This window comes from Neltuma alba, unplaced genomic scaffold (genome assembly GCF_004799145.2).
Source record: "Neltuma alba isolate B1F8T4 unplaced genomic scaffold, ASM479914v2 tig00006143_pilon, whole genome shotgun sequence".
Taxonomy (NCBI): Eukaryota; Viridiplantae; Streptophyta; class Magnoliopsida; order Fabales; family Fabaceae; genus Neltuma; species Neltuma alba.
In genome coordinates this window covers 26,213-98,301 of record NW_021634366.1, presented here as the reverse complement: position 1 = coordinate 98,301, position 72,089 = coordinate 26,213, and the positions used below count along the sequence as shown (strand labels likewise).

Below are 72,089 nucleotides of genomic sequence, written 5' to 3'. Positions count from 1 at the left end.
TATATTGATAGGTAATAATTACCATTACGAGAATATATTATTATTGTCTCACATGGGTATAGGGATGACGATGACAGGTGAATAAATTAATTCTTAAACGTGGTTTGTTTATAATAATGATACTGCATTTGCTTCTAAATATAGAAATTAGATAATTAATTTGTAAATATATATTAGAAGAGTTATTTATATATGAAAAAAAAAATTGTGTATTGGTTTTTTAAAGTAGCCCCGTTTAATTGTTTGCATTAAAAATTACTTACTTAATGAAAAATTCTTTAATATATGTATGATTAACAGAGTTTAGGGGGAAGAAAATTATGAATCGAAAAACAAAGTGAAGTGATAAAGTCTTATATTTGATTTCAAGGCCAACTCTTCTGGTAATTATTACATTTAGGGTGGGAGATGGTAACATTTTTTTAAAGACTAAAGACAAGAAAGAAGTACATAATGTTACTGTTCCTTCTTTTCAGCTTTCATCATGTTTTTTGTTTGGTTTTGATGATTTAGGAATATCTTAGTATTTTCGTTGGCTTACCAAGAGACCCCACCATTTTTTAAAAGCTAGTGGTGCTGGGACCATATATATGTGAATGATACGAGTTGCTTATATTAATAAAACACAAATCTGTGGTAGTAGTTGATGAAGATAAGCATGACGAGAATTAGAAAGGTCCATTTTATCATACAACTTTACTTCCTCTGATTTCTCATATAATATGTAAATAACTGAATGATATACATAGATAAAACATGTAATTAATTAGGATTAGTTTGAGGTAATAAATATGTAAGAAAATATAACTTATTTTTGTTGGGAAAAAATATAAATTATTTTTCATCAAAAACATATATACTCTTATTTATGAAGGGAAATTGAGTATCTCTTTTATTCTTACAATAGGAGCTAGTTGAAAATGGAATTTAATTCTAAATATAAGGTGTCACTTTATTTTGGCTCACATGTTTATTATTTTTCTCCAAATTAATTTATTTATAAAGTGGTATATAGTCTAATGTTACATATGATTATCTTAGAAAAATTATATCACATTTGTTATAATAATCTAATTTATCTTACTTCCTTAATTTGGATATTAAGTAACTCATACCTATACACACACACACACACACACACATACATACATACATATATATATGGACAGCACTAAACATTTCAAACGCACTATTAATATTTCTTATAAATAAAACGAGGTCATCCTAGGAAAATTCTCTTACATGTACTCTATATAGAACCGGAGGGAATATTTAATCCTAGTAAATATGATTTAAGTAATTGTTTAAACTAATTGGATTAGATGTGGTCCTTTTTTTTTGACCACTTATAAAATTCAAAATTTTAATATAATTTAAAGGAAGTCTACCACTTCCACTCGGCTTTTTTCTTCCCGTTTACCTGCGTTCTACTCAACCTATTTTTTTTGGTTGTATCTTATTAACATGATTTAAAAAGAAAACGTGGTACATTATTGTTCAAAACTTCAAATTTGACGGTTCATAGTAATTGTTTGACCAAACAATAGTCATGATTATTTAGATTGGAAATGGAAGATAGTGATGGATGCTTTAATCATAATAAATTTAATCACATTAATAAATGATAATAAAGTTAGTTATTTGTAATAGATTAATAAATTTTATCAAGTTAGTTATTTGTAATAAATATATGTATGTCTTTCCTAAAATATCCATATTAATAATATCCATTACTTAGAGTTACTATTTAATGAAACTTTTAATACGTACGCGGCATCAAACATGTCCCTTTGACAAAGAATATACAGGTAAAATAATTAGCCACGAGGAAAGGGCTTGCTTATACTTTGTCAAAATTCTATGTATTTGCTTGGTGTCTCGGAAGTTTCGTGAGAATATGTGTTGGACGCTGTCATTGTTATTGCATCGACCAAGCCAATTTTACAATCTTCTTCTTTTGTATTTTCTTTTGGAATATAATATGTTTACTAGAATGAATTTACTGAATTTAATTTGCCAATAATGATTCTGACCCTATATAAGATGCTTAACATAAGATATGGATTTTATAATAAAATAAATATAAAAATGTTAACAGGCAGTATTAATATTATAACATCAACGTTAATTTTGAAGGTAAAACAAAATTGTTATGATTTTAAATTTTTGAAACAATATTAAACTTAAAAAAACTTTCGGAATACTTCGCTTCCCAGTAAAAACTTCTGAGATAAATTTATACCTAGCCTTAATATACAAATGCAAATCAAAGCACCATATATAATATCCATCATAGAATTAGAATACGCGCATTATATTGCAGGGTAACCCAACGTGCCAAAAAAATGCGTTTCCTAAAGAAACTAAAATCAAATTATTACACACATATATTCCTCGACCAAGTTAAGCTGGCCGGCGGCCATATTAGCAAACACTATTGCTTACATGATGAACACACACAGTGGTCATAAATTTATCCATATTTAATCTATAAAATCTAATAAATCATATTATTTATAAGTAATAAACTATAAATAGTATAGTGGAATTTTTATATTGGCAAAGCAATTAAACAAAGGAAAGTTAAGGAAACCGCGTGATTCATTCGACAAAGATGCATTTGTCGTTGGTATAATTGATATCCTTATTTGGTCGATTCTATTCTCACTTTTATATTCTTAAAATGATTTTGTGAAATAATATTCAAAATAAGTTTGGAAAAGAATTAGATTTTTTTTGGAACCATTATTTAAAAAATATATTTAAGGTGATGAAATAAAGAGCGAAAGAATAGTTTGCTTTATTAACATAATTACTATTACTGTTAAAGAAAATATAAGTTTTTGGTGTCTTCTTTAATTTTGTAGAAAAAAATGACAAAACATTAAAAAAGATGTTTTTTTTTTAGAACAATTTTTAACTTTTTTTATTTCTCTCTGTTTTTTTTTTTGCCAACAAACTTTTTTGTTCATCTAAACACTGATAAAAAAAAAATATAATCCCATCTTTAATTAGAATATTTTACTATCACATGGGCGTCATGTCAACATTTTAAAATATGCCAGTGTAACTTTCTAGTCAGCATGCTAATTATAAATAAAGTAGATCCTCGATGTAATGGATGAACTAGTGGTGTTTTAATCTATAAAATTTGTAACACATGTTGCTTATATAAGAATGCATCATTTACTTTCACAGACCAACAAAGCTTTCGTGGTAAGACAATGATTACTTGGTTAGTGTCAAATCATGATAGGTGGGGGGAAAAAAAAACCTTGGGATGATAAAGCAAGAAGCTCCCTCAACCCCCTATACATATAATGCCTCTCGTCTCTGATAGAAGTAAAAAAGATAACCAATTAAAAATATTAAAAAAAATTAGTTAAATTAGTTATTTATAAATGTGTATTAATCTTTCTAAACTACGATTATTTTCTTTAATCATATGTAGTAGATGATTAGAATTATTTTTTAGTGAAAACTATTTACAATCAATAAGGATATTTTGGGAAAAGATAAGAGGCAAAGAGTATTGAGATCTTATATTTAAAACCAAATTTAATTTTTTACCACACTCTTATATTAATGACTGAAAATAATATTATTTTATACAATTAAACATATACACATGTGATAAGAGCCTTTGACATCCATCTTAGAGTTCTTAATCTAAAATAAATTTAAAACAATGCAATATATCAGGACCCAGGTTGTTCACTTTGATGAGCCTTTATTTAGAATCCTAAGCTAACTAAAAGGGTGTTTGGCAAATTAGGTAAAAGTGTTTTTGGTGCCTAAACCATAGTTTGAGTCCAAAACCATCCAAACACTCTAATATTTTCAAAAACCATAGTTTGGGATGAAACATGGTTTCAGCTTTTAAAAGCATGGTTTTATAAAAAAAACAAAAATATTTTGCTTCTGAGACTTAAATTGTGTTCGTTGGTGTAATTATTATGAGTGAGCATTGGCATCTAGACAAGAATGCCCCTCTATTGAAATCAAATCCTTACTTTTTTTCCCCATTTCTCCTTGCTCGTTCAACAGACACTGTCCCTGGTGGTGCGATTTGTGTCCTCGACTTGCAAGAAAAGGCACTGGTGAGGTGTTTGTCGACTTGAAAGATCAAGATCACACATTGGGTTGTCCGATCCATCCATCATTGGTGTGCAATCTACATTCTTCACTTTGTCTGATCATTCCTAAGTGAGGTGGAGGTGCTCAGATCCATCACACAGGTAACATCTCACCTCTTGAACAATCATTTTCTTCACTCATGCATTGCATCGATTGGATTTTGTGTAAATATAGTCTGCTCTGTAAAATGGGTAGTCTATTTTAAATGTGTTGTTAGTCTCGCTTGTGAGCTCACAGGGAGGATTAAAAGTTTTGATCTTGACCGTGATGGATACTTGACAAACAAAGCCTTTGATATTGTTTACAATTTTATGATATTATATTGCATCAGATTTATGAATGGTGATTATCAACAGGGAAAAACATTTATGAATTGCAAGTGTTTGGGCTATCGATGTGCAAGAATTTTATTTTTATAAAAGCCTATACATTCTGCTGTGTACCTTGACATTATTTTCATTCGAAAAACATTGACCACACTGTCTGAACAATATGTTCCGAATATATTAATTATAAAATGCTAAGATGGTGAATTCTAAATGTTCACTATGAGATATATATCTATAATGGAAAATGTATAAAAACCTAGACTACAATCATATTTTGCTTTAACTCTGGTTAAATATACATCTTATATTAATTGAATTCTATATTTGTGATGTACAAGTGCAAACTACACATTTTGGGCAAATTGAAATGATTCTGACAGTGGTAGAGTGATGTCAGGACAAAGGCATGATATGTTTGAAACTATTAATTAAAGATCTATGGAGTGTTTTTGGAGCATGTTCGTTTTAGTTACATATAACTCTGCCTATATTGTATAGCCGGTCCCAAGCCTGGATAAAGGAGGAGGGTTATGTTAGGCTCTCGATAGCCAACGTAAAAACCCGTCGAATCTCATAAACATGGATCAACGAAGTAATTATACTAATGCTAGGTCGTTGCCCAGAAGTGACGTGCTGTATGGCTCGAGTACAGTGAGAAATGAGCTAGAGCTGCTGCATCGTCGCCCGGATGTAGTGTTAAATGAGCGAGGGCTACCGCACTCTCTTGGACGGAGGCGGCTAAAGAAGTTAGTTCATGAGACTGAGATTAGATTTGGCACTTGGAATATTGGGACGCTGAATGAGAAATCTATGGAAGTAGCAGGATTATGAGGGACAGAAGGATTAATATCTTGTGCCTCCAAGAAACCAAATGGACTGGAGAAGCTGCCAAGGAACTTGGAGAGTATAAACTTTGGTATACAGGAAAGGTGAGTGCAAGGAATGGGGTTGGTATCATTGTTGATGGAACATGGAAAAGAAACGTGGTAGAGGTTAAAAGGTTTGAGGACAGAATAATATCGTTAAGAGTAATAGATACTATCAATATCATTAGTGCTTATGCACCTCAGGTTGGGGCAGAGACACACCTTAAAGATAAGTTCAGGGAAGATATGGAGGGGTTGGTTCAAAGCATACCACTCGAAGAAAAAAATTTTATTGGTGGGGACCTTAATGGACATGTCGGTAAGGAAGCAGGACAATTCAGCGGGGCCCATGGTGGTTTTGGTTTTGGGGAGCTTAATAGTGGAGGACAATCTATTCTCGACTTTTCTCTTGCATATAATCTTAAGATTGTCAACACTTGTTTTAAGAAGCGAGAGGAGCATTTAATCACGTATAAAAGTGGTGTCTCAAAACCACAGATTGATTTCTTTTTGGTTAAGAATCTAGACAGAAGATTGTGTACTAATTGCAAAGTGATTCCAGGAGATGGGATGACTGCCCAATATAGAGTACTTATTCTTGATGTACGTTTTAAGAGTACCAGGCAAAAGTACCATCAAGTGGTAAAACCCAGGGTTAGGTGGTGGCAATTAAAGGGTGAGAAATGAGATTTATTCAAAAGGACCCTTGTGGAGGAAGGGATTTGGGAGTCACAGGGAAATGCAAACATGATGTGGGAAGAGATAGCTACAAAGGTTTGTTTGGTAGGTAAAGAAATTTTGGGAGAATCCAAAGGTCCTGGTCAGAGAGATAAGGAGACTTGGTGGTGGGATAAGAGTGTGCAAGAGAAAGTCAAACAGAAAAGAGATTGTTTTAAGGCCAAACACTCGTGCAATAGTGTAAAAAACCGGGAAAAGTATCAGTTGGCTAAAAAAGAGACGAAGAAAGCAGTGAGAGAAGCACGTACTAAAGCTTATGAAGGGTTTTATCAGGAGTTAGGAACAAAGACGAGAGAAAGAAATATGTACAAGATTGTGAAGCAAAGGGAGAGGAAAAAGAGAGATTTGGACCAAGTAAAGTGTATAAAGGATGAAGATGGTAAAGTGTTAGTTACTGATGGTGATATTAAGGACAGATGGGAGGCCTATTTTTACAAGTTGTTTAATGAGGGAAGCAATTATGCGACTCAAGACTTACAAGACTTGCTAATTAACGAAGATGATAAGAATTTGGCTTTCTACCGCACGATCTGTATCGGAGAGGTTAAGGCAGCTCTCAAGAAAATGGACAATGGAAAAGCCGTTGGGCCTGATAGTATCCCTATTGAAGTTTGGAAATGTCTGGGAGCCGAGGGTGAGGTGTGGCTAACCAAGCTTTTTAATGAAATTTTACGCTCTAAGAATATGCCAGATGAGTGGAGGAGAAGCATTTTATTCCTATTTACAAGAATAAAGGAGACATTCAAAACTGTGCAAGCTACAGAGGGATAAAACTTATGAGTCATACAATGAAGTTGTGGGAAAAAGTGATAGAATATAGGTTGAGGCTGGAGACTTCTATTTCAGAAAACCAATTTGGATTTATGCTAGGGAGATTCACTTCGGAAGCAATCTATTTACTAAGAGGGTTAATGGAAAAATATAGAAGTAAAAGAAGGGATTTACATATGGTCTCTATTGACTTGGAAAAGACTTACGATCGTGTGCCAAGAGAAGTAATGTGGAAGGCTTTAGAAAAAAAAAGGTGTACGGGTTGCTTATATCAAAGCCATACAAGATATGTATGAGGGGGTAACTACCAGTGTAAGGATGTCTGGAGGTGAGACAAAGGACTTTTCTATTCATATTGGCCTACATCAGGGATCCTCTTTGAGTCCGTACTTGTTCAACATTGTTCTGGATGTTCTAACTGAACCTATTCAAGAAAGAATCCCTAAGTCCATGCTTTTCGCAGATGATATAGTTCTCATAGCGGAACCAAAAGAAGAGATTAACACTAGATTGGAGTTATAGAGAAGGACGTTGGAGTCAAAAGGTTTCCGCTTGAGTAGAACAAAACAAATATATGCATTGTGATTTTGGGGGGAGGCAAGGCAATGGGGATTTGGAGGTGAAGATGGGGGAGCAAATCATTCCTCAAGTATCAAAGTTTAAATACCTAGGATGCATTATACAGGAGGATGGGGAAATTGATGGAGACGTTTCTCATAGAATACAAACTGGCTGGTTAAAGTGGAGGAAAGCTACCGGAGTTATTTGCGAGAAGAAGGTACCTGAGAAACTTAAAGGAAAATTTTATTGGACTGCTATAAGACCGGCTATGTTGTATGGTAGTGAATATTGGGCAATAAAGGGAAAACAAGAGCACAAAGTTGGGGTAGCAGAAATGAGGATGTTGAGATGGATGTGTGGTCATACAAGAAAAGATAGGATTCAAAATGAAAATATCAGAGTAAGAGTCGGTGTGGCACCTATCCAAGAGAAAATGGTTGAAAATCACTTAAGATGGTTTGGACATGTACAGAGAAGACCATTGGAGGCCCTGGTGAGGAGGGTGGATCAGACAAGATGGAGTCCCATAAAAAGAAACAGAGGAAGACCAAGAAGAACGCTTAATGAGGTCATTGAACGAGACCTCCTAGTCAACAACATATCTAAGAACTGGGTTGTTGACAGAGCACGATGGCGTCGTGTGATTCATGTAGTCGACCCCACCTAGTGGGATAAGGCTTTTTGTTGTTGTTATTGTTCGTTTTAGTTACATATGCTTGAAATATGAATGTTTTGGAGCCTGCTCATTTGGTATTGTCCATTCTATTGTGATGTTTGTATAGGTATATCAAAGAAAAGGCATCATATTAATTGGTAATATGGGGTTAGAAATCGCACATTCTTAATGAGGATTTTGTAAAAATTCAAATATTATTTTGAAATGAAAGAACATATCAAAATAATATTTATCATCAGCATTAGTAAAGAAAAACTGAATATTGAATCATCATCATCAATAGTTTTAATGTTTTAAAAATGGAGCAATAAAACCTTCCAGGGATGTCCATGGTTTCAATGCATTAAAAGTGTTAAATTCCAATCAAATTATTTCAATCATCCCAAAGCATTAAAGCTCCATTATCTAAACTATTTTTCTAGTCTTAATATCTCAATGGTTTCAAAATTGCAAACGGTCAAATCATAAACTATTTTAATGCATTATAAAACCTATGTACTTCCACCGTTTCAACAATGCTATCATCAATTCCTTTATTCGATTTTAATTGATTTGAATTCAATGAGGAAAATGGACCATTCAATGTTATACTGTTATGTCACCAACGTTCTTTTTTTTTTTGGAGCCTATATAAGGGGTTTTGGCCAAGGTGCAAAAACACACTACTCTAGATTTCAAGCTCCTCTCTTTTCCCCTCCTGTATGTTCTCCTACCTGTTGTGTTTACTATTACTTTCTGCTATTCTGCTCACCCTGTTTTACATGAAGGATCCGTTTAATCCTAGAAAGTGCCACATCTTTATCTACTGGTGGTTATGGAATAGCTCTTAAAGACAGTATCCTTAGGATGTGATTCAGATTAACTATTTATTTTGCAGGTGCTACTGCCAACACATTTGACTTTGTCTAGATGTGAATTGTGATACTGTTAGGGCATTTCTAGTGTAAAAGGTTTTGATCGTTTGTTAATATAGAATATTTATGATATGAGATCAGTGACAAATGCCTGGGATGATTTGGGTATGACTAGATGTATTTAAATGAATTGGGTTGGAGTATTTAATTTTAGGTCTTTAATTAGTATATGACCTCTTTGTATACTAAACTATGACATGCAAGAATTTTGAAAATGAACGTTTTTTGATAAATGTACAAGAAGTTCCAAACTATGAAAAATTGCAAAAAAGAGGACTCTAATTTCGAGATGAATTAACTCAGCTATTTGGGTTTGTGGCTGCAATTGGACTACAATTATGGGCATCTTCAAGCATGACACTTCCAATTGAAGCAAATCCTTATGATGATATGGAAGAGATGAACTTGTTAATTACACACATAGTAGTCATGTCTTTTTTTATTTCTTTTTATCATAGATTGTAATATGTAGTTAAATAAACCTATTACAAATGCTCTATATTAATACAACATCTTAATTATTATGATACTTCTTTATTTATATCCTTTTTATTAATATTATACCTTATATTCTCACGGCAATTATTAATTACTTTAATAATTAATAAATTGTTTTAATGCGTGTTTATAAAAAAAAATATCATGTCATTTCATGTTTATAATCTTTAAGGAAAAATAATATTTTTTTGTTCAAAAAAAATTATTCATCTTCTCCAAAAATATTTTTAATCTTATATTTTATAAATACATATATGCACATATTAGCAATTAATTAATTATATTAAAGATCAAAGGTAGTATATTTTTAAAAGAACTAGTTGTGAAAAAATATTATGGGATTTTATGTTTAAATTCTTTAAGGCAAAATAATATTTTTCTGTTCATAAAAAAATTATCTTTCTAAAAACATATTTAATCTTATATTTTATAAATATATATACATATTAATTATTTATTAATTAAATTTTCTTATATATTATTTATTATGTTGGCAAAAAATATATTATTAACAAATTTATTACTTCAAGTTAAAATATATTATAAAATCTATTTTTTATGTAATTATCATATTAATTTTTTTAGTAATTTGTATGTATAAAATTGTTTCTGATAACAACTATCTAAACATTCTTACTGTATTAGAATCATTTTTTCACAAAATATATTCTTTCAAAATTTATTTGCAAAAATAACTTTTTTTTCCAGAAACTATTTTTCAAACTATGATTTGGTTTATCTAAACACCCCCTAAGTATAAAATTACTATTTAAAAAGGGGGGTTTTGTTGGTTTTCAAAATATAAAAAATATTTTGCAAATAAATTGACAAACAATTCTAAATACTTCTCTTTGAATTTTCTTTTATAAAAGCAGTGAAAAGGAAAAGTGAAGCCAAGCCATTTTTTTCCTGTCATGTTGGCTCCTCATTCATTTTACTATGTTATAAATAGTATGACCTCCTGCCCTAATTCATAGATCTCATTTGTGGTCTATAAAATGAGATTTTATAATTAGGATCAGAGACAGTGTAAGCTAAGTGAACAGTGTTGGCTTATTTTTGGGCTGTGTGCATTTTTTTTCACATTCAATATAGAGTGAATGTCTTTTCATCTGCTATATTTTTCAGTTTCCATAACTTAGGAGTGTCTTAGTTATTCTCTACCTATTACACTTACTTATTCTGATTTTTTTCCCATTCAAATTTAAAATTCAAATTTCAAACTAATTTTTATTTGTTCCCAAAGTCTTAATCATGCATTCCATAAGCCTATGTGTGGGGTGTTGTGGTGTATATTGGACGAAGGCATGCCGACGTGTACCCTCCACAGCAAGCAATTAATGATTAACAATTAGTAATATATTACTACCTCCGGTCCTATTTATAAGATCTCGTTTGTAGACTACAAGTGAGGTCTTATAATTAAGACTGATGGTAGTAATATGTCTGCACAAAGAGTTTGCAGCTAGCAGTGTAAAAAGTTTGGTTCCCTGCCACTTATAGAAGCAAGATGAAAGCAACGGGAGAATGAATTTTCGCATTGGTTGATATATTATCATTGCAAAAAGGTTGATATATAAGGATATTACCATGATGAGAATCACACTTTTTTTCTTCTTATTTTGAAGAATTACCATTTGATTTGCAAATCTGAAAATGAGTTATTCCTTTTTTAATAAGTTCAGTAAATTATTTTCTTATCTTATTTTGTAGAATGTGTCAAATAACATTGGGAGAGGCACCGTTAAAGAATGGGTTAAAAGAAAAACAATGTGCCTTGTTTTTTAATAATATTATTTTGTCAATTTTTATTAACATATTGCCATGTGTGAAGATTGTCGTTAAAGAATTTTTTCAATACGATTGAATTTAAAGCTTGCTCTATGGTTCAGAATGATTATTTAATATGGAAGATAATCTTTATCATATCCTTCCTAAATTTTTAATTGGTACAAAATAGAAGTAATCAGAGTTTTTACAGTGTTTGTTCTTCATATATGTATATATATAGTATAGATAATTGATCTAACTTATCCAATACAGAGTATTTTTTTTAATGTTTTTGCGACGATTATTGGAATAAAATGAAACTATTGATTACATAAAAGTAAATTCATCTTGTTTGGAAAAAAGAAAAATTTGATCTTGTGTATTGTGTGGGTGATGCTTTACTAGCAATGTGATGTGGTAGAATTTTTGTTTTTAAATTCATTAAATTGTTTTTGTATTTATTATCCATTGGTAGAATTTTCTGTATAAGAATTGGTTTTAAGAAATGGAGCATAAGGTTACTATAGTTGAGAAGTTGAAATTTAGTTATATCATGGGAATTGTAATGCTATTATTGGTTCTAGAATTGTACTCCTCCGGTCCTTAATATAGGACTCAATTGTTGAGTTGATTTAGACCAATTTCTCATATTTATCAATTTTCTCTAAATTACCCCTATGGATATTCCCTCAACTAGAATTAAATAGAAGAGGAAGATGGGGTATTAAGAAAGATGATTATGGTGTTTTAGGAAAAAATGTGTCACTTTTTTTATAATTAGCCAACTTACCTAACTTTCTTAATCTAATCAAATTAGTTAAATGGGTCTTATATTAAGGACCGGAAGAGTATTTATTATCCATTGGTAGAATTTTCTTTATAAGCATGATGATTAATGTTGTCATTATGACAACTTGCCGTTGGACAACCCTTTAATACACATACTAAAAAAGATTTACATGGTTTTAATTAGATATATAACTAATTTTAAAAATATTTAATAACATTAATTTTCTTTTTTAAATGCCTTTTATAAATTGTGTTGTAGACAGAAATAAAGATATATGGTAATTGATGTTATCATGGTAATAATTGTTTGTTTTTCTTAATCAAATTAAACATGTTACTTTTTTTTTTTTAATGTTATCATGTATAAAGTGAACTTGCTTATCAAATTAAATATGCATCTGACAAAAAAAAAACAAAAGTTACATATAAATCCATTGTAGCATTTTTTTATTATTCACTTCTTATACGATATAAAAATTCAATAGTATTATTACATGAAATCTAAAATAAACCATGCTATTTACAATTTGTGAATAATGGAACTTTTAACAATGTTCATAGATATATTGACGATTTATTTCATATTAGCCTACAATGTTATTAAAATTTAGACCTCACATTTTTTTCAATAAATTAAACATAAATAGATATTATTTAATTTAATCCTACCAACTGAATAAACTAATTGACGGGCCAACGCAGAAAAACATGAGTGACACAAAATCCATATATTGTAGCATGTCTGCTTATTCACTTTTTCTATTATATTCTAAAAAAATATTTAATTCAAATCATTATTAATTTTTGTACCAACTGAATGAAATATTCGATCCGTTGTTTTTATCGTTTATTTCAAAATTTTTTTTGAAATTTGTTTATTATTTTAATATTTTAATACCCTATTAACTACTTTTTTTGACCAGGAATACACTATTAACTACTACTCCTCTATTTTAATTATGTCTATATTAATTGGTCTAATAAATTAAGAACATATTAACAAAGTTAAAATAAATTGAAACATAGCAACTACATTTCTTAATCTATATATTAAAACTTTAAACTAAAAGGAACAGTAGTGGGCCAAGTTAGTTGAACATTATCTCCCTTTCTCTCACACGCGCGCGCGGACACACACACACGCATATGAAATGCACTCGTTTGAGCAAGAATATAACTATTTATTATATGAATATGCAAGAATCTTGCAACATGAAAATACTACTTCATGTCCTAAATATAAGAACTAGTTGACTAATTTGAAAAGATTAAAAAAATAAGTTAAGTTAATTATTTGTAATAAATATGTGTTGTTTTTTCTAAAATAATCTCGTTAATTAAGTATCTTGATTAAAACTATTATTATTTGAAGAATTACCTTGGAAAAAAATATACAAATATGAAAAAAAAATAGATTGATATCTTATATTTAAAACCAAAATAAATATTAAACAAGGTCTTATATTAAAGACCAGAGATAGTATATATAATATAAGAAATAACAACATAATCCAGAAAAGAAGCATTTGTCTGATTTGATGTCTTCACATTCACCCTTTACCATTCTCTAATCTTTTTTTATTTTTAAAAGAACAATCATTCTCTAATCTCTTGCTGAGCCAGTTATGAACAAGCGTTGATATCTAAATTGCGTTTCTCACATTTACTTGCACAACAAAATGTGTGATAAATAATATTAAAGGCTAGTTTGTTTAAAATACAAGAAAAAGTGATTTCGATTTGAGAACACATTCATATTCAATTCCCTCCTACTCCACCAACTAGTATTGGTCCAAATAAAAGGGACTTAGGCATATTAAATATCATGTTCTAGGTTTGACCCTTAGAGCAATGTGTATAGAACAAACACTGTTGGGAGGAGTCCCTGCTACCTCGCCTGATAATATCCTAAGAGATTAGTGTCTTACTATTCAGTTGGGAGGATACTTTGGGTAACAAAAAAAAAAAACTCCTTCCCACTTCCCTCTTCTTCCCCCTGCTAAAATTATTATTTTTTAATTTTAAGCAAACTAGCACTAACATTATTTATTATTTTTATTTATAGAAAACTTAAAAAATTATTTTATGGATATAAGAAGGAAATATATTACTACTTTCAGTACTAAATATAAGATTTAGTTTAATTTATGGTATAATTTAAACTAAAAATTATATTTTATATTAAAAACTAGAGACAATAACATCCTTGACACTACATTTTGACATAAAATTTTAAGATATTAGTATGAAAAAATCCCAAAAAAGTTCAAAAATATGGGGCTTGTTTGGTTTCTTGTTTTGAAAACAATTTTTTATTTTTAAAAACAGAAAAACAAAAAAAATTGTTTGGTAATTTGTTATTAGTTGATTGTTTTAAAAACCAAAAAATAGTAACATGTTTTTAAAAAAACAAAAAACCAAAACAACTTTTAAATATTTTTTTGTTTGGACAAATGACAAATAAAGACCCTTGAATTACTAAAATTATGCGAAGGTCACCTAAACAAGCAAAATTATTATGAAGGACCCAGTCTCATATTGCAAACATGAAATCTTAGTGAAGTGTCTGAAATGCCCCTTAGTCAAGTTGTGATTTGGTCTACTGAAGTTGTTATTTGCTAAAGCAAACTTGTTATTTCCTATAGTCACCTTGTCATTTGGCATATTTTCAACCAAGTTGTGATTTGATCTACTGAAATTATTATTCGCTAAAGTAAACTTGTCATTTCCTATAGTCAACTTGTTATTTAGTTGAGGGATATTTCAGACATTTCACTAAGATTTCATATTTTTAATATGCCATCTCAACGTACAATTTTACTTATATAGTTGACCTTTGCATAATTTTAGTAATTCAGGAGTCTTTATTTGTCATTTTTTTAATTTTTATTTTTGTGCTTTTTATTTTTTATTTTGAAAAGTTTTGAAAAGTTTTCTTATTTTCTCACTCATTATCTATCACTTATTATTAGTTAGGACAACTATCACCTATCAAATATAGTTTTCTATAGTTTTTTTTTAAAACGTGATTTTTTAAAATTACTATCTAAACAAATTGTTTTGTGTTTTTGTTTTCAAAACTTGTTCTAAAAAACAATTTTATAAAATTGTCGTAAGAAAAAAAATAAAGAACAAAAACAAACATGCCCATAAATTCCCAAATTGAATTTAACAAATGACAATTCATACACAAGTGTCAAAATTAAATTTAAAGATATTGTGAAATGACTTTTATGCCTTTTGAGTTTTTTTTTTTTGGGTTTTATATGCCATCTCAACGTACAATTTTTGTTAAAAGCATGTTAAAATAAATGAATGAAGCCTCCTTCAAGTTATTTACGAATTTTATTTAGCAATTCACTACCCACGTTAGTTATTTATTATAATTGTTTAGCAATTAGCAACTATTATTTCTAAATACTACCTTCGATCCTAATTATAAAATTTTGTTTGTAATTTATAAATAAAGTCTTATAATTAAGGCTAGAAATAATATTAAACTTGTTAAAGTAAATGAATGAGACTCCCTTGTGAGGTTATTTATAACTTTTGTTTAGCAATTTACCATATGTCATTAGTTATTTACCATAATAGTTTATCAATAATTAATAATATTTTATTTTCAAATTTCAAACTTGTTAAAATAAATAAGACGCCTTCTTTAGATGATTTGCAACTTTCATTTAAAGTTTACGGGAGTCATATGCAATGCACCTAAAATTTAACGGAGTTACATATATATTTTTTCCCAAAAAATTAGCATTTAAAATACCTCGCAAGATTAAAAATATATTACTGATCATTATTGCATTAATTTATACATTATAAAATTTAGATATTGTTTTTTCTATTTGATATCACCTTATGATATTTTAAATTATAAATACTATAGTGGATACTCCGAGTAGAAATGTATTTTGTTATAAGCTGTTTACTTTTTAGTAAAAATAAAACGCATTAAACGACATTAATATTGGCGTCGTTTGGATGGCGAACCGCCAGTTACAAAAGCTAAATCCGAGGCTCAAACGTACACCGAAACTGACGCAGCCGATATCAACTAGTTCGAGTGGAGACATAGGTGGGCCCTCGTCGGACGAAATTATCTGGCCACCAGCAATGGCGGTTTCTGGCGAGCGAAGTGAATCTTCATCCTCGTCCTTCTCCTTGTCCAATTTAACTCAGGCATTTCCTTTCTCTTCTGGAAACCCTAGAATCGAGGAGACTAGAGGCGTCATGCATCTCTATCGCGAGGATCCCACGTCCTCATCGCCTTCTGATCTTCCTGTAAGCGCATTCTTTTAATTATATATGATAAATGAAATTATGTGGGGTTTTATTTCAATGCGAAGTTGATTATTGGGGAAGGGAGAATACAAATTTCCTCTATAGTTTCTTAACCACCTTGATTTAGCTGGTACATTATAAATTCTAGCATAATGCATGTAAAGTTATTTCTGTCAGTTTTGATGGTATGTTAAATTCAGATTTAGAAGCTGTAATTTATTCTTTTTATCTGGATCATGCGATGGGTTTCAAACAGAGCTACCTTTCTAAGATATTTGTAGGTGGACGCTTGATCATTTGATTAGTTATGTCATTTTATATATAACTCGCCGATGAATTTTTTAAAACAAAATTAAAAATTGTGGGTCTGGTGGTTCCGGGAGGATACATTAAAGTAAGGAACAAGTCACCTCACATTTTCAAGTTTAAATTTGTTGTCAGCTGAGGACTGACCTCACTCTTAAGACTATGCCCAGAAATTTCATTTTAAAGAAGCTTCATATTCTTAACTCTTTAGCTTTGATCATTGTGAAAAGACTTGGAAGACCAGATAATATGATATTAAATTTCAATTTGTTGAAGGTTGGACGGAAACCACTTGTCTGTGTGCTTGGAGTGCCAAATCACATGACCTATGCAGATTTTTGCCAGTTCTGCGGTTCATTTATTCAGCACATCTTAGAGATGCGGATTGTCAGGTTAATTTATGTGCTGAGGAATTTCTGTTCTGTTTTGTTCCTTTTCCTGTATTCCTGTCCGATTTATTTACTTTGGTTGTTCATTCGGGTTGGTTTAGAAATGATGGGATGGAAGATCAGTACAGTGTTTTAATTCGTTTTGATGACCAAGATTCTACAGATGGTTTCTACAAGCATTATAATAGGCGTCGTTTCTCATCTATGGAGGTTTGTTTGTGTTGATGATTATTTTCTTGCTCTTTTTATTTTTCCCCCCACCAGGGGACTCATTATTTCCAGGAAAAGTAAATGAATAAATATTTAGGAATGTGTTTTTCTGTTTGTGTTATTGCTATGTGCTTCTCTTTTCTATGCATAGGTGGAAGTTTGCTGTGTTCTGTTCACATTGGATGTGCAGTACACTGGCCTGATTGAACATGCGCAGGCATCTAATGCTAGCTCAACTGAACAGCCTGCATGTCCAGTGTGCTTAGGTATGTTCTCTTCTCTTTGCCTTGTGTTCACGTGTCTATCTGTGATGATGAGTTTTATTTGTATATCATATACCAGCTGTTATAACTCTTTCAAGTACTCCGTAATGTCACATGTAAGGAAGTTTGCTGACATGTTTATGTCAATGACAAATGCTTTACCTGCAGAGAGATTGGATCAAGATACAAGTGGAATTCTTACAACTATTTGCAATCATTCTTTCCATTGTTCCTGTATATCAAAATGGGCGGATTCATCTTGTCCTGTAATTTTCTCCCTACCGTTGTTTTTTTCCCCATACATAAACTTGGATGTTATAGAGCATGGGCATGACTGCAAAAAGTTCATCTGTACTTGTTGGGCTGCTTTTGGTGTTGGGATGTTTTAGTGCCCTTTTTGCCTTCTAATTTAGTGTTGCTTTCATCTGTAGCTTCTCTATTAGTTAGACGTTAAGAGTTAATTTATCCAGTCTTGGTGTGTATTAGCCAATAAATTATTTACTGGTCTCCCTCATTGTTTTCCAGGTATGCCGATATTGTCAGCAGCAGGCTGAAAAATCTACATGTTTTGTTTGTCAAACCACTGAAAACCTCAGCATATGCGTTATTTGTGGGTTTGTTGGCTGTGGAAAGTAAGAACTCTGTCTCCCAAGCCCTTTCCCTTCCTTTTTTGACTTGCTCCCAATTATGGTTCTTTGGAATTCCTAAGAAAGTCTTTATTTAGATACAAAGCAGGACATGCCAAAATACACTGGAAAGAGACACAGCATTGCTACTTCCAAGAAGTGGAAACACAGAGAGTATGGGATTATGTGAAAGACAACTATGTTCATAGACTAATCCTGTCCAAAACTGATGGGAAGTTAGTTGAGTTAAACTCTCACTGTGAGCATGCAGGCACTGGATGTGGAAGTTGCAGCTGTGAAGATAATGCTATGAGTGAGGCTATACTTAACAGTAAAGTCGAAGCTGTAATGTTGCAAGACTTGTTTCATATCTTAGGCCTAGTTTCTTTTATCTGTTGAGTTTTTTTAATTCTCATTTTCTTTGACAGATTGTCAACGAGTACAATGAATTGCTTGCTACACAACTTGAAAACCAAAAATTAGTAAGTTCATATTTATTTATTTATTTATTTTAAGTGACTCTTTCTAGGCTGCTATGCTATGCTAGGATAAATGACTTAGAAATCTTAAACGTGTATCAATTCTCTTTCCCATTCTTATTGTAGTACTTTGAGTCCTTACTACAAGAAGTAAAAGAAGAAACTGAAAGAGAAATTTCTAAAGCTGTTGAGAAGGCCGTTGCTGTTAAGCTGCAGAAGTTGCAGTCCAAGCTTGACAGATGTTATAAGGAGAAGAAATTTTTGGATGATGTAAGTAGAAATCCTTGAGAAGCTGTTTGGATTTATTGAAGCCATGACACGTAATCGTTCCTCGAATTTTGTATTGTCTCAGTAATACTACATGAGGATTAGAAACTTTTGTTGCTGATGCGAAGTTAATTTGTGGTTGTCTCTGTCTGCAGCTAAATGAGAATCTGCTGAAAAATCAGGAGATCTGGAAAGCCAAGATACTTGAGATTGAAGAAAGGTATGTTTTTAACATTTCCTCTAATGTTTCCTTCTCTCTTGAATATCACCTTCTCATGAGATTTAAGCTACAAAAAACTGGTTACTGAAATTCTTTGATGTATATGGAAAGGAGTAAATTTACCTTGTGTAAATATTGTTTGAAGATGTTTTGCTTTATTACATATTTGTTGTCAATTACATTAAGGTTTGATTGCATGTGAATTTAGTTTGAAGATGCTTTCTTGCCATTGTTCTTTGTCATACTTTTTTTTCCGATGCATCTCATGTTTTCCATCTCCTATTGTTTCTTGTCATTCTTGTTCTGATTCTTCAGTACTTGTGAGTGGATATTGTAGTGTAATCTCTGCAGTATGCATGACGTCATGAACACGTATCTTGCATGTTCATGACTGCAAGATTACAGTCAGGTATAGTTGAATTTGTTGTCAGGATTACAGTCAATATTACATTCTATTATTGACTGCTTTCCTTGGGATTTAATTTTAGGTATGTTTCTTTTCCTGCCTTTCTATTTGGGGGCTCACGTATCCCCTTGACATCTACAACTTGTTGTAGGAAGTATGAAATTGAAATTTTTAAAAGCTAGTCAGTGATCAAATCGTTTTTTTTTCCTCCCTAGGGAGAAAAAGGCCGTAAAACTCAAGGATGATAAAATAAGGGCCCTGGAAGAGCAGGTGAAATATACGATTATCTTGTTTATTTAATTTTAAAGTCTGGTCAATTTTTTTAATATTTGTACACATCACACGTAAAATCTAATCGACCTGCTATTGATAAACACTTAAATTTTGTAGTTAAGAGATCTCATGGTTTGTCTCGAAAATGGGAAGACAAACGAACAGCTATCCGGGTCAGATGGAACAAGAGACGGAACGTCTGTTCCCACTTAAGTAGAATCTGGCTCTGAGCTGCGCAAGGAAGGTAACAAGGGAAGAAGCCAGAAGAATAGATCATCCATTTATAGCTGGTGTTCTTGGTTGTAGATATGGTATGACCCATGTGCGGTAACTCTCAGAGCAGCAGATTACTTTTGGAACCTTGAACTTGCAGGTGGTTTCATAGGAAGGGAGATTTTTCTCCCCGATTTTTGTACTTTCAAAGCTTAGGTCTCATAATTCATGTACAGATTGTTCCACATGAATTCTATTTTCAGGTGAAAGCATGACTTGACTATCTCATACGGGTGGATTTATATAGATGTTAGGTAGAACTTGAAAAGAGAAAATTATAGCAATAGCAAAATATTCTAATGGATTGTTCCCTACCACAGATTTGTACGTCAGTTGGCCTTCAGAGAGCATAGTTTTTATTTTTTGCCGTATATGTTCATTGTCAGGCTGTGATCATTACCTGTCTTGATTGTTGTGTAGCACACAACAGAACCGTTCTGCCGTACGGTTATGAGTTGGCATTTTATTTTGGATTTTTTTTTTCCAGGAAAAACGTGACCAGTATGTTCGGTCCATTACCACAGTTTCGATGTTCTTTATGCCTCGTTTATGTTAAAGAAGATATTGATAGAAACTTGATGTTTTTTAATTTTGGCACTATCAACGGATGCCTAATTGTCTAGTTTCCTTGCACCTTCCTTTTTCATGTTAGCTTGCTTGCTACTTAAAATAGTTGTTCGTTTAGCTAAAGTATGACGGGATAATAGTGCTAAAGATCTTGCAGACGAGTGGCCAAGTCAGTATTCTATGGCTTGTTTTGTACCTTGGCATTAATGGGAGCTCGAGCTGAATATCATTGGCATTAAGGGCTATTTATCTGATGGTTGGTGTTCAAAGCTTGAGAGATTTTGTGGTGACAATGGCTTACTTTCTCGTTGTATAGTTTATAATAATGGCTACCTTTACTGTTACACTAATGACTCTAAGGTAAATGTCTCTTGCTTGTAAATATAAATGAAATAAATTTTCCGAATCAGATAAATATCTTGCTAAAATATCTTGATTGATTTTTTTAATATAAGAAGACACAATTTATATAAAACATAAACTCCAAAGCATTTTAATCGGTTGCTTTATATGGAGATGAAAGCTTGATTTTGCCCCGTTGGCTTTCCAACTCATTCGCAAGACTAAATATCACACTTAACGAAATCAAAGTTTACACATTTTCATAATTGTCAATTATGAGACGTAAAGGAGTTCAAGCATATATAGTGCTTCCTTGTTTTGGACTATGCGTTACGCAAAATCTGACACGAATCTCATCCTTTATAACTAATTATGAACATCTTAACTTTCCCCATATCTTTCTCCTATGTGAAATTTGGAAGGAAAAAAAAAAAACACACTTTCCCTGTATTTATTATCTGATGATCATGAATCGATGTTGTGTTATTGCTCAGTGCTTTTTGCAGTGAATAAATGACGATGAACAACTTGTCTCTGTCATCAACCAAGCACTTCTCAGGTATATATGATCTCCTACAATCTTGTGTCTTTTGATAACTCTGATGTTGATAGAGTACGAAGCACACCTCCGGTCTTAAATATGAAATTCATTTTATAGTGTAATTTGTATTACAAAATGAGTCTTATAAATGGGATCAGATGAGTACTATACAATAACCTTGTATGAAGAAGACATGAAATTCATTCATTGCTCTTTCGGCTACTATTCCTGGCTTGAAAATGGTCATCATCAGTCATCTCCATTATCTCATCAAGATAATGATCTTGTGAATTAATGTATAATTTTTTTTAATATCACCCAGATAAAATAGATAGATCATAATTATGGGATATTAAAATACTTTAACAATAAGCTGACTAAACCTTTTGCAGATATATAACTTATCCTACAAAGTAACCAAGACATGTAAATTCAAATCAGGAGAAATAAATAGGGATAGAAAAGGAAGTATAACAAGAAGTCAATTACAGCAAAAGGCGATACTGAAATACATAGATGGACAAGCAGCACGGTGGAACCATCAATTACGCGAAGATACTTCAACAACAAATCGGAGAGTCAGGGAAGAAATCCAATAGCCTTATAATTTAATGGTATGAAGACTTCGTTATAAATGGGAGCTAAGTTAATGGTTCGATCTTGATCGTAAACTTATGCTGTCTATCTTTTTTTGATGAAAAAGAAAAAGAAGAAAGCCAAGAAGAGGAAAAGCATAGAATCTGCTATATATCATCCAGGAGATATTCTGTTCACATAATTGTGGCACAATAATGATGATGTGTTTAGAGACCTCACAAGAATTCAGTGTAAGAAACAAAATGGAATTATGCTCGACATTAAGTCTCTCCGTGAAAATACACTCATCTCACTCTAACCAATAGCAACATCATTTGGAAACTCATGCAATTACATTATATGTGGTAACTAATTTGAGTAAATTAAAAAAATTAATTAAAATAGTTATTTGTAATAAATATGAGTTAATTTTTTTAAAGTACCCTTTTAATTATGACTACCTTTGATAGAATCTTTTAATATGTGTAATCAATAGAAAAACTCTAGAGAATGAGTTATAAATTTAAAAAATAAAATGGATTGGGATTTTATACTTAGAATCAAATTTAAAAGTTCTTATATCAAAAATCAGAATTGATACGTTTTGCAAAGCTTGCAATAAGATTCTCCCAATTAATTAATTGTTTCTTTTTGAATGGATCCCATATGCGCGCCCAAAAGATTAAAAGAGCATAGTTTTTGGACATAATCATGCCGCCTGCTGCCATGATTGCGCAGGCTATAATATTGGAGTGTGTGCATGGAAACTGAGCTTAGGACCAATTAATGTCGGTCAAATATATGTCTTTATGCCTCTTAATTAAAGGTACAAAAATAAATAAATAAAGTCCACAACTTGTCAACTTGTTCCCTTGTGTGTGTTGGACTAATAAAGTAGTGTTGTAATGTGAACCTAACAAGTTGCAAATGTCGTATAAAGAATCATTAAGTACTGTAAAAAGAAATAACAACAATAACGGAATAGAAAAATGACAAGGTATTAATTGTATTGTGTTAAGGATTAAGTATTTAACAAGTGATATTTAAGTTTTGACAAGTTGGTATGGGAATTAGTTTGAGTGTTTATCATAATAATAAGCACCATAAAACTCATCAAATCTTAACTATTAAAATTTAATACGAACAGTTAAGATTTAATATTTAGTATTTTTGTTTTCTTAAAAGTATTTTTTTAATAAGTATATAATCCAAAATAAATATAGCCTCTTAATTGTAATTTTTTTAAAAATAATTTTTTAGTTTAAAAATTACTAGTTTAAAATTTTAAATCCATACCATTAAGACTGTATCTGAATGTTTAGGTTTTAACATAATGATGAGCATTATAGTACACTGAAACTGGTTCCGATTGACAAGGTCACAACTTTCCTCCGGTTTTTTTCCTTTGGTAAGCAGGGTTATTTCAGTCATTTTGCATTTATTTCATTTCAATCCTCGAACAGAACCTGCATTTTATTTTAAGATTCTTTGATTCTGATTTGAAAAATAAATGCTACAGGGGTCCTTTATTAAAATTCTCCCATTAAAAATCATATATGTAGTTCACAAAACATGAAATCACATAGAAAATTCGGTCTTTTTTTATTAGTCTGTGGCCAAAAAGTAGTGATATTAGTTAAAGGATCAGTTTAAGCATAAATTTTATAAAAATTATTATCTAATATGATTTTTTTCCCAATAAAATAGTAATCAACATATAAAAGATAGAGTAAAATACTCTGATTACTTTTTTAGTTTGCATCAATTACACCGACCTCCTTTCTATTTTAAAAATATATAGTTTGATCCAATTAGTTAATACTGTTAGAAATATTCTAAAAAAAATCTTAAAAAATATTATTTTTACTCAAATTATATTAAAATAAATTTTATTTACTATTTTACCTCCTCATTCTAATAAATCCCTAAATTATATTTTTACAATCACACGAACTTCATTCAGTTAAGGCAAATGTAAAAGAATTGATTAAAAATTTAACCAATATTTTTTATAAATATGTATATACTTGACTAAATATGTTTATACATTTTTGTAACAAAGACGCATTTAAAAGTTTTAAATTATAAATTTAAATAATTTATAAAATATTTCAAACTTATATCATTTAAACTTTATGATAAACAAAAATTATGTATTTGAAATATGTTTTTACAATTTAAAAGAAATCAAAGTAAATAAATTTTAATGAATGTGATAAAAAAATTAAATTGTAAATTTTATTATTTAAATAAAATTAATAAATTGTATAACATATTAGAAATTTTAAAAATATATGTATTAGAGTTATTTTTTGATTTTATAAAAAATATTTTTTGGAAAATATAAATGTCTAAATAATTATTATGTTAAGAAGGGGCATTTTGGTCAAAAAGTAATTTAAAGTCAAATAACAGTTTGGATAGATGGAAATAGAATCTTAAATATAGGAAGAAGGTTTGCGTAACATATATTTTAATTTTAAGGGAGATTTACATAGGTTTTTAAAATAGAAGGGATGTTTCTGTAATTAAGATAAAATAGAAGGGTGGTGGCGTGTTTTATTCTAAAAGGTAAATTGTTATTTGTTGCTATTAATTCGTTATTCATTTTTTATTTATCTAGATAAGTGTCAATATGCCAAAGAGAACCTTTTAAAATTTTTTAGAAAAAGTCTATTCGTATGCTTTATCATGTGCAAATATTAATTTAATTCTACGATCATCATATCAATTCAAGACCTTTAACTTCCTCTGTTGATCTGGTATATTGAAAGCATATATATCTAAAGGGCCCAATTAATTCAATTTCACTTCTTTTGTTACAACGCAATTATAATAACGAGGAAGAGATTCTTGTTAAGATTATATTGGATGGAACTAGCAATAATGTTCTAATAATTAAATCCAATTATTTGAAAATTATATTACACTAATATTAGTGTGAATTTTCACTCATTTTTCTTTCGTCCCCTTGTTGATTTTCTATCTTCCTCTCACACTCATGATTTTCTATCAATGTTTTCAGAGTAGTTCAACTGTCTCTTTCCTTGTGTATTCTTTTAAATTACTATGCTTTATATTCTTCCAATCTGTCTGCAACCCGAGTCTCCTCTCTTTTGTCCCATTAATACATTAATGATTTCCTATTGGTTTCAGCAGGTTTTATTATGTAATTAAGCGGTTCAAAATTCAAGAATAATGTTATTTATTAATCTTTTGATATTATATATATTTATATATGATGAAGTCATTATAAGTGTTCATGCATATTATTCCTCGACTTTGCGTATCTATTTTAGGGGAAAAAAGAAAACTTTTTTCCCATACCCACATACATTAATTTACAGAAATTTTAAAGGAAGATATGGAGAATGTTTGTCCAAAGGTCGAAACTGTTAAAAGCGACTCATGTCACTATGGTTGTTAGAGTCTTCAAGGGGGTGTTCTCACGGTCAAAATCCAAGACAATTTTGCCGTGGATTGATCATATATGACTTTTGGTTAATAAAGTTTATATTATATTTAAATGTGCAAAAAGTTTAAGGAAAAAGGCACTACCTTGAAGGTCGAAATTGCATGCACATGTCGTTGTCTTGCATGGTTGTTAGAAGTTCCATTGAAGTCATTTTCGATCTATCTTTTTGATGGATTGCCTCGCACTCTCACAATTGATGAAGACAATTTCTCGTAAATTGAATTATGAAATGGAATGGGCAGCATTGTAATTACAGTGTTGAAATATAGATATATATATATTTATATATATGTATATATTTATATATCATCTAATCATATTGTAGGACTCATTCTCACCTATAATCTGAGATGATTACGCTATTCATGATTTGTAAATAATGTTTATATTTATAAATTTTATATATTAATGTATTGATTGATATGATAGCCATAGTTTATATGGATTTATAAGCATCTAGGTCTTAATTAAAAAATGAAATGTAATTTTTTTTAAAAACATTATTCAATTATATTATAAAACAATCAAGCTAGAAAGATGTAAGTGAAAAGTAATTACTTTTATGACAAAGAACCCCCAAACCAAAACTTTGCTTGTCAATGAACTAATTAGCCAATTATTCATGTTAGGAATAATTAGGGCTGTTCATTAACTTGGTTAGCTAGATGAACTTAATTCGACTTGGTCGATATATCGCCCAATCAAATCAAATTGGGTTAGGTCAAATTGAAAAAAAAAAATGTCCAAGAACATCTCTCAAGTGTTGCAAAAAAAAAAAAATGGAGAGAAAATAATAATGACACCCACCAATAATGAAATGCATATTTTAAATACGACTTTTTTTAGGCAATGTTTATCGCAATTTACATAAAAATTTGACATTTATTCTCAACAAAAAAACGAAAAGAAATGTCATGTTTGGTTGTTAGAATACAACTATCTATCCTTTGACGTCAGAGCAGGAGGGAAGAATTTCACTGGCCACATAACAATAAAGAAGAAATGATTGTAATTAAAGTCTAAACTTTGGTCAAGAAGAAAAAGACTTTAATTTATATCACATTATGTTGGATAAAGTATAAACGTGAATCGTATAAGCACTCTCTCAGAGGAGAAAGAAGGGAGAGACGAGCAAATCTTGCGGCCGGTCCATTACTCCATTTTGTACTGCAAATCCTTTGAATATTCTCTCTGTTCATACTCTATTTTTTTAGACTAAACTTTACCTAACAAGGGCTCACCGATCTGTTTTCTAGTGTCACCTTCAATTGTGGACATGTTATAAAAAAGTTGCAAATTGTCTTTCCACGCATCCCTGGGGCCAAAATCTATATGTTTGTCTTTGATTGATACTACTACCTCTCGTCTTTAATACTAGAGCTAGATAATTAATTTAGAGATATTAGAAAAATTAGTTAATTAAATTAATTATTTGTAATAAATATATGTTAACTTTTTTAAATTACCATATTTAATAATGTATATTGAAATTATTTCTCGGTAAAACCCTTGACGATTAATATGAATATTTTGGAGAAAATATTATAAATTTAGAAGACAAAATGAATTGAGGTTTTAATATCTAGAACCAAATTTAATTTCCTAACTAGCTTTTATATTTAGGACCCAAATAGTAATTAGCTAGGGGTACCGAATAGGGAAGGCTAGAAGAATCTACATGTATATTTTGCAATGTTTTCTCTCTTAAGGGTCTGTTTTTGGATCTCTTCATGATCAATTATAAAAGTCAAAATCATGGGTCTTTTTCTTTTTAAAGTCCAAACATATTTATATATATCAAAATTAATTTTGATGAACACAAAGCCAAACACTTCTATATATGCAAAAATTAATTATGAACCTTAAAATTGTTGAAGTTTGCCTGTGAGTGTATCAGAAGGAAGAGCCCTACGTTACTCGAAAATGATGGAGTCCTAATAAATATATATTAACATGTGCCATTGGAAGTAAATGTAAATTGAAATTTGATTAATATATGTTTATGTATGAGGTTTTGAATTGGCATATTTATATAAGGGAAAACTAATATGTAAGTCCTTATATTTTTGTCCCATTTTCAATCAAGTGCCCGAAGTTTTTTTTCATTTTATGGGATCCTTAATATTTTAACCGTTCTATCCGTTAATCCTTCTGTTTACAAAAAGTTAAGCTGAGATTAAACACCATTAAAGATCCTAATATAGTGGGTGAGTCGATCAGACGTGGCAACCTATTTTCTTTCACCACTGTAGAAGACCCCGCCAGTGATTTCCAATTCTTCCCCCATGGCCACCTGCAGAGGGTAAGTCCCAGTTCGACACTCCTCAAAATTTTATGATCAAAACTATGAAGGATAGTTCCAAACTTTAAATAGGATTTTATGTTTCCTGGAGTAAAAAGAAGAGGATAGTGAGGAGAACGTAACTCACAGGGAGCTTTCATTTTTTATTATTTGTTTCATTCTCGAACTTCAATGATCTTAGTCACTTTCAACTATGAACTTTCTTGCAAAATCTCACAATCAGTCCCTCAAGCCTACCAGTATAAGAAACCTCTCTATGTGAGCAACGATGCTGAAGTAACGTGCAACTAAATCTTGTGTGACCTTAGTCCTTTTACTTCGAAAACTAAATATGGGAAATTAAAGAAGCCATAGTTTGGCCAAAGAGGACGGTAGTAGGAGTGGCAGGAATTGGGTTTAATTTTAGTAGTGAACAACGACGAAAAGACCATGCTGTTAGCGAGTGCATCTGGTGGGACTTGTGTCGTCATTATATCATTCTATTTAGAGGCAGAGTGATGATGTTTGGAGGATCGTCGGACTGCGACTTGCTCCTTGCAAGTGACTTTGGGGGAAGAATTGGAAATCAATGGCAGGGTCTTCTATAGTGGTGAAAGAGAATGGGTTGCGGCATCTGATCCACTCATCCACCATATTAAGATCTTTAACGGTGTTTAATCTCAATTTAACGTTTTGTTAACAGAAGGATCAACGAATAGAACGGTTAAAACATTAAGGATCCCATAAAATAAAAAATAACTTTAGGGACTTGATTCAAAATGGGATGAAAATATAAGGACCTGCGTATGGGTTTTCCCTTTATATAATTGTGAAAGACGCATGCATTTTGGCTATTTAATAATAAATGTAACTTATAACACGAATAATAAAATTTTATGATAAATTCAAGTCCCACAACCCCACCACAACATAACTTAGTCTCTTTTGATATATGTGAGAAGCGAATGATAACTTAACAATTTATGTTATAAACACACACATGATCACACCAATAACTCTATTAATTGGCCACTGCAATATCCAAAAGGATACAATGCGACAATTATTCTAAAACACACTCATCACCAATAACTTTATTGATATAGAGAGAGAGCAACTTCGCACTCTCCAAAAACACCCAAGTCCATAAAGCGACAAATAAATTATAATATCAAGCACATGTTTGATTGATACACTAGCACGGATCAACTTTTTTTTTTTTTGGTGAATAGCACGGATCAACTTTAATGGGACAGAGGTAGAACTTGTCATAGGCTGTTCATCACTTCATTCACTGTCATTCCGTACTCCTCACCCATTTGCAATGAAAGTCATGATAATTCAAGATTAATTCAACTGTCCATGATCAAGTTACTATATTATTTCTTTTCCTTCTTTTGTTGTTTAAGTCTATTTAATTTATTTTTGTGCTAAAGATCATTTCTTATTCAAAAAGTATTCACGAAAGAATTATGACTATCTGATTTTTTTTTTGGGGTCAATACCATTATGAAAGTATTAAAAAGGGAATCACCCTAACCCACTACAAAAAAACATGCTTTTAGCGACGGAATTTTTTATTTAGCAACGGAATTAGCAACAGATTAGGATTAGCAACGGAATTAACGACAGAATTTGTTCCGTCGCTAATTAGCGACGGAATTTTTCCGTCGCTAACTTGATTTTTAAAAAAATAAAATAAAATGCCACGTGGCACCTCAACCAATTGCCACGTCATCACTGGGGACCACCTCCACGTGTTGCTGCCACCTCACCTTTACTACCACGTGTGCGCCACGTGTCACCATCACAGAATTTCCTCCTCAAAGTGACTTCTCCATGGCTTGAAACCCAGGACCTCCTCCGCGTGCATGTGCAGCTTTACCAGTTAAGCTGCAATGAACCTGTTGACTTATTATGTAAAATTAAATATATATTATATTATTTTACACGAACAATTATATATATATTATTAAAAACTAAAAATATACTATATGATAATTTTAATCATAACCATTTTAATGAAAAAATAATTTTTTAAATATTTGTTTTACTATTTTTTATAATGTTTTATTTTTTAAAAAGATATTTTTAATATAATTTTAATTTCTAACAACACTAATTTTGAATTTTAAATCATAAATATTTTTTTATAAATATTTTTTAAATTTATTTTTAATTAACATTGATAAGATATACAATTTAATTATATATATTATATTACATTATATTATATTATGTATATGTGTTTTATATATTTGAAGAAAATCATTTACAATTAGTCAAAAAATCTTGTTATTCAAAAAATAACTACTATAATAAAATCTAATAAATTATTCTATATAAAAAATTAAATGATTTAAATAGATTATGATAAATAGTATTCTCCTACTTGTATATATATATCCTATGTAATTTTTTTTCTTAGAATTTGCGATGGAAACAAATTTCGTCACTAATTTCTGACAGAATTGGGACGGAATTTCCATCGCTAATTTTTTTGACGGATTAGCGACGGAATTTTCTGACGAAAAAAGATTCCGTCGCTAAATATTTATTGACGGATTTTTTTACGAATTAGTGACGGACAGAAATTCCGTCGCTAATATTAGTGACAGAAAAATTCCGTCACTAATCCGTCGAAAAAATTAGCGACGGAATTTGTTTCCGTCGCAAATTCTGTCACTAATTTGCTACAAAATTTTTTTTCCGTCGGTAATCAGTTGTTTTTTTTGTAGTGACCATTAAAAAATGTTAACATTAATTTTTTTTAATAGTTAAGGCGAGATTACTCCTTTTTAACACTTTTAAGATGATATTAAGATTTAAAAAAAGCTACTGAAAACCTATAGTTTCTTGGCAAATACTTTCATGGCAAAATGACCCCTTAAACCCTTTATTTTTCATAATGAATGATTTGGTTCAAAAGTATTTACCTGGGCAATGATGGTGATGCCAATAGTGGAACTCCCAAATGGCAAGACGCTGCTATTTGTGACATTAAGATGAAAATTCTCAAGCAAAGTCAATATTTTAAACTCAATTCCCTTCTGCTTCTCACAATATATTCCAAACAAAACTTGATTCTCCAGCACTACTGCATCAATCTGAGGCAGCACTTCATTTGCTTCGCACAGATCATCATTAATTCTGTGTAGCTCACGTTTCTTTATCGATCTCATCGATGACTCTGATGCGTTGAAGCTATTTTGTTTCTCTAGTTCTGTTATTCTCTCTCGAAACTGCTTCACGTATTTGGTGGCTTCTTGAAGAATTGTGGCTTTGTCCATCTACACACACACACACATCAAATACATTATATATAGCTTGGAAATGATTAATTTTCTTCGACAAATTTGATTTACCTAATACTATAACACACATTGATTAGTTTGGTCTAGCTTTATCTTTTTACAAGTGGTGAAGTGGCAACATGATTGCTATTTTATGCTTGTCTGAAAAAGATACTACATATGAATCGATTTCTTTATATATTTGTAAAATGATAATTTTATTTAAAGAAGGAGGAGGAGGAGGAGGAGAAAACTGACCTTCTTCAAGCCAGGAATAGTTGCCGAAGGTGCAATAAATCTCTCTGTGAGTTGCTGCCTTCTCCTCCTCTCCGCCATTATATGATTAGCAGTCTCTGAACAGTTTCTAGCCTTCTTTCTGGGCTCAACATTACGTGTTTCTCTCATCCTTTTTAATGAACCAAGTTCCGAGGTACCAGATTCTTCGTGCTTTGAGATTGCTTCTTCTGCCGGTATTACGTTGGATTGATCAAACGATAAAATGTATGCTTTAGCAGACATCACGCGGTTTTTGTTATCATTCGAACCACCACGGTTGCCGGAGCTGTCGTTAGAGAAATCGACGGTGGGAAAGGATTTATCTTCACTTTGAGAAGAAGACAAATGATAGTTGTTATTATCATCATTATTATTTCCAGTACCAGGTGGCTGCTGCTGAAGAATGTTTCTGAGGAACTCTTCGTCTTCCTCATCAAAAGACATCATCATGTCACTACAAAAAAATTGACTTTCAGCGGCGACAAAAGTCGCCGCTGAAAAGTCGTTGCTGTAGCAGCCGTGGCTGAAAACTTTCAGTGGCGACTAAAAAGGTCGCCGTTAAAAGATACTTTCAGCGGCGACTTTTAGAAGTTTCAGCAGCGACAAATGTCGCCGCCGAAAACACTTTCGGCGGCGACAACAAAGTCGCCGCAGAAAACACTTTCGACGGCGACACTCTTGTCGCCGCTGAAAGTAATGCCTAAGAATAATTGGCTTTACCAATGCCACGTCATCACCGCCGGTGCCACGTCATCGTCTCCGGCCGCCACGTCAGCAACGTCGACCTCCACGTCATCGCTATCGGCGGCCACGTCATCACCGCCGATCGCCACATCATCACTAGCCACCTCCACGTCATTGCCATGTCACTCCTCCTCGCCACGTCATCGTCTAAATATTTTCACCTTAAATGTGTCTTCTTCCAGGTTCGAACTCGTGACCGCCTCCCTTCGTGTCCAACCTTCTTGCCGCTGAGCCAGATTGAATTTGTTTATTAATATTGTAAAATAAAATATATATTATTATATTATACTTTCAGCGGCGACAAAAAAAGTCACCGCTGAAGGTCCACTTTTGGCGGCGACAAAAAAAGTCGCCGCTGAAGGTCCATTTTCGGCAATTTGTTTATTAATATTGTAAAATAAAATATATATTATTATATTATACTTTCAGCGGCGACAAAAAAAGTCGTCGCTGAAGGTCCACTTTCAGCGGCGACCAAAAAAGTCGCCGCTGAAGGTCCATTTTCGGCAATTTGTTTATTAATATTGTAAAATAAAATATATATTATTATATTATACTTTCAGTGGCGACAAAAAAAGTCGCCGCTAAAGGTCCATTTTCGGCAGTTTATTAATATTGTAAAATAAAATATATATTATTATATTATACTTTTAGCGGCGACAAAAAAGTCGCCGCTAAAGGTCCACTTTCGGCGGCGACAAAAAAAGTTGCCGCTGAAGGTCCATTTTCGGCAATTTGTTTATTAATATTGTAAAATAAAATATATATTATTATATTATACTTTCAGCGGCGACAAAAAAAGTCGCCGCTGAAAGTCTTGGTTTCAATGGCGAACTTTCAGCGGCGACTAGAAAAGTCGCCACTAAAAGTCCACTTTCGGCGGCGACACTTTTGTCGCCGCTGAAAGTCTTGGTTTCGGCGGCGACTTTTTGGTGTCGCCGCCGAAAGTGGACTTTCAGTGGCGACTTTTTTTGTCGCCGCCGAAAGTCGTCGCCTAAAGTCTATTTTTTTGTAGTGTGTGACAGAACTGGTCCTGGAAGTCTTCAGCATCATCCATTTGTCCGGCGAAGCTCATAATGTAATAATAATAATAATATCAACCTAGGAAAACTAGAGTTCTAACACTGTTGTGGAGAGAAGATATAATGATAATAATATTTTGAAGGGTTTTGAGTGATCTGGAGATCGTAGTTTGAGACTTTTGAGTGCTCAAAAGCATATCTATAAATAGATGGGGAAGACTGGAAGAGCATCTGCTTTTGGGGAAAGAGAAGACGTGTGTGAAGGTGTCATGAGAACTCATCAGCTAACTACCAAAATTGCTTGGAGAAATGCTCAAGTGGACAAAACTATTTGGTGAAAGGGAAAATTACAGTGCTCGTTTGTCTTGCGAAACTAAATTTTGATTATTAAAAGTATCGATTATAAGTGATCAATCATATAGTTCATTCCTTCTACTCCATGAAATGCTTCGAAAATCAATGAACGTATTTAGGTAATTAAATATACAAGTTTTCCTCACGAGGGGTTTTAAAAGAAGAAACATTTTCCTCAATTGAAGCTTAACAGCTTCATCATGGTGTTCCCCAGCACAATGGGTAAGACTCTCTCTCTCTCTCTCTCTCTGTGTCTACCCTCTTTTTAATCATTAGAAGGATAATGGATGGAATATGAGGGTGTTTGATGGATGTAGAGAGAGAAACTAAGGTTCACTGAAGAGGGTATTATGAAAGCTGGGAATCATTTCAGCATTAAAAGAGTTGGGTTGAAAACTTGGAAATGAGAAAGATATTTCGTTATATGGTTGAATATGGGTTGCAATTAACAAGAGACTAAATTGCTCTTTGCGGTGAAAAATAACGATGGGATTATCGTGAATTCGAGGGATCAGATCATTAAGTTGCCAAACACACATTTAGGATAAAGGGCAGTCTAGATGGATCTATTGAGAGAAATTTACGTGTTTATGCTTGTATTTCTAAGTGTTGGTACGGAGACTAAAATGTTAGTCTCTGTCGTTTCTTAAGGGCTTGGATATGAGTTCAACGGAATTAACTTGGTTAATTAAGTATAGGGACCAAAGGACAAATTAAACTAGTTAAAAGTGTAAGAACTATAACCAAAACTGGTTAAATGTATAAACTGATAAAGAAAAATTTGGGAAAAAGGACCTAAAGTAAAGTAAACTTTCAGAATATCACTATTTTATGTGTATAAAAATTTATCAAATTCTTCTCACTAATAAAATTTTTAATGGGGGAGAAGAACTTGATACATAAGATAAAATATATAAAAATTAACATCCATCACTTTAATTTGCCTGCGAAAGCTTTGAAGAGAAGGGTGATAGGAGAATGAAAGAAAATCCAAAAATGGTCTCCTGACTAAAAATAAAGTTATTTCTTTGGAAACTGTCAAGAAAAAAGGATTCAATATGTGAAACCAAAGCGATAAGCCCTCTAAACTTATCAGATTTGGACCTTTCGTATCTCATTTGGATGGTCCGATATGATTTTTTTTTTAATTTTTATTTGCTCAAAATAATTATTTTAATACGTATAGAATTTAAAATAAGGATAATTTCTTAACTGTAGCATTTTCAAGAAAAAAAAGTTTTTTCTATTTAAAAATAATTAATTAAAAATTTTAAATTACAAACGATCCAAATTTGATGAGTTTAGAATACTCATGAAACCAATGAGTACTAAAACTTATTCCTTCAATCTATTAAGAGCGGGGTCCCAGAAACTCCTATACACAGTATTTGCGACTGTTAATTAATATCAAATCATTGCTTCACTGATGAGTTCTTTTATTATTATTTTGTGCGCTTGAATGAATCATATGGAATAATACAAATCATAAAGCTGGCAAGTAGGGGCCAAGAAATTAAGGTCCTGATTCTGTTTTTTTTAATTCTTTTTTTCAAAACAATTTTATAAAATTGTTTTTTAAAACAAAATTTTGGAAAAAAAAATCTCTCTGGATGCTTGTTCTAAAAAATTATACTCGAAGATGTACATATTGAGACCGGAGGATGAAGCTTCAATAAAAGCTCAAATTTTTAAATGGAGAAAAACTATCAAGAGAAGAAAACACTTCATTGGAACGTGATTTTCAATTCCACCATAGAGCTTTATAATTGAGAAAATAGTTTACTCGATGGAATTTGAGGCGTTGTTTGTTTTCTTGTTTTAAAAATAGTTTTTTGTCTTCTAAAAAAACTTAACATATATTCCATTACTTGGGGTTTCCGAAAGGTCAGTTTTCTCCCTTCTAGGCATTTTGCTTGGCGCTCTCTGGCGCCGTCTTTGGTACTTTTTTGGCAACCTTTGATTGCTTCCCTAGCCTTTCAATGTTCCTTTGTTGTCTTTATCTTCCTTTGTACTGCTTTCTCTTGGTTCCCTTGTTTTCTTCTTCCACTGCCTTAAACTTCCTTTGTTTTCTTCTCAGATCTGCGCCCTCTTGATCACTGCTTCATCATTTTTCTTCTTTCGCTGCCAACTTCTTCTCCGTTCCCTCCTTTCTTAGCTCCTTTTCTCTATATTTGCTTTGTTTCATTGTGTCTTTAGTTTCTTTTTCTTCGACCACCTTTACCTTCCACCGACCTTCTTTTTACTCTTTTCTTCATTATCTATCTTGGTTGTTTCCTCGTTTCTACCCTTGGTTCTGCTCGTCGTTTCGTTGTCCTCTAGCTCCTCCTCAATTTTTCACTCCTCCCTATTCCTATGGTCAGGTCCCTTTCCTCTCCTGTACCATTGGTTCGTTGTCTCTCTTGCCCCTCTTGGTTGGGGTTTAAAGTTCTACAGTGTTTGGATTGGGTATAGGAATCACAACTTGGGTTTCCTTGCTCATCTAAACCCTTTGCTAGTCATAGCTTCCAATTTTTTCGAATGATTATTCTCTCCTGATTTTTTTATGAGGAATTCATATTTAAACTCAGATTCAACAAATTCTCAAAGCTGCCACACACACTAAATCATCCTGACCTAGACATGGCCCCTCCAAAATTGATATCTTGGCTTCAACTTGGTTTTCTATCATTTTTCCATGGTTCAAGACTAGCTAGATCAAGACTCATGCTTCCATGAGTAACATTCTAATTCATGTAGGCTTAATTTAATAAAGATTTTAGCAGCCTTATTTCCCCTTAAGGAAATGGCTTCCCAAAATCACACAATCATTTGAAATTAAGCCTTTAACTTACAACATTTTCTGATATTTTAAAGTTAATTTCCATGCCATTAATGATTATCAAAACACAACGACACTCTTTAAAAGAGACATAAAATCTGGACAGTGTAATTCTCCCTAACCATGTTTTGCTTTAGTAATCTTATTTACCTTAAGCCTTGGTTAACTTAACCTTAATTACTTTACCAAGATTACTCTCTTTTTACCATGATAAACGTTCTAATTTGCCATAATAATTTCTCAACCATAAATAATTTAGCACTTAATTATGGTAATTTTTCTTCCTCCTTGCTCCTTGTGGATGGCATTAGTTTGGGCCTTTCTGTACCCACTACAATGCCCTTAATTTAATTAGGCTTTAACCCTTAAAATTCGTGGCAAACTATTAATTTTGAGGCGGTCAAATTAACTTTTGACTTAATAATCTTTTGGAAAAATTCCAGAAAAAGAACCTGAAAATATCATTTTCCAATCCATACACCTAAGAGTTGAATATGACAGAAAAAAAAATAGTGCCTGATCTAGTATTTTGTAAATATAATTAAATGACTAAAATGACCTTGTGTTAGATTTGAAAAAAGCTATCAAAATTAGTTATTACCAGCACATTTCTTATTATTGGCTATTCAACACTTATTATTACTTTCACAACTTTTTAATAAATAACTTGTCATTGCCAATACATTTTTTGTCATTTGGTATTCAACATTTGTCATTACCAATTCAGAACTAGTTAATAAACTTTTTGATATAAGGGCATTTTAGTCATTTAACTACATTTGCAAAATACACTTCTTTCTCTATCATTTTCAACTCTTAAGAGCCTGATTTGGAATATCACACTTGATAGCTTCTTTATTTGTCATTGTTCCTAATCTTTTCTTTAATAAGCACACATGTTTTTCTATTTGAGGTAATCACGCTTGAAGTATTGTCAGATATTAAATGTGGATATCTCTCCTAGCAGTAACTTATTAATCTTTTGAATATTTATCTTGAGGCAGTTTCACCCTTAATAATTCAAATAACATTAAAAAATTCATTAGGAATCATTTTCATATTTTCCTGAATTTTTTAAATGTTTCATAATTACATTTAATGATCCAAAACTTCTAGAAATTTAACTCCAACATAACTTGTCATTCATGTAGTCCTTTTTAATGCCTCTTGAAGGTCTTGAAATAAACTCCAAGCGTTTTCCTCCGTTTAAAATACGCTAAATTATTTTCTGGTTCCGAGTTCTATCACGTAACTTTCATAATATTAATTTACGCTTAAGTATAGTGAACTTGCAATAACTATAATTAATTTGGTTTCTATATACTTTTCATCTCTTTTTTCTGATTGGAACCTTTCTTTCTTTGCATGTAAGTCCCTATTCTCTTTTATTAAGCCATTAAAACTTTATTAGAGTCCCAGTACAAACTTGTATTAGGATTTGGGATGCAACAAACTCATAAATATGGAATGACAAAGTTATAAATCTCAAAAATATTATTACAAATATATTTAATTTGTTTAGATCACGAGAAACTTATTTATTTATTTTTTTGCTAAACACATATATTCTTTTGTAGAAGTTATTTCTTTTCGAGATACTATTAGGTATTAAATGCGAGTACTTTCTTGGTGGGGATTCCAACTTTGATTCATTATGTTGTGAAGAATTAAAAACTTGGATTCATTACGTTATGAAGAACTAACCATTTCGACTAGACCAAATCTCATTGCTAAACTTAAATTAATTTTCTGATATAAATGACTAATAGATTTTAAAAGAATGGTTGTGTATTTGATATTTTAAAAAAAAGAATTTCAATAGGAGAATTCATAATCGTGTATTTGTTGCTCTTGGCCCCAGCAATGATGAGTATGAACTTTTCTTTTCTTATTTTCTTATGATTTTAATATTAAAAGATATGTTTATAAATAATATAATTAATTGCACTAATAATATTGTTAACTTAAATATAATATAACAAAAGATAAGTTAGTATTTTTAATAAAAACAGCAAAAAGTAAAAAAGCTGCCAACACTATGCCCCACAATGCGTATGACCGGAAGAATGTTCTTCCAAATTCAGCAAGTGATAGCCAAACCCCATCTCAGTACTTTATGGGAGAGTCTTTTTAAAATATTATTTAATGATGTTAATAAGCTAGATTGAAATGCATGTTTTTAAAATATGAAAAGTCAAACAGAAAGGCAATTAAAATATTTTACTCTAAAATTTACTCTACTATAATTTTAATTAAATAAATATTTTTATAATATTCCTGACGGACTTAACAATTTGGACTTAAATATATGTTTTCAACAAATAGAGAAAAAGTCTATATAATTAGGACAAAATATAAACAAATTAGAGCATTTTTTGTTGATTAATGCACAAATTAAAGGGTTTCATTAATATACAAATAATTTGAGAGGGTATTTCAGAAAACCTAATATATATTTTTAATAAATAACTAATTGAACTAATTTTTTTAATTTTAAAAAATTAGTTGTTTAGTTTTTATATTAGGGATAAAAAGGAGTATATCATTTTGATGTTATCATTCGGAGATTACTTGAAGTTTTTAAGCTCGTGCCTTTTTTTGGGAACTTGGAGTTGAACTCGTGTTAAGTGCAGGGTGGGAAATAACCATATAATATTAAACCTTCGTCAGCACTAAAAAACTCGCGCTATGGACTCTATATTTTTAAATGGGAGGCATATTAATGAAGATATATATCAGAATATTTTCCTTTTGGAAACAAAGCACACAAATAAAAGGTTTAGAAAGCCCTACCACCACGCCTTTTCGGATTTTTTTCCCCAGCCTTTTCGGATTCAATAACAACTATTACTATTATACTTTCGTAATTATATTATGTTCTTTTCTATCAATTCAAGTAGAAACTAAATTGCAATTAAATTACTAGACGTACAAGTTGTGTTTTGAACCCCAACCAACTGTTTAAGTAATGAAAGTTCCCTGTGTCAATCTGGATTGGTAAATATAAATTTGTTTTTTGCTGCCATAAAATTATACTCTTCTGGTCCTTAATAAAAGATATAATTATTGAGTTGATCTTGATCCTAAATGTAAAAACTATTTTTCATATGTATTAATTTTTCTTAAATTACCTATAACTACAACCAAGTAGAAGAGGGAGGAAGGATATTAAGAAAGATGATTATAGTATTTTAGGAATAACATGTCATATTTCTTATAATTAATTAACTTACCTAATTTTTTTAATCTAATCAAATTAGTTAAATAGATCATATATTAAAAACCAGATGAGTAGCATGGATATTATTTTACAAATAGTGGGTGCAAATCAAGAAATAAACTTTAATTTACAGCAAATAAAATTCTTAAAATTCAAAGGTCAAATTACTTTTTAGCTTCGATTTAGTATTTCTTTAATATTATACGGACGAATTTCTAATTATGGTGGTGACAAGATTCAAGAATGGTTAAAACACATTTAATTAGTATCTAAGTTAATGTTACCAAAAGTATAAAAGACGATGTTCAATGATTGAAGAATATAATATTATTGACTCCTCACGGTTCCTAACTGTTCATGGCCATTGTCGTGAAAAGATGCTCAAAAGTAAGACTCTTATTTTGCTTTTCTTTTCTTTTTTAAAATTTTCGCTTCCTTTTTTCGCACTCTAGTTAAAGTACATTTTAAGATATCTTAACTGTACGATTTGTTTTTATTAAAAGATAAAACAGAAATGAAGAAGTTTTTCGTCTGCAGTCATTCTTATTCTCACAATGTACTTGAGGGAATATTTGTCGTCGTCATCAAATAATTATCCTTTTATTTATAACACTTAAATTTATGATTTTCCGATCATTATATTTTTGTGTTAATGCACTCTTGTATATTGATTAATATTCTTAAAGAACATTTTTGTTTTTCGTAAAACTAAGCTGATTGATTTTATTTGATGATTACAAATATTAGAACTTTAATTATTGAATTGTCTCCCACTATATATTATATTGCATATAGTTGATTGTATGAAATCATGAAATTAAGATCAAATGTAGATTGTAGTATGAAGTCATGAAAAGTTGAAGTAGCCTGATTGACCATTTGAAGTTAATCCTTCATTTGCATAAGAAGAAAAATGTGTAGGAAAGAATACAAAGAGGAAAAACCGTAAAGAACAATGAAAGTTATGTTAACAAGGACCTAGGATATCGAGCTTATAGCTGATGATGATAGGCGGCAAGTTTTCTTTTTGGTAATAAAAAAATTGAGGTGAGTTGGATTTTGAGAGTCATTAGGACTAGAATATGTTTTCAAGTTTAAAAAATACTTACAGAAGTATTTATAAATTACCCACAAACAAGACTTTCATGTCGATAGTGAGATTTGAACTCATGACCCAATAAATTATCAACTGACTCCTTATTAATTAGAGTAACTCCTCTTGGCAGCAACAAGTTTATATTATTGATTAGTTTGCTTGTTTTTCACAAAGAGCAAAAAAAAGACCAGAGGAAATATATTGAACGATCATCTGTTAATTGCTTTTTATGTCATATGATCCCTTATAGTTAGTTGGAAGAGTTGTAATTAAGTCCCAAAGAAGAAATAAAATTATTAAAAAGTTTCAGTAATAACCTAAGCAGTATGTAATAATAAGTTTTAGAATAAAAAATAACAACTTCTAACTTATCATTAGGACTTACTAGTAATTATTTTTCTTTATTGGAACCTCATTATAATTCTCCCTACTTGGTTTGGACAATACATAATTATCATAGAAGATGTGTAATGAAGTCTCATATCAAGTAATTAGAAGATTAATCACAACTATATAAGCGAGTTGTATGTTTAAGCTACTTTGGTGTGAGTGATGAGTGTTAGGTGTGATTGGTTGATGATTGATGAAAAAGGGAAAAAAAAAAATCTAACATGCTAGACTGACACACACAAAGTAACTAAGCAAGCTTGGACAATACTACCTCCCGTCCTTAATATAAAAGCTATTTGATTAATTTGCGTAGATTAGAAAAGTTATTTATAATAATTAAGTATTATCTTTCTTAATATATTTTTACTAATTATGTGTATTAGTTAGAACTACCATTTGATGGAACATTTAATATGTGCAACTATTACAAAGACTACTTTGAAAAAAATGAATAAATATGAGAGATAAAGTGAATTGGACTCTTACATTTAAGACCAAATTAGATCTTATATTAAAGATTGGAGATTGGAGGTAGTACATTGTAATCAAACATATATATATATATATTTTATCATAACCATACACTCCACAATCTGTAACATTTATATTGCCCGTCACTGTTCCGATCCATAATATAAGTCACTTTTAAAAGAATAATTTGTCAAAAATATAAGTTACTTGGATAGTAAATAATTCTATTTTATTCCTACAATTAATACTTAAATATATCTTTATGCACTTTTATCTCATCTTCACAATCTCATTTAATATAAGTATATTTGGGAACAATTTTCAATTTGAAACAAATTTAATGAATTTACTACCATTTCTTACTTCTAATAAATTAATTAAAGTGACTTGTATTGTTGGCCAAAAAAAATATAAATATATATACATGTGTGTGTGTAGCCAGCTAGGTTCAATCGGCTTACAATAAACTCTCTTATTGTTGTGACAAACAACACCAAATGATAATTTGTGTAGATTAAGAAGCTAAATCAATCACTTAATTTTTAACCAATGCGACGTGATTTTTCTAAAATACCCTTATATAATATTAGATTATATATTAGCTTGTGAGTTGAATAAATTAGTTTGGAAAAACTTGATAAATGTGAAAGAAAAAATGTGTCAAGTTCTTATATCGAACCCCTACATTTAAGCCTGGTGGACAAAGGGTCTTAAAAACCAAAGTTATACACACATATATAGACACACTTGTCTGTTATAAAGATATAGCCTAGTTTATTGTTTTTCATTATTATTCGAATTCATAATAATGTTTTCGGTTTGTAATTTTAGGCAACATAAATTATGATGGTCTTGGTAAATACTGGCTGCTGCAACCTTGAAAAGCACGAGGGCCAACCCTTTTTTTTTTGCTAACACTCTCGAGGAACAACTTTAGTTCAGATAAAACCATAAGGGGCAAAAACAACTTTAGTTCACGAAAAGAAATTTAATATTTTATTAATACTTTTTTATCTGATCATTAAGAACTTTTATCGAAGTTGTCCCAACTTAGCCAAAGGTTACAGATTCAATCCTTTAGGATTGTAGTAGTGTAAGTGGTAGGATTGCCGTCCATATGGGTCCTGCCATAGCCTGATTCGTATTAGTCTTGTTTGTAATTTCTTGAGAGGTTAGCAGCACACCGAATGCATACACACACACACAAAAAAAAAAAACTTTTATCGTCATTTTCCACTTCTCCATGCTATGGTACTTGCTTAAATGTTTGAGAATATTCTTAATTATCAGATGGGGAAGAACAAACTAATGCGACTCCATGTATTTTTTCTCCTGGGAAAATTAATGAAATCCCAAAAAATAAAAGGTAATTACCAATAAATCTCAATAACAAGTGAGTAATTGTTATTTACTATACTGAAACTTGTCATTACAAACTGTTTTATTGTTACCGGACATTTTAATAAGTATGCTTCTTACTTGAAATTTCATAGCAATCCATCCTATTTTTGAAAAATATGTGTATATATATATATATATGAATTTTTTCAAGGCGTGAGAATATTCCGTCTTGAGATGTTAAGGACAGAGTACAAAAAGAAAAAAGAACTCTCCTAATTAAATTACTACATATAAAATGCAAGTTGTGATTTAAACCCCAATCACTTGTTTAAGTAGTTAAAATTCCTGAATTGGTTTATAGACTTATTTTTACTGCCATAAAATGACTAATGTTACTATTTTACGTACAAAGGGTAAAAGTCAAGAAATAAATTTTAACTTACAGCTAATAAATTTATTGAACTTCATGCACTCCTGCATTACCTTCAGAATATAATTGTCATCAATTACAATTTTACTTTTTTGTTGCTTTCAGTTAGTATTTTTAATATTATCCGTAACAATTTTTAATTACGGTAGTGACAATAGTGCTTAAATCTCGTTATCGAAATTAATTTACGCAAATAAAAAAGCATAAAAGACAATGTTAATGATTGAAGAATTTAATATTCTTCATTCTTCCTTCCTCATGAGTTATCAACAAGATTCACTCCTCAAGGTTCATAACTGTTCATTGCATTGTTTGGAAAGATGTTCATCGAAAGTATGACTTTTCTTCCTTTTTTCCCCATTTTTTTAAAAAAATTTTGCCTCCCTTTTCTCTTCATACTTTACTTACAGTGCATTTTAAGATATCTTAGCTGTATGAACGTTCTTTTAAAAAAAAAAAAAACAGAGAGAGATGAAGAAGTTTCTCGTATGCAATCTATCTTATTCTCACACACTACAAAAAAATTGACTTTCAGTGGCAACAAAAGTCGCCGCCGAAAGTTTTTTTGTGGCGACAAGTCGCCGCTGAAAAGTCGTTGCTATAGCAGCCGTGGCTAAAAACTTTTAGTGGCGACTAAAAGGTCGCCGCTAAAAGATACTTTCAGCGGCGACTTTTAGAAGATTCGGCGGCCACAAATGTTGCCGTCGAAAACACTTTCAGCGGCGACAAAAAAGTCGCCGCAGAAAACACTTTCGGCAGCGACACTCTTGTCACCGCCGAAAGTGTTTTCTGCGGCGACTTTTTTTTTTCGCCGCTGAAAGTAATGCCTAAGAAGAATTGCCTTTACCAATGCCACGTCATCACCGCCGGTGCCATGTCATTGTCTCCGGCCGCCACGTTAGCACCGTCGACCTCCACGTCATCACCGCCAACCGCCACATCATCACTAGCCACCTCCACGTCATTGCCACATCACTCCTCATCGCCACGTCATCGTCTAAATATTTCCACCTTAAATGTGTCTTCTTCCAAGATCGAACTCGTGACCGCCTCCTTTCGTGTCCAACCTTCTTGCCGCTGAGCCAGATTGAATTGTTCGTTAATATTGTAAAATAAAATATATATTATTATATTATACTTTCAGCGGCGACAAAAAAAGTCGCCGCTGAAGGTCCACTTTCGGGGTGAAATTAACTAAGCTGATTGATATTCTATTTGATTATTACAAATATTATAGAATTAATGAATCATTTCCTCTTATATAATATATATCACATTGCATATGGTTGATTGCATGAAATCAGGAAATTAAGATCAAATGTAGATTATAGTATGAAGTCAACGGTATGGCAAATTGAAGAAGCAATGAACATATAATTGACATTAATCCTTCATTCGGATAAGGAGAAAAATAGGTAGGGGAGAATTCTAAGAGAGAAAAAAACTATCACAAATAGTAAAAGTTTTACTATTCGTAACGGTTTTTCCTGCTATTATTCTCTCCTTCTTATTTTGTCTCTATTAAAACAAAGTCTAAAGGAAAAAATGAATGTTGCTATAGGAAATAGAACATTGATATATGGTTGAGTGAGTATTAAATGGAACAAGTTTCGTCTCAAAATTCTCAAAAATCAAAGAATATATTTATAATGCGAGCATGGCTGAGGTAGGAACAAAAAATCTAGCTTACTGAAAATTTTGTATTGTATTTTTTTCAGAAAATATTAACATCGTGGAGTATTGATTAAATTATACAAGTAGTCCCTTCTTGTATTTCTTTAAGACTGCAGCATATGATTTTTAAATTTATTGTATTTATTATGAGTAAAGATGGAATTAAAACAATTTTTAAACAATTATACTGATATATTTAAAAATGACTTATATTAAGAACGTAGGAGAAAAATATTAGCTATTTGAGAGCATTCTCAACGATAAAAAAAAACTTATTTAAGGTTTGCTAGCGATGCTTGTCACTGTTGTTAGCAGCCTGACTAATGTGTGTAAAAGTCTTAAAGCTCTTAGGTCAGCAAAAACTTACTAACTTGTGTAAAACCATCAGTAATTAAACTTATCATAGAAGAAGAAAAGCTTTGGAAGGGCCAACAAATACTGGTTCAGCTTTTAAAAATTTGGCCTATAATTCACAAGACGTCTCCTTGGTAGAATCACTAAGGCTCAGTTCCAGATGCTATGAGATCTTGCTAAGTAAAGCCACTATCAAAATCTCCAACTACAAGGACCACATTAGGACCTCAATCTCATGACATTAGAATTAAACTCAAATCATCTGAGTTGAGAGACTACTCCTCATGGATTGTGGACATATTCTTTTTGATACTCAAGATCCTCTAAGAGACAAGTACAGAGCATACTAAAATCTCTGGAGACACAGACAAGATATTATAGAATCAAGCTTTTAGGAAGAAAGAGATATTTATAAAGAATTCATAGAGAACCTACTAGTATTATTATGTAGCGTCAAACTTTCAACTTGTATGTTACGATGATAGGGGGCTTGAATTTATAGGTTTCAAGTTGAGAAAAAGACAAAACATTAGTTCATACACATCTTTTTACAATAGCTGATTCAAAAGTTAAGACATAACATAAAATTAAAGTTGACGAGACATAAAGTAAATGACGTGACTTAAAGTAATGATAACTCAAGCATGTCTTTTTAGAAAAGTGATTGCTCAAATATGACTTTTCTAAGTACATATAAGACAAAAAATACATGTAAAGAAGACTAGTCTACTTTTTGGACAAAACATCTTGTCATCATCCTAGAGCGTCAATAGTCTGATTTGCAGATGGGCTCTTGATCATGTGACATGTTAGAATATCTCTTCTCTTCTCTTCTTTTCTTTGGATCTTCAACATTTGTTTCCAACTTTCTATTTGTTGGTAAAAATATTTTTCAAATTCACTAGGACGCATGCTTGCAAAGTCAGGCAACTGTGAATGAAAGTCTCGTGAATCAGGTAGAGGAAGAGGAATCTAAGTCTGTTCCTCCTTTTGAGTTTCTTGGGATGATGTGGCTAAAGTAAGGTTAGTGTGCGAGAGCAAGCTAGAAGAAGATGGTTGCTTATCCACAGATAGAGGATCAGTCTATTAGGTTCTGGCCAGTATTGGGAAATAGGGCCTAGTGAAGTACACGATAGATTCGAATTAGATCTAGAATAATTATTTAACTCAACTAAAAATCATTTTAACTGAGTCAAAACTTTTTTCCCATCTTGAGACCAGTTGGTTGAGATATACTAGAGACAGGTTTGTTTTGCAGAATATATTCATCCTAAAGAGTCAGTATGAAATGGTCTATGATCTACAAAGATAGAGTAAGCACTTCTCTTCTATTTTGCCTTTGGAACATTCCAAATATTGTACTCATTGATGACGTTTTGCATTTGTCTACACCATCTAAAAAGAGGTGAGAACCATTCAAGTGTGGTATGGACATTAGATCCTTTATTACGGGCATTACACAGATAGTGGTAAATGGGAAGAGATGGTATGGCTACGGCACATGTACAAAGGGTAGTCAAATACCATAGGAATCACATCATCTCTTCAAATATAGTACTGCAAAAGAAAGACACAACACTATATAGGATAGGTAGTTAAGAAGAAGCCAGTAAAATAAGTTCTTTTTTGCATAGTGATTAACATCAGAGGTCGTTTTAGGGTGAAAACTTGGTGCAAAGCTTTTGTTTCAAAGAGGCATAATGTTGAGAATGTATAATAGAGAAGATGATTTAGGTGAGATTAGGGATTAAGAAGGTGGATCTTTGTGAGGTCTAGAAAGGAAGTTTGCTAAGATGTTATGGTGACTCTTAACATGCTTAGCTGTGAATTTATACCTCGAGAACCAATCCTTCCATTGAAGCAATTGGTTGTCAGGAAGAGTTTTGTTCTTTTGATCTAACATCTTCAGGAAAGATGTATTGTCTATTTTTACTATAAAGTGATAAGGACTGAGGTGAAAAATGAGCTTTTTAGAGTCCTTGAGTTGTCTACTAGTATGGCCATAGTAGTATCATTTCCCATCAATATCATCAATTAGGACAGCTCCCCAAAAGTCATCTCTAGCATCTGACTGTAAGATCCGTTGTTCGTTGTCAGGAATCTTTAAAGGAAGCAGATGTTGTGCTATTCTTTTAAGAATTTGAACTGCTTTTGTCTGCTCTAGTTCCTATTATGGTGGATTCTTTTTTAGTAGTTTGGACAGTTGGCTTGTGTGATTTGCCACGTGAGGGATAAAGTCTCTGATGTAGTTGATTATTCTCAAGAATTGTTGTACTTGTTTTGCTAACAAATTCTTGTTTGGAAAGTTGAGTAATTCTTCAGCAATGTGAGAACTAAGCTGATAATAACCATTTTCAAAGATCATTCCCATAAACTCAATTTGGGTTCAATCAGACCCTTTTTTGCTAAAAGCATAATCCTGTGTTGCTAGAAGATTTGCTGGAATTAAGATAGAAAGTATTTATGAGAATGCTCATCTTCTGAAAATATCATAATGTTATTTATGTAGATAAGGGCATTAGAGAGAATGGATTCAAAGATTCTGATCATAGCCTTTTGAATCAATGATGATGCAGCCTTAAGCCCAAATAGCATAGCTATCCATTGATATTGGGCATTAGGTATGCAAAACACCATTTTGTATCTATCTTCAGGATGAATGCCCAATTGTCAAAAACTAGCTTTCAAGTCGAACTAGGAAAATATCTTGGTATTTTCAGATAAACTAAGAGGGTATTGGACTTTGGAAGAGGAAACTTATCATATTGAAGAAAGATGTTCAAGGGCTTATAGTCAATAATAAGTCATTTCTTTTCTCTTTTGATTTCTGGTCTCTTTTTAGGCCCTATCAGACTTGGTTGGTTCAATTAGCCCTTGCTTGAGCAGAGCATCACATTCTTTTTTGGCTAGAGCAATATCTTTTGGATTCATTCTAGGATGAGTAGTTTTTGTCAATGAACAAAAAACCGGACCGGATACTAAACCGGTCTAGCTAGTGGGTTAAGGGTCAATGGGTCAGATCGGGGTCAGACCGGGGTCAAACCGGTCATATTAAAATAATATAATTTAATTGGCAATGACAAAATAAAAATAACATTCATCAGTAATAACCATTCAACAAAATACAAAAAACAACCAAAGTGATTTAAACATTTAATTGTACCAAACTAACACTAACAAATATGTATCTTCATCATTACAGAAAATCAAAATCATCATTAAATTCATTGGCAGGGTCAGGAATTGAGACATCAATAGTTGGAAGAGGAAAATTAGAAGGAGTAGCAACATCATCTTGTAGAAGTGGAGGTTCAACAATATTCATATCATCATCACCACCTAAATAAGACAATAATAAAGTGTCAATTAAATGTATGTAAATAAATATTAAAATAAAAATATTTATAACTTCTAAGAGACTAAGACAATAATACCTTCATTATCCCTCCCAGGAGTTGTCAAATTTGAAATGTCTTCATTGTTGACAACACTTTCAAATGTTGCCACATCTCCATCATCAAACTCTGGAACAGGATCTTCTTCAGTCACCCAAAAGTCCACCAAATCAATGTTTTCAAAGTCAATAGGATCATAGCTTGCCTTCTGCTTCTTCAATGTACTCTTGACAAATAAAATTTTAATTAGATGTAAATCCATATCAAAATAAAAATGTTCATAACTTATAAAATTACCTATACTTTAATCGCAAGTTATAGTTTGTGAAAACTAAATCATTTAGCCTTTTGTGCTCCAGTCTATTTCTTCTTTTTGTATGAATGCGTTCAAATAAACTCCAATTCCTTTCACAGCCAGAAGAAAAGAAGTTTGACTAAGAATGCGCATCGCAACACGTTGCAATTCTGGCACTGAACATCCATAATATGTCCACCATTCATCTAAATCATGAAAATATGAAATATAAAATTAGTGAATGACCATAAATATACTATTAGCTATTAAATAAAACACTTACAAGGGTCAAGTTTCTGTGCTGCTTTTTGACATGATGGTCTACTAAAAGATTCTTTGGCTTCACGATAAGTAGTTGCTTGTTTCATTACCAAGAAGCCATCAACCTCTTCGTTTGAGTAAGACTCCACCACATCAATTAAAGCCATCATTAACTTTGACTTGATAGAGCAGTCTGGAGCATATGTGATTGCAGGATTCAACAAATATGATGCTGCATGAAGATTGGTCTTTAAATGCTTGTCCCATCGAGTTTGAATGATTGTTGTGTAGGGCTTATACAGCTCCTTGTTCTTCTTAAACATCTCCTTAATTGCCATTTTCGCCCTTCGCATGCCTTCATAAACATAAGGCAATGAAGGCTTCTCATCTGAATCAACAATTCTCAACAATTTTATGAGAGGAGATACAATTTTCACAACTTGATAACAATCATTCCAAAACCGATTGTCCAATATGATTGCACTAAAATTTTTTCCAGCTTCAGTCCTTGATAATTTGTGGTCCACAAAGTGTTTATCAACAACTAAAGCTTGCAAGTCATTCTTGTGCATATATATGATGTGCAATGTAATAAATGTGGTAGCAAACCTCGTGGCACCAGGACGCACAATTTCTTTCCAAGTTGGTCTTCTCCTCAACCACGATAAGAAAACCATATGATTATATGCAAATACAGTTATCTTTGATGCCTTTGATGCGAGGTCTGACACATGAGGCATGCTTGAAAAGTCCTTCAACACAAGATTCAAACAATGTGCAGCACAAGGTGACCAATAAATACTTTTATACTTCTCTTTAATCAATCTACCACATGCTACATAGTTAGCTGCATTGTCATTCACCACATGAACAATATTTTTAGGACCAATCCACTCAATGACTTCACAAAATAGTGTGAATAGAGTTTTGGCATCTTTAACTAGATCTGATACATCAACAGACTTCACAAATACCATACCATGTGTAGAATACACTAAGAAGTTTATCAAAGTACGTTGTCTAACATCAGTCCATCCATCAGCTATGAGTGTGCAGCCATTATTTTTCCATTTAGCTCGATGACTATCAATGAGTAACTGACATTCTTTTCTCCAGTCACTCAACAAGTTGGTTTTAAAATCATAAGCACTAGGAGCTTTAAACCCAGGCCCTATTGAAGCAATACCATCCACAGCTTTTTGAAATAAAGGGCAATCAAACGCCTTAAACGGAATGCAATTTACAATAGCCCATTCAGCAATCAATATTTTCACATTATGCTTTGCTTCTTTAGTAGCTAATGCACTCTTAATGCCAGGTTGAGAATCAGGAGTTGTTCTAGGAGCAAAATAATTGTCTATGCTCCCAGAAGCTTTCCTCTTCCTTGCACTACTTGTGACATTTGGTGATCCAATATGAGTTTCTTCGATTTCCTCTTCTATGTTTTCAATAGTTTTTTTCTTTGACCCTTCTTTTAAAGACTCTGCCATTCTATGACGTACATCATGTGGAACTTTTTTACAAGCAGCTATTTGACCAACAGTGCCAGCAAGATGTTGCTTCATCCTATTGATCCCACCTCCTCTATAACTATTAGTACAAAAAAGACACGTATATATATTTTGTGTTCCCTCTTTTTTGTAGGCAATATGTGCCCATGCTGGATCAGTTTTGGCACGTAATGAAGATGTGGGTGTGGAGGTTTCGGTTTGGGGAGTTGAAGATCCAGTATTAGAAGTCATGTTGTCATTTCCAAAACTTTGATTATTTGTAATATCCATCACTGCTACTAAAAAAAAAAATCAAAAGCTTAATAAAACATTAATGATTAAACAATCAAAATGCAACAAGTAAAATGATTCTTCTCAATTCTCATCTGAACATCGCAGCAGCCATAACACAAAGAACATAACACCACAACTCCATATGATTAATATAAACCCATATAGTATATTTCCAATGCTATGGTAAATTGACTAAATTCAATCTATTATTTCCAGATAGTCTAGCAATCTAACACCACAACTCCATATGAAGCAGCACGGAAAAATAAAAAATGACAGACAGGCAGAGAATCCAAACTCAAAGGAAAAATCAAACCAGAAATATAATAGATGGCAGAGATTAATAGATTATCACCCTCAATCCAAGTTCAAACGAAAATAAGAGTGGCCGAGAGATCAGAGAGACAGAGACGGAGAGCTCAAACCGAGTCAAACGAAATTGGGAGTCTGGACGAGCAGCTTCAGGCGAGGCGACGGCAGGACGAGCAACTTCAGGCAGGGCACCGACCAGCTTCAGGCGAGGCAGGGGACGACGCGGTGACAGTGCAAGCTTCAGTGAGCTGAGCTGGGAGATTCAATGAGGCGACGACGGCGAGATTTAGCAAGCCGGTACCGAGACGGGACAGTGAGCACACGACGACGGCGGCGAGGTTCACTGAGCACACGGCGACGGCGGCTGGGACTGAGGATTAGGAAGGAGCTGCCGAGATGGTTTTGCCGTTTTGGAGACCGAATGAGGAAGGACCGAAGGAGACGGGTTGGGCGGTCGAGGTTGAGCTGGTTTGGGTTCGAAGTTTTTTTTTTTTAATAAAACGCCATTGTTTTGGGGCTCTGGAGAGGGAAATGTTCTGAACCGGCTAAATCACCTAAACCGGTGGTTTACTCGGTTTTACACCGGTTCATACCGGCTCAACCGGTTCACCACCGGTTTAACCCCTGGCCGGTTCTTGTCTTATTCCGAACCGGACAACAGGCCGGTTCACCAGTTGAAGGAAGATGTTTTGAAGGAAGATCACTACCTAAAACTTTCATCTAAAGAACACAATCAGGAAAGTATTGGATATCAATCTTTCTTCTGGTTATTAATTTTATCTTGAAAGGTTTTTCATCTACAGTTGTGAAATATTAGTTGAAGGGTGCCCATTCTTTCGGAGGAAGAATATGAGATTTCATAACTGTATAGCATGAACCGATATCAATAAAGGCTATAGTTGGGATAGGCATTGCATATTTATCTAGAAGGATGTGGATTTTTATATCGGGTTATGGTATCTGGGTGTAGACATGGGCCTTTGTAAAGTTAGGATTTAATGATCCAAGGGGTTCAAGAGAGATTGAGTCTCAGTGATTCTGTCACGAAGACTTACTCTCAGTGGCATCAGAGCCTGTCTCTTTTGAGACACGAGTAAAATATTATAGATAAAAGTTAGTAAGAAACTCCATGACTATGAGTGAATCTACATCTCTTGAACCTGTTAAACTTTCTTCTTGTCTTTCCCTTGAGCATTTACCTCCCTCTATATTAAAAAAAAAAAGACTTCTAATAAAATAGAAAACGTTATAGAAATCCTTCATCTTTCAGAAGATGCTCGCATTCAAAATATAGTCTCCTATTTCTTAGTCCTTATAGTCTTTATCACTGTTCTAGTTCACTTACTAGGAGTATCCAATCTCTTATCTCAACTAGAAGAACTCATACTAAAGAAGTTGTTCAAACTTTTAAGCTTGATCAGTGGTCTTTAGACAACTACGGCTGAGTAATATGTCACTCTCAAAATCCCCTAGCATCTTATTGACTCATGGAGGGCACAATGGTATACTCATCTCCATATCAATGCTGTTCATCTTATTCTCACTCTTCATAGAAGAAAAGTTATTCTGACAACTACTAAAATTGCTCTTTTGGACACAACTTATACATCCTATAATAAAGCTTTAATTGGTACTCTTCTTATTACTCTTAGCAATGAAAGTGTTATCCTCATGATTGCTCCAAATTTCAACATGAAGGTTTTAGATCCAACTCTCTATCACAGACTTAAAGTTCAGGTACAGATAGTTAGAGCTGATTAAGATCCTAAGGCCATTATGGCTATACTTCATCATCAAATTATCTATCGGGTACAAAATCATTCTCTTGATCTTTATTTTACAAACTCTACTGAAGATACACTTTATATGGTAGTAGATAAATTTGATGATATGCCTATTATTTAAAACCCTCATCAACTTCCAAAAGAGGAACATTCTTGGTTGATATCACTTGATTAGATTAATAATTGCAAGAAACAATTTCATTCCATTCCAAGAGATGTTCGTACTAGTGCTCCCCTAACTCTGCAAAGGCTGCCAGGTAGAACTGTTAAATCCATCTTCAAGTAACCTTCATCAGAATAACCCAGTAGGCCTTCATGCCAAATGTTGTCTAGATCTCTTACTTACATGCAGTCCAAAAAAGAGCCGCCTATTGCCTGGATTACTCCTAAGCCAAGTCAGTCTGTGTTTGCCAGGTAAATGATCACTTTCTTTGGATTACACAGCAGAGATGTGTGATACTAAATGTGATTGTGATCAATGAGATTTTTAAGATCTCTCAAATGACAGTGACAATGATTGGTCTTATGCTCTCAAAAGAGCTTTACTGAGATCGTCAAAGAAATGTTCTTCTTGTTCTCATAAGAAACCTTTCAAACATGATGATGATGACCATGGGCCAAAACAACTAGTTAGAGTAAATATGTGGAAAACTCTACCAGAGCCTATTAAGCCTTTAAAAGATATGAATCTCTTTGAACTTATTCAGGAAATAGGTCATGAAGAATTTCTTCCTAAACAACATCTTGATCTAATCATTCCAACTATTCCTTCACCAGTCTAACAATCTATCCCATGTATTGCTATAATGCAGCCTTATGATGACTAATATCCTCCTTTTAAGAGGGTATCCAGAGAAATCAAAAGGTAACTTCTTGACCTTTTATTGCCTCTAATGAAGTAATCCCTCAAGGAGTTTATAAATCAGTTTCTCCTTCAGAAGGAGGTTTGAATTAGTAATCTTGGAACTTTATCAGTTACAACAAGACTTTGCACAAAATAGATTCCAAGCTTGACAATTTAACTTTAAAAAGTGCCATATTGACTCTCCAAATCCATCATATAAGCACTACAAAAAAGAATGTACTTTGTAGCGGTTAAAATACGTGATTTGTAATGGTTTTAACAGCTACAAGTGACAGTTGTAGTGATTTGGACAACCGCTATAAAACCTACCGAAGCAAATGGATTTGTAGCTATTAAGGAGAACCGCAGCACACAATAACCAACGAAAACAGTATTTTATAACAGTTATAAAACTGCTACTAATAATGCGATCAATGAGATCACATCCAGACATTTTGTAACAGTTCTATTAATTGCTACTAAGTGTCGGCAGCAAAAAATTGGTATGGCGGGGACTGAAAATTGAATTTGGCAGTAAAATTTGTAGCGGTTATATAATCACTGCAAATGATAAAATCTTTTTTTAAAAAATGGCACCACTGGGACGATTTTGTAGCAAACGTGAAAATATTATTTAATTTTATTTTTTGTAGCATTTTTATAATGCTACAAAATGTTATGTTGAATTTTTGAAAAAAATTAATCAAATTTTGAAGATAAAATATAATAAATTAAATATGATTTGCAAATATAATTTTGAAATGAAATGTGTTATCAAATTTGTAATTAAGTTTTATTTAAATTTTTGTTATATAAGGAAATTTTAGTAATATTTTAAGTATTAAATAAATATTATTAGAATATTTATAATTTATAATTATAAAAATTAAAAAAATTTCTGAAATGTTATTTATAAATATTAGAAATAAATTAGAAAGAGTAAAAAATAAAAATAAATAATTCCTATATGAAAAAAATTTATTAGTAAATTAAAATTAAATAATATGAGAAAATAAGAGTAAAGAAACAATAAAAAACTTATAATTTGAAAATGGGAGGAGGAATATCATAGGACAGAAAGGGAGGTTTTCTGATGAAAGAAAGGAGAGGAGAAGTGGAGGGGGTGTGAAAAATGAGAGGGAGAGTAAGGGTGTTTATAGATGGCCAGTGACATTTGTAGCGATTTAATTCATTTTGTAGCGGTTTAGTTTTGTAGTGGTTAAAAACCACTACAAATAATAAAATTCTATAAAGAAAAAAACTTACTAATTTTGAAAAAATGGTTTGAAATGAACTGTTAAAAATTTAGTCTTTATCACCTTGTTTGAAAGGAGATATATAAAGTCAAATAATGAGAAATAATTATAACACACATAAATTTAAGTAAAAACAAAAATGTTAACAAAATGAACCAAAATTATATATAAAAAAGAAATACCTAACAATTGGTAAATTGTCATCTCCTATGAGAAGAAATTTTAAAAATTCGTTGGTTGGAAAGGTTCACTGTCATAAACGATATCATCACCATCATCACCCATGTCATAAAGATCTTGTGGCTTGAGGTGAACCACCATACTCCAATCTTTATGTTTCTCGTCCTTGACATAATAAACCAAGTGTGCCTTGGAGGTAAGAATGTATAGGTCATGATCTTTAGATTCTCCCATATGAATAAGCCTGGAGAAATTAACAGATGTAATGCCCAATTCGTCAGTAGTGAGTCCACGTGAAGTTGTCGTATTTGCCTAGCAATACTTGAACAGAGTGATAGTGAAAAGTCTTTGATAATTTAACTCAATAATATCAATAAGCTTTACATAGTAAGGAATGCCTCTAAATCACATGTCACTATCACTAGTACTAGCATAACTCCTTGTTCCATACGTGCCAAAAACTCTAGAGTTTTGTGTGAGCAAACCCTGATCACATGCTACTATACGGAACTTAAATCCATTGACATTATATGCAATAAACCTCCTGGCATCATCAAATGGACCATATGCAAGACTTTTGAGTTTAGCTATGTGGGGAGTGTTGTCATTATGCATTTGACGTGTAAAACAACTCAGCAATTCTCTGTGGACTCTCTTGTCAACCTCAACAGATGTTTGTGAATGAACCCATAGTTACTGCCTGACATATCTTCTAAATTTCCTATAGTGTTATTTGTTAAAGAAGGTAATGATGAAGAAATTTTAAACAAAAAAAAAAAAGAAAATCAGTGTACAACTTACCGGAGAAAATGTTCAATTTTAGTGCAATTTATCAAGACATGTTTATGTGCTTGTAACTTCTCGATAGGAGTAAGTTTGAAGTATTCAAACATTCTAACTAGTTTCCCAACAGAAGGAAAGAAGTTGCTTGAACTGGAAGAACAGGTGGATAATCGTCAATGTGTGGGGGGCGATTGAAAGTTGTCTTAATGTTGTCAAAGTATCTGGAACGTAAAGTTAAGACCTCATCTCCAACATAACCTTCTGCTCGTGACCCCTCTAGCCACGCCTTATTCCTGACATAGGATTTTAATTTTCCTAAATATCTATATGTTTAATTAATTAATGATTAATAATTGTCTATAATTGAGATTAAAATGTGAAAAATTAAAAGAGATAATATGACACACCTTTCAATAGGGTACATCTATCGATATTGAATTGGGCCAGCAAGTTTTGCTTCTTGAACAAGATAAACTGTTAGATAAACCATGACAGTGAAGAAGGATGGAGGAAATATCATCTCCAAATGACAAAGTGTCAAAATTATTTTATTCTACTGTTGGTCTAGTTCCCTTGGTATCAAAACCTTCACGCATAACTTCTTGAAAAATGAACACAGCTCCACCAAAATCATAGAGACATCAGGAGGGAGTCTGATTTTAAGTGCCAAAGAAAGTAATTATTGCATCAAAACATGCGAGTCATGACTCTTCAACCCGATAACCTTTCGAGCCTGCAAATCAATACACCTTGAGATATTGCTGGAATATCCATTAAGAACTTTTATTTTCTTTAATGTTGATAGGAAGATATCCTTGCTCTGCTTCATCAATATGAAGTTAGCTAGTTGAAACCTGTCATTATTATCAAGCCAAGCATCTAGACGAATTCTAAGGGCTTGTAAATCTTTCCTAGCAGAGAGGTGCTCTTTAGACTTTTCGAGTTCGTTGAGCAATATGTATAGCACATTATCACACACATTCTTTTTGATGTGCATGACATCAAGATTATGGCAGATCAAATTAAATTTCCAATAAGGAAGGGTGTAAAAGATACTTCTTTTCCACCATCATATTGGCTGACCATTAGATGTGCTGCGAGAACATCATTTGCCTCGTTGGACTTCATCAATCTTACCAAACTCAACATCAATACCCTCTTGTTGTTGAAATATATTGATGCCAGACAAAGCAAGAGGAGGATCTCTCTTTTCTTGTTTACCATTAAAGCAATTTTGTTGCAATCTAAATCTGTGCTTTGAACTGAGGAATAGCCAGTGACCCATAAAGCACTATTTACGACTATGTGGAAGGCGCACAGGTTCAGAGTCAAAGTTGCACTTAGGACAAGCTTACCCCATATGTACGTTCCAACCAGATAATGTTCCTAACCCAAGAAAATCACTAATTGTCCATATTAACACTACACAAAGGTTGAAAAGCTTTTTCTTGTATGAGTCATAAGTTTTCACACCAGTAGTCCACAACTCAATCAATTCCTATATCAGTGGTTGTAGGTATACGTCTATATCATTTCCAGGTGCTTTCTTGCCAGGAATGATCATGGATAGCAAAAAAGAGCTAGGTTTCATACACATCTAAGGCAGGAGATTATACGGAATTAACACCACAGGCCATATACTGTAACTGGTGCTCATATTACTAAAGGGATTAAAACCATCAGTCACCAATAAAAGTCAGACATTTCTAGGATTAGCAGCAAAATCTGGAAACTCTGAGTTGAACGCTTTCCATGCCTCAGAATCTTGTGGATATCTTAACTTGCCGTCTGGATTTTTATCAACATCATGCCACCATATATGCTTTGCCATCTTTGATGACATATATATTCTCTGCAGGTGCGGCTTCAAAGGAAAGTACCTAAGAATTGAAATATGAAAATATATAGTAGTTCATTAACAAAATAATTGTAAAAAAATAATGAAGCAAATATATTACTGAAGTAATAAAATAATTTAAAAAATAATAAAGCAAATATATTATTACCTTATTAACGATGTAATTTCTAAAGAAAAATTAAAGCAATTATATTAGTTTATTAATGACATAATTTGTAAAGAAAATGAAAACAATTATGATTAGTTTAATAATGACAAAAGTTATAAAAAAATTTAAGCAAATAATAAAGCAACTAATACCTTAGAATCTTTGCAGATTTCTTCTTCTGCTTTTTTCCCTTCCGTGTGGGCTTATACCTAGATGTCTTGCACCTTGTACAAGTCTCTCTACTGGCATGCTCTCCGTAATATAACGTACAATCATTTGGGTAGGCATCAATTCTCATGTAGTTTAAGCCAAGCTTGTTAATCATCTTCTTCGCTTTATAAAACAACGATGGGAAATTCACATGAGGGAATGTGTCTGTCAATAATTCCAGGAGCATTGACATTGCCTTGTCTATGATACCGTATAAGTATTTTATATGATATAGCTTTACCATGAATGATAGCTTTGAGTACTTTGTGCACTCGTGATATAAAGGCTTATCAGCATCATCTATGAGATCAAAAAAACTTCGAGCAGCTCCGTTTCTTATGAACTTTGGTTCAGGTCCTTGTACTTCTTCAGTTGATATGTGTTTGTGAATCCCAAATGCATCATGCACAGCATCATTGATAGGGTCAAACTCCTCTACTTCAACTCCTATTCGGGAAATTGCAGGAGTTGATTGATCAATCATATCGTGTTACTCACCATGTTGGTGCCACTTATTGAAATTGTATTTAGGACATAGACAAAGAAGCTTACCATTAGTAGTTGCATGCGTAGAAGCAAATTCTAGGAATGACGTCAATTCAGCCAAATATCATTGGGATGTACGCGGCAACTTGATCCATGACCTATCCATAATTTATGTAAGCAAGAGTAGGGAAAGATTTCAGAGAAAAGCTCAAATGGAAGTGAAATGGCACTTTGAAACGTTTAAGCTGGTTAAAAAGGAGCAAAGCAATGGTCAAAAAATCTGTAGTTGTTAAATAATGGCTACAAAGTGCAAAAATCACTGCTAAATCCAACGATCACACATTTGTAACGGTTAAATAACCACAGCAAAATGACAAACTACTGGTAACTCCAACTGTAAAAATATTTATAGCTGTTAATTAATTGTTACAATATGACAGGCACCAAATTCAATTTTGGCAATTGTAGAGCTTAATGTAACCGCTAGTAATTTTTGCAGTGGTTTTAAATTTGCAGCGGTTTATTAAACCCTACAAAAAACAGTAGTAGAGGGAAATTTGATTTCAAATTCAAGCATTTGTAGTGGTTTATTAACCTCTACAAATTGTAAACCGCCAGTAAATATTTTTTTATCCAACATAAATATTGATTTTATTAATTTCAATTTCCAATTTAATAGTTATGTTTTAATTTAATTAATAAATTTAATTTATGTTTAATTTTATCGAATAATTATGAAGTAATAAAAAATGTTAATACTAATTTAACTATTTAGAATCGAATATAAAATTTTAATTAAAATTTGAAATATTGTTTTGTTTATCGAATATAAATATTCTTTCTTGAAATTTTAATAATTTCTATTTTAATAAATTAGAATTGAATTATATATTATTTTAATTTGATTATATTTTTTTAATTAATTTCAATTTCCAATTTAATACTTACTTTTTAATTTAATTAATAAATTTTATTCATGTTTAATTTTATCGAATAACTTTTAATTAATGAAAAATCCTAATACTAATTCAAATATTTAGAATCACATGAAAATTAAAATTCAATTATTAATAACAGTAATCTATATATAGAGAAAATTTTGACTGATAATAAAAATAAAAAAAATCCTCAAATATCGACCCTCTACGATGACTCCACAAAATCATAGGGTTGAGGCTGGGGTGGCTAGGATGAAAGATCATCGTCTATAATGTCAATATCAGGCAGGACAAGAGGAGGAAGTTCAGGAGTTACCCTTTGCCAAACAATCTCCATCATCGCATTGGCACCTTTCATCTACTCCTCATATTTGGCCTGTCTCCTGCCTCACGAGCCTGATACTAGGCCTCAAACTGCTCACGAAGCTGCTTCACTATTGGCTCTCTCAGGCGCCTTGTGCCAGAAAAGGTTTGGTGTGATGCTGTTGTTGACTGGGAGGTTCCCGCCTCAAAAGATGCATGACAGCCTCGATTGTAAACAGTACTCAGTGTGGCATAAAAACTGAGTCCCCTAACCCGTCCTGGGTGCTTAGGTCTGGTTAAACCTGCCCTAAGTGAGGTGATGGAGTCCACAGCTGACCCTTGAAACTCTCGCAGCTCTACAGCACTCTGGGTCATCCTCTCCTGCGAAAACAATTTTATCAAATTAAATAAAATTAACATAATTTTAACAATAAAAATATGAACATTAAATTTAAACACTAAATAAACAATAAAATTGTAACTAAATACAAATAGCAACTTCCTCGGCATGCTCAGATATAGGAGTGCCGTCCCTATGCTTATGGAACTGTGGCCACATCTCGCCTAAGGTAGGCATTCGTCCCTCCTCCTATTGCATCTTCCTCCCTTGCCAATTTATAATAAAACAAAAGAATATTTTAATTATTTAAATTCACACACACATATATATACATGTACATATAATTTGATTAAATTTGTAGCATTACTCACAATGTCATTATAGGTCATAGCAAATGACTTCGAACCATATGCTGGGTATCCTGATGGCTGCGACTCACGATGTTTCTCCAAGAAAGACACTGCAATAAAATATAATAAATTTAGTTAATGTGTAATGCAATAACCTAACAATAATGCAATAAATTAAAGTCATACCCTCTCTCAAGTGTCACCCTAAGCTGGACAAATGATGCCCAGCCTTTGGCAAGATGCCATCTGGCATGTATGCCTGCATTTCCTTTAGGGGTCTCGTCCTATCATCTTTCTTTGTATTGTACAAGTGGCCCCTCCTGTCCTTCCAACCGTCCCCTAACTTTTTCAGGGCATATGTCTTCATGTTATCCCCGATGACAAATTTTTTCTGCAATTATAAAATTATGATTTAATTAGTAAGAAATCAAATTCATAATGTAAGTCATAATTATTTTAAGGAAAATATTTAATCCTAAATTTCAAATACTAATTAATTACCTTCAGCAGCTCCCAGGTGTCGCTCTTGTTCTTTTGTGACATCCTCTTCCAGGTGGGCTCGTAGATGGGAAATATTGTATATTGTCCACCTAGATAAGCTAGATATCAGTTGAACAGATGTCCTCCCAACTCAATTGGTTGCCCATGCTCATTCAGAGGGACTGTGACATGTGCATCCTGAATGTAATGCATGTCCTTCACATTTAGTCTCCTCGTGGACCTATTGCCCATTGGGTCTGCACAATTAAATTGATAATGACATAATATCAATAATATTTAATTATTAATATTAAATAACTTATTTTACTTACCCACAACTGCCACCTCCGAACTGCTCAACCGTCTACTAGGTCAACGCGGCAGCTGCTGGTGGTGGTCCTCCTCCTCCTCCTTCAGGTCCCGTACCTCTCCCTCCACAGGACCCTTGAATCCACCCTCATCCCCCCAGGTTGAGATCGAAGTGCTCATTGATCTCATAATCTTCCATGCTGATCATGGGCCCCTCATCCTCCTCTGTCGACTCCTTGGATGACCCAAGCCTCTCAGGATACCGAGGGGTCTCGTAGATTCAATGGGATCTTTACCGTATCAACAAGCCATGCTATTTAAACAATAAATAATTAATTAAACAATACAAAATACAAAATTTATTAAATATGACTTTAATAAATTCTAAACATTTTACAATTACATTTGAAACCATAAATAAAAATTGAAAAATTTCTACCAACTCCAAGTTTCTGAAATTAAATAAAATACTACAAAATATAATTAAAATAATATCACTCCTAATATCTAATAAAATTAATTACTAAATAAACGAATTTTATCATTAAACAATTACAAATAACATGTAAACTAAAAAAATTGAAGGCAATAAAATATATAATCATTACAATTAATTAATTCAACAATTTAAATCACATATAACTAATTAAACAAAATAAAAAACTGTTTAGATATGGATTTAATAAATTCTAAACATTTTATAATTATCTTCCAATTCATAATTAACAATTAAAAAAGCCAATAAATTCAACTTCTTTGAATTAAATAAAATACAAATAATTGTAATTAAATTAATATCACTCCTAATGTCATATAAGTTGATTACTAAATAAATATATTTTATTATTAAATCATTATAACTAACATGCAAACTACAAAAATTTAAAACAATACGAGATATAATTATGAAATCAAACAATATCAATGTCAATTAAATAACTAAACTAAAATAAAATAAATATTAAATGAATACAATACAAATTAAATATTTAAATACTGTAACTATAAAATAAATTAACTAATAAATGAATATATATTTATACCTGGATAGCTGGAAATGGACCTGAAACTACAGTGGATTTGAGGAAAAATTGTGACAGAAACCGTACACACACGCAGTGAAAGTGAAAGAAGGAGGGGGAGAGGGTTTATATAGACACCGAACATTTATAGTGATTTTAAAAATAACTGCTACAAATGTGATATTAGTGGCAGTTTACCTTACAACCGTTACAAAGTCTATGACATGTGTCGTACCTCTATCAAATAACTAAACACTTTGTTGCAGTTGTCTATGTAACCACTACAAATTTGCAATACTTTGTAGCGGTTAAACTAGAACTGCTACAAATTTTAACCATTTGTAGCGGTTTTATATGAAACCGCTACAAAAATCAAACGTTTCATTTTCTGCCTTTAGCACAACCACTACAAAATAACCGCTACAAATAGTTTGTTGTAGTTATACTATCATAACCTCCACTACATAACTGTTACAAATTTAGTGCCAATCTCCTGCCAAATGATGGAAGGGTGAGCCATTTTTGTAGCGGTTATTTGCACGTATAACCGCTATAATGTGTGACACAGTGAAATTTGGGTCAACCAATGCAGATTTATAGCGGTTTTACGTTAAAACCACTACAAGTCTTTGATTTCTAGTGGTTTAATGTATCCGCTACAAAATAATCACTACAATTTGCTCTCTTTTTTTGTAGTAAAGTGATCAGATAACCAACTGTATATACACCTTACTTCTCAAGCTTATCATTTGGATGTCAATCTAAAGAAATTCATTGACTAAGGATATCTCATACCAGAATTCAAGGATGAGGAGAAAGAGATTTGTGAAGTTAAATAGAATATTCAGAGCATTGAGGCAGATATGGACAAGGGACATTCTCAAACTATATATGTATCCTATCCCTCTTACCCGACCAGTTATCATCCTGTTTCATGTTCATCTTCACCTACATATTATCCTAAGTCCTTATCTAATTATAGTCAAATCTTCAAGATGAGCTATTCTATATTCAGACAAGTGAGGCAGTCAAAACTATAACCTAAGCCTCCTCAACTGAAACCTACACAACCTTTTCATCTAAGACCAAGACCTCTTTTTAATCCTGACATATCAAAAGCCTGTCCCTCTTATACCAAATCTCTAGCAAAAACCTCTTAACCTTCTACTAGTCTTAAAATAACCACACCACCATTCTTCCTACCTAAACAGTCCACCCCAAAGTGAAGAAAATGAGAAAACCAAAGCTCCCATTGCCTCTCTACAAAATAAATTTTAGGCGTTGCCTATTAAAAACTATGAGTCTAATTTGGATCCTGAATTCTTTGAGAATTTAAAAAGCTCTGACTCTAATGGAGCTCTTGCTGATATTTCCAAAGTTGGTATGGTCCCACTTTCTCCTATAGAGCCTATTGTTCAAGATACACCAGATGAATGTCCAGAAGATGCAACTTTTTCCAATCGTCTAGAACAACTGGAGGACACCTTAAGCCTACTAAAGTCCTTGGTTTATGTTTGATAATCTCCCTCCTCATAAATGGAGAGAAAGACTTCACAAATTTGGCGCTTGGCTTGATCTATAGATGTGTAGGCCTAGTGTTACTGTTCAAGAAGTTATTTCAGAATTTTGTCTCAGATTCACTAGTAATCTACATGAATGGTTTCAAATCATAGATGATTGTCATAAAGCTGCTGTAGCTAATTTTACTAGAGTTGGGCAAATTCTTGGTTTGATTTATAAATAATTTATTGATGATTTCAATATCATCAATAGAAGGAATCAATAAGAATATTTTGAGATGAAATGTCATTCTCTTGATAGAAGAGATTTGCAAAAGTATTTTCAACAAATGTCTGAGAAATACTATATGTTGGAGGAGGGACTTCAAGATGTTAATATTAGACATGTTTTTATTGCCTCTCTTCTTGATGAATTACCGCTAGAGCTTCATCCAGCTATTAATGCCTTGCGTATCTCTCAGAGAAATATATCAACTTGCTTTGTCAACTGTCCACTCTAGATAAACCCTGTGAACAAAGAAAATTCCTCAAAGAAATGATGAAAGGCCAAGTCAAATTACAATCTGCAAGTAGGAAGCCTTATCTCAAGATTAAGTGTAAAGGTCAAAAAGAATGCTCTTGTTCTACAAAAAAAGAAATCCCATTTTAGAAAATACAAAACATCAAAGGATTTTTATTTTCAAAGAAGAAAAAGGACACGGCTTTTTAGATTTTTTGAAAGACGATCTCCTCATTCCAAAAAGTCTGATAAATGTTATCTTTATGGGAAGAAAGGGCATTTTGCAAAAGCCTGTCCAAACAAGTCAAAGAAGGAAATGAAACTGTTACAAAATCTGGAAACCATTCTGATGATTCAAGATAATTAAAATATAGAATTTATTCTTGAGGAACAATCTGAACGAGATACTGCTGTTTTTTTTTTTTTTGGGGCCAAAATCCTAGCAAGATTGATAGCCTTAATCCCACCTGTGGACAAACTTAACTAAAGTTTAGATTTTTTTTTTTTTGGGTTAACGTGCGAAAGTATTTTTCCAAACTCAGCCCAATGTTCTAAAGTTATTTGTGATGTAATTTGGCTCCTTGAAGTATTTAAAATTGTGCACCTTCATCTAATGTTAACAGAAGTATTTTCTTTATCTATGAAATTGATGACTCAGCTCATATTGGACTAAAAAAAAATCCTAGCTGCCAGACCACATAAGCAAATGAAAAGAAAAAAGCATTAGAGTCTCTGATTTGGTGGTGCAACCAAGGATGAGGAGGGTGGCTGAGGGAGGAAGGCGCGAAGGTGAATTTCTCTCTGGCGCCAGTTTTGTCAATCATTAATACTACTCAACCGGTTCTAAATATATAACTTATTTTATAGTATAATTACAAAATGGGAACTGGAGGAGTAATATCGATTATTTTCCCTCTTTCTGGCTCCTTCTTGGTCGAATATTAGACAAAGTCATATAATAATATAATAGTAATCACTATGATAACAATAATAATTAAAACAACTAAAGGAAATAACAAAAAAAAAAAGAAGTAAATTAAGTGACAAGTTTTAGGTGGGATTCATTTTATTGATGATTGAAGCAAAAACTCTAACATGCTAAGACCAATAAATATAAATATATACACACTGTGATCAAACACAGCAAGTTTGGACAATACATTATATGGTAATCAAACATATATATCATAATTTACACTAATCCGCATACAATAATAAACTATCTTATTGTTGTTTTTTCTTTATTGTTGCGACAAACAACACCAAATCATAATTAATAGTATTCAAAAAGTTTGAATCATTTTTAAAACATGAGATTCAATCGTCACTTGGCGGGTAAGGTTGTTGATATACTTGATACCCTAGCATGGATTTCTCTTAGTGGTTCTCACTCAACTGTCTTCAACAGTGTCTTTCTCAGCTTTTTCACAAGTTCCTTCACTGGAATGCTGCGTTCCTCATCGACCTATAACAACAAATTATTCATCATATGAAATTGCTGGGGGGAAAAATTTATCATACATGTTCTTCATTAAACTAACGATTTTATAGAGAATTTATGAATTGTGGCTGCTTGTGAAATAACTAATAATTATACTACATGTTCTTGAAATTGTACAGCTTTTCTTGTTGGAAAAAACTCATCCTATTCTCTGATTTATAAGTCACTTTTAATGTGTCATATTAGAATCATGAAAAATCTTAAACCTCGTTTGCCGTGTTTTAAAATTTAACTTTTTAACTTTATTCTTATTTACGATGTACAATTTCTCAAAAAAAAATAATTTATATAATAATAAATGAAGAGTAAAACTATATATTTATGTTAAAAATTTAACGGTGAGACTTACAAATAAGACCAAAAAAACCTTCCTCTCTTTGCTTGATAAACTGGACTAGAGGAGTATATAGAAAGAGGGTCTTAAAAACTAAAGCTATATATGTGTGTGTATACAATATCAACGTATTGGCTAAACATACACACACACACACACCTGTTTGTTGTAAAGATATAGCCAAGTCTCGTCTCAATACTCGAAATCAGAATAATATTTTACTTGGATTTGTAAATTCAAGGAACATAAATTAATTAATGATAGTTTTGAGAAATACTAGCCGTGGAACCTTGAAAAACACGAGGTACAACTTTAGTTCTTAAAAAGGAATTTAATATTTTATTAATGCTTCTTTCTCTGATATCATTAGATTATAAGAATTTTTATCGTCATTTCCCCCTTCTCCATGCTATATATGGTTCTTGCTTGAGTGTTTGAGAATATTTTTATCAGATGGGGGAAAACAAACATAATAATCAGATCGAGTTTTCTCCTATAATTGATTCTGCTCAACCAAGCACATAACAGAAACAGAAACTAAATGTGTGTGTGTGTGTGTGTGTGTGTGTGTGTGTGTGTGGATGGATGGATGGATGTGTACCTCAGCAATAATGACCATATCAAGAGTGGAATTTCCAAACGGCAACACACTGTGACTGATTATGGAGAAATGAAGATTGTGGAGCTGAGCCAACAAGTTAAGGGTGACGCCTTTTTTATTCTCACAGTGGATTCTGATGAGGACTTGTCTGTGTAAAACTCTTGCTTCAACTTCAGGAAGGGTTTCACAAATTCTGAAGTAATTATCGGAGCTCATTTCACAGGAGGTTGTCTCTTGAATGTCTTCAGCATTATTATTATAATTATTATAGAGCTGGCTCGACGACGACGACGACGTCTTCTTATTCTTCATCATGTACCTTGACACTGAGGACTCCAAGCTACTCATCTTCTTGTTCTGTTCTTCTAACTCTTTCACTCTCTCTTGAAGTTGCTTCACGTGAATTATGGCTTCGCTTAGTATTGAAGCCTTGTCAATCTATTAGTTGATGAGCATTTCATCCAAATCATTCAATCAGCTCAACATTTAGATTAAACAACACAACAAGTTCATATATGAAAAGCTCTGTGCATTTGTGCATTTGTCTGGCTCTGGCTACTAGTTTACAAAATTTAAGAAGTCAACTAAAATCGATTAAAGACAATAAATATGTAAGAAATATTTTTTCCCATAATTTTTCTCAAATATATGCATATTTATAGAAAGAGTTGGGGGGGAGGGGGAAGGAGTAGAAAAATGATGAGGGTAAGAATAAAAAAACGTGCATTAAAATTTTAGGCATCTCCAAAATGTAACTTATAAAAAGGAAGGAGGGAGGAGTATATGAAACAATTTGTGGATTTGGCTACTAGTTCTAACAAAATCCATTTCCCTGAAAAGCAATTTTTGTTTCCATTTGCAAAATGTAGGTTTTGGGTTGATATTTCCTTTTTTAAAAGCTATTTTAGAATCAACTAAAATAACAAACATTCATCAAAACCGGGCTTGTACGTAAAAAGTCAGTCAATTTGCCAAAAACTCATGATATTATTTCTGGTTATGCATACCCACATCTTTTATACTTTTCCATTCAATTCCAGTCCTTCATCAGATTTTAGAAAATCACAAGAATCATAATATAATTTAATTGGTCCATCGAAGCATCAGTGATAATTACGAAAAGATGAAAAAGGATCCGAACCCTAATTTTGAATAAGAAGATGAAAGAGATGAACTGGTACTTTCCAAGTGTTGAAGAAGAATCAAGACATAATGAAATGAATGAATTCAACTGACCTTCTTCAAACCAGGGATTGTCGCTGAGAGTGCAATGAACTTCTCAGTGAGTTCTTGTCTCCTTTTTCTCTCAGCCATTATGTGATCCAGTGTCTCGGATGAACTTCTAGTCTTCTTTGTCCCTTGATTAGCTCTTGGCTGATCACTATTTTGGTTTTCTAGGGTTCGTTTTTGGGAAGCGCGCGTGCCTCCTCCCCCTCCTCTTCCTCCTCCACCACCTGTAATACTACTCTCTAATTTCTCTTGATTACGACTCTTGATCGCCGATTCGTGTTTCCGGTGACCACCGTCGGAGGTGGCCGGGAGAACTGTTGAGTTATCGAAGGACAGAATATAAGTTGACGGGGACGACGAGGCTACTGGTTTGTCCGAGAAGCTACCAAGTTTCGAGAGGGTTGAGCTCGAGTTGTTAGGCCGCTTCAGCTGGCCGGCCCCGGAATCGTTGTCCAACGATAAGCGGCTAACGATGGGGGTTGTAACAGCGGCGGCAGCGGCACCACCACCACCACCACCATCTGATGCGGCAGTGACGGCGGTGTTTTGAATAGAGGAAGAGTGAGTACTGTCACTCTCAGAAGAGAAAGAAGGTTGGTGAAAGATCTCATTAAGAAACACATCATCCTCATCATCAAAAGAGTTATAAGGCTTGTGCGATTGATTATTGAAGAAATCGGTCTCATCCATATCCTGAAATCAAAAAATTAAACCAAAAAAAAAGAAAAAAAACAGGGAGAAAGAGAGAGATCCATGAGAACTAATCAAACAAGCATAACCATAATGATTTTCATCATGAAACCCTAAAATAGAATAGCTAGGTTAGATATAAAAAATTATGATTACCAGATCGGAGAACCAAGTCTGCCATGGAACCTCCATTAAAGTTGGGAATTTGGATGAGAAGGAGATAAATAGAATTCTTCTGATAGTAATTAATATGGGCACGAACTTATGAACAAGAGAACTGAGTTATATAATAGTAATCCAACCCAAGGGTTTTGCAGGGGATAAACGACACATGCATCAGAGTGAAATGGACATAAAAGAAATGACTCGTTTAGCATGCAACTTGTTTTTCCACCGTTGATTGTTTTCACCTTAGGGTGGGACCCATGAACTAAAGGGCACAAGAAGCCTTTAATTTCTTTATTTTGTCCCGTCCAGATATATGAGATGGGACTGAATTTTGCAGATACGCATCTCGTGCACCAATTATTAAAAGAGTAGTTTTGTAAAGTACTGATGAAAGTGTAAAGTTCTCTTTCTTCAGGACTTGCATATTATTCCGACTTCCAAGATTTATGGCCAAGAATGTTCAGACAAGGAGAATTACAAAATGAAGGTTGTCTTAGCTTCATCAAAGTGGGAGAAATCCTTTTTTTTTTTTTTGGGTTGGGGCCGGGGGCCCCCGGGAAGAGTGCCCATGTTTACGTGTAAGGTAAATGATTCATATTACTTTTAATTGGGGGTGGGGTGAGGAGAAAAGCGATTTAAGTTGGCGTGAATGACAATGACTATTGTCCCTTTTATACAAATGATTGAAGGGTTTCATTTTCAATTGTCTCGCACGAGCGCGCGCGCGCACATACACAACTAGTTCATTAAAATTAGAAATAATATTTAAGTCATTAAATTTATCTCAAATCGAAAAAAATTTTCAACTTTATTCATATTAAATGAGGTTGCAAAAGGAAAAAAAAAAAAAAAGAGTTACTTTTAAACATTGATTACAAGGGCACCACCGAGTGCTTAGATCGATTGGTAAGAATGTTATTCTAGCTTAACCAGAAATCTCAAATTCAAACCCTAGATACGTTATAATTTGGTGAGAGTGAGATGCCTTGCATAGTAAACCCACATTCCCACTAATCTGGATCAGTTGGTTGCCGAAACCGCCGGACACCGAAGGTTATCACCCCAAAAAAAAAAAACAGTAATTACAAGGGCAAAATTGATAAATAAAGCATTAATTATTCTCTAATTAATATATATTTTGAACCAAGCCACTGCTCATCAGTCATCACAATAATGAGCACCATGGTGCTCATTTTTGGGGAGAGATACACACCATCTGGTCCAAAAACAATTCTAACGATTCAGATTAAAATTTCTAACTGATGATATTTAAATAATAAAATTATTTTTTATGAAAAATTAACAGTTTAAAGGTTATCTTTAATTTTGATCATGTACCCACTAAGATATTTTTTTTAAAAAAAATTAAAATAACAAAATAAATATGGACTATACATATCTAATCTAGCCTGTCTAGATTCGGTGCTTATCTCTTGGCTATGAGCACCAAAACTCAATTCAGCTATTCCTCTAAAAATGATTTATATTATTGCGGATCAAAGAGAATATGTCAAGGTCTTGTAACGTAACTAATACATAGCATCTTTTTTAAGGCTTCTTAATGAGAGTACGATAAGTACGTGAGTTATAACAAAATAAATAAAAAAAATCTAGGTGGGGAATATTGTCCTTAGTCCTTTCACCCCAAGAAATAATTGATCCGAATAATGTAAATATTTTTATTAAATATAAACAATATTTTCAACAAATTTAGATTATTGCTCGAATCGATTGCTTCGTCAAAATTTATATGGAATGTTAGTCACTTTTCCATCAAAAACAATCGAGAGAATGAAACTCACCATAGATTAACTCAATGAATTTTCATTACACATACATATATGTATGTGTAGTCGGTGAACTTACATAAAGTGCTGGGAATGATGCTTTTCTTTTTATTTATTTATTCTCATGAATAAAATATAATATAAACAAGAGATCTAGCTTGTGTTAATAATTACAAATAAATGTTCCATGTCTGGATGTTGCTGCCTTTACTTTTTTTAAATCAATTTTAGGGTATTTAGATGGAACCAAATTATAAGTTTAGAAGTAGTTTTATGATATATGAAGTAAATACGTAAAAAAATTCATCTCAATTTATAAAAAAAATATTTTTAAAAAACACTTATCACGACCCCAGGCCGAAGTGTGAGGAGAATATTCTGTGGCTGGTCCCCAAGAAAAGGTGGGAAAAGAAAAAAGGCAAATGCATGAACATGCGGTTAAAGATTTTGGCAATATTTTATAATATCCTTGTCTGTTCCTCGCTCCCTTGCTCTTCGCATTCTCCCGCATCTCTATTTTTTAATATTTGCCCAAAAACAGTAGGAACAAAGAGGATCTCGCAGATCAGCACGAGGGCTACTGAGAGTTCAGCGTAGGGCTTGCTCAGCCACTTTTGGGATATTTATATATAAATATATATATTATAGGGAAAATCCTAAAAAAATATCATTGAATTTCAAAATTCCAAATATGAATTACTACAAAAATGTGTTGTCATTTGTTTTTCAAATATAGTCATTTTTTTATGAGTGTAGTAACCAATATTGATTTGGAATTTTAAAATTCAACCATTATTTTTTTGGGATTTTCCCATTATTATATGCATGATTTAATTACAAAATAAAATTTATTTTGATATTCATTTGTACGATGTGAGATTATTTAAAACAAACTATATTAAATACTCTTATAATAATTTACTAGTTAAATACTACAATTAAAATTAGGTTGTTGAAGTACGTACAAGAAAAATAACATCAGAATGCTAGATGTATCATAAATGAAATTTAAATATTGAATACACTTGAGAAATAATATCAGAATATTGGATGCTGTTTTATCCTAATTTTCATTTGTACCTAAATTACCAACATGTTTTATCAAGAA

General features: G+C 32.3%; 2 protein-coding genes, 1 long non-coding RNA gene and 1 pseudogene across 5 annotated transcripts; 1 reads left to right on the top strand and 3 right to left on the bottom strand.

Annotated features, from left to right (window-relative positions):
* Positions 1-16,108: 16,108 nt before the first annotated feature.
* On the top strand, positions 16,109-20,419 carry LOC114749726 (BRCA1-associated protein). 3 transcript variants are annotated; one of them, XM_028938269.1, is made up of 12 exons: positions 16,110-16,336; positions 16,919-17,034; positions 17,133-17,241; positions 17,393-17,507; positions 17,673-17,770; positions 18,030-18,136; positions 18,229-18,475; positions 18,559-18,612; positions 18,736-18,879; positions 19,032-19,096; positions 19,718-19,772; positions 19,893-20,419. In XM_028938269.1, the coding sequence occupies exons 1-12, from the start codon at positions 16,169-16,171 to the stop codon at positions 19,986-19,988; spliced, it is 1,374 nt and encodes a 457-aa protein (XP_028794102.1). In that variant the 5' UTR covers positions 16,110-16,168; the 3' UTR covers positions 19,989-20,419. The 3 variants fall into 3 exon arrangements, with proteins under 3 accessions (XP_028794104.1, XP_028794103.1, XP_028794102.1); XM_028938271.1 differs by lacking the exon at positions 19,718-19,772 and having other exon boundaries at positions 16,109-16,336; positions 19,893-19,967; XM_028938270.1 differs by lacking the exons at positions 19,718-19,772; positions 19,893-20,419 and adding an exon at positions 19,654-19,699 and having other exon boundaries at positions 16,109-16,336.
* Positions 20,420-29,074: 8,655 nt separating this feature from the next.
* Positions 29,075-31,849, bottom strand: LOC114749723 (transcription factor bHLH19-like; annotated as a pseudogene).
* A 17,002-nt stretch (positions 31,850-48,851) lies between these two features.
* On the bottom strand, positions 48,852-53,742 carry LOC114749729 (uncharacterized). The gene is made up of 3 exons (XR_003740579.1): positions 53,733-53,742; positions 50,844-50,848; positions 48,852-48,932 (listed from the first exon to the last, which is right to left on the bottom strand). It is a non-coding gene; the product is annotated as an uncharacterized LOC114749729 (long non-coding RNA).
* Positions 53,743-66,057: 12,315 nt separating this feature from the next.
* On the bottom strand, positions 66,058-69,218 carry LOC114749722 (transcription factor NAI1-like). Its single transcript, XM_028938267.1, has 5 exons — positions 69,183-69,218; positions 68,573-69,029; positions 68,343-68,473; positions 67,107-67,544; positions 66,058-66,135 (listed from the first exon to the last, which is right to left on the bottom strand). The coding sequence occupies exons 1-5, from the start codon at positions 69,216-69,218 to the stop codon at positions 66,058-66,060; spliced, it is 1,140 nt and encodes a 379-aa protein (XP_028794100.1).
* Between the last annotated feature and the right edge of the window lie 2,871 nt (positions 69,219-72,089).

Bases quoted from the DNA above. Each gene is read 5' to 3' on its own strand.
- LOC114749726 (XM_028938269.1), top strand. From the start codon at position 16,169: ATGGCGGTTTCTGGCGAGCGAAGTGAATCTTCATCCTCGTCCTTCTCC. The intron at 17,771-18,029 runs GTAATTTTCTCC...ATTGTTTTCCAG, and splicing joins GGGCGGATTCATCTTGTCCT to GTATGCCGATATTGTCAGCA. The intron at 19,097-19,717 runs GTATGTTTTTAA...TTTCCTCCCTAG, and splicing joins ATACTTGAGATTGAAGAAAG to GGAGAAAAAGGCCGTAAAAC.
- LOC114749722 (XM_028938267.1), bottom strand. From the start codon at position 69,218: ATGGAGGTTCCATGGCAGACTTGGTTCTCCGATCTG. The intron at 69,030-69,182 runs GTAATCATAATT...TTTTGATTTCAG, and splicing joins AGACTTGGTTCTCCGATCTG to GATATGGATGAGACCGATTT. The intron at 67,545-68,342 runs GTCAGTTGAATT...ATCAACTAATAG, and splicing joins CAATCCCTGGTTTGAAGAAG to ATTGACAAGGCTTCAATACT.